Here is a 72,089-nt window from a genome sequence, read left to right as displayed (position 1 = left end):
AGTTCCCTTTGTTTTCATCTTGTCAATTGTCGGATTGATACGAAAACAATTTATTTCACTTTAGCAATTTTAGCTAGCAGCACCATACGACACTTCATGGTCTGTCACTTCTGGTCCCCACTCTACCTGGAAACATGGAGACTAAAGCTGGGAGAAAGCAGCAGAGTCCTGTCTGGGATTTATTTGAATACGACGGAGAAGAGAGAAAAAATATACGACAAAACTAAAATTAATACTAAAACTAAACTAAAACTAAGCATTTAGGAAAAAAAAAGAAACTAATAAAAACTAGCAAACCTGCTCTAAAAACTAATTAAAACTAACTGAATTAGAGAAAAAAGTCAAAACTAAATAAAACTAAACTATAATAAAAAATCTAAAACTATTATAACCTTGTTCTTTCCTCCTTGATGATCGCCTGGATCTGAATCATACGGAGCCCGGGAGGGGACATGAAGAAAAATTTTTTTATTGCGTTTTAATGCAAAAGTATTGCGTTATAACGCAAAAACTATTGCGTTATAACGCAAAAACTATTGCGTTATAACGCAAAATTATTGCGATATAACGCAAAAGTATTGCGTTATAATGCAATAGTTTTGCGTTATAATGTAATCATAAATGCTCTCTTTGCTTGAGGTCCGTACATAATATGTTGTGGTCCAGTTCGGGTCCGACCGTGCCAGGTCTGACACGCCCCCCTGTCCTGTGTAGTATGACCGTAACTCTTTCATTATTTGTCCGATCGGAAAAATTCCAACGGTTTCTGAATTAAATTCCTATTTGCCCAGCTTCACGTCTGTGTGCAGCTTCATGGATACAGGTGATGTGCGCTGAGTGTGAATGATCTGCACATGAGACAGGAGGATGTGCGCATTGGATTAAAATCCTTTATACTCCTGAGCCTAAGATGGTCCACCTGGACTTGTTTTCTTATTTTGATCATAAAAAGGTCGGAAAATATGCTTTGAGTCGTTTTGTCAATTTTTGCAAAACTTTGAATGTTCAATATAGCAGTCACTGTTTGTTTTAATACTGTAATAACAATTTAAAATGACGAAAAACACAAAAACGGAATTAGTTTTTTTTTTTTTTTTTTAGTTTTAGCAGAAAAACACTGAAATTACACATGGATACAAGATTTGAATGTTAAATATGAACTTTAAAAGTATAAAAAGTTTTAAAACAAGCTGTGTGAGTATTTGCCTTTTATTGTGCAAAAACAGGGTAAAAATCCAAACTCTACAGGTGTTTTACCCACACACACACACACACACACACACACACACACACACACAGGGCATTTGTCCGTTCTGTGTCTGCAGAGTGCCTTCATGTTCGTGGTTCTGCAGAAACAGTTGTGTCAGTTCACAGCTCTGATCCAGGCAGTGCTCCTATGGCACAGTTGCACATGGAAAAGTCTGTTGAAACCAAAAGTCCGTCCTCCTGTGGATGTGAATGTCTGTGTTTGGACTGATCACATCAGGCTCTTCCTCCGTCCTTCATCTGTGTGTGGACTGTCTTCAGTCTCTGCTCTCATCACCAGAGCCTTTGCGCATCACCGTGACTTCTCTCTCTTCATTCTTGAATGTAACTTCCGGTGGACACATGGAAAAATAACACACATAGAACAATGTATTAGACAAACAAAACGGGTCAAATTGTACTATTGAAGAAAAAAAGTCACCGAACATCAGCGTATGCGCTCTTATTTTGGAGAGCGTCATGCGCACTTTTACGCACAGAAAGTCCAACATACTCCAAACTAACACATATTCTACATGGTTGTACTTTATTCTATAAAACCACCATGCAGTATAAGCGTCAATTTACACAACAATAAAGTAAAACAAGTAAAAACTCCATAGAAAAAAGCAGACAGTGCTTCAGTCATGTAGAAAATCCACTAAATGGAACTGGGTGAACGTTACCTTTCTTCTTCACATGTTGCTCCATCAGTCGCTCCTTCGGTCACAGATCCATCCGTAAACGTCCAGGGGGGTCATGGAACTGTGGATGTCCGTTTGCCTACATTTTCCAAAACTCTAATCCATTCTCCACTCCGTTGTGCGCTCCGGTTCTCCGCTCCGTGAATCCGCTCTGCTGTGTGCGTCCCCAGTCACCGAATGGCTTATTTTGCGGCTTCTGGAACGGGTGCCCGTGAAATTTTCGCATTGACCCAAGAATGTCCATAAAGCACAGAGTCTCAGGTTTCAGAAACCGTTGGAATTTTTCCGATCGGACAAATAATGAAAGAGTTACGGTCATCTGAACTACACACGCAGAGGGTACAGGAGTGCAAGTACAGGTGTGTCTGACCTGACCGACCTGCCCGATCCAGAATGCAGATCCCAATGCAAAAACTATGTGTTATAACGCAATACTTTTGCATTGTAACCAAAAACTATTGCATTACAACGCAATACTTTTGCGTTATATCGCAATACTTTTGCGTTGTAACGCAAAAACTATTGCATTATAACGCAATACTTTTGAACTATTGCGTTATAACGCAATAAATTTTTTTCTCTTCATGTCCCTTCCCGGGCTCCGTAGAATCAGGATCCATTTGTAAGAATCATTTAAAGGATTCTTCATCAGAACATATTTTCACTTCCTTTTCAAAGTGTGACAGGTTTGACAGTCGTTCCTAACTGTTGTTTTGAACATAATAACTGGTTTTTACTGTTTGTATTCATTCCTTTTCAGCTCATCCGCTGATAGGCCAGGAGCTCTTGTGAAGGTTCTGTGTCCGTCGTTGTTGTCTGTGTCCGTCGTCTTCCTCGCCGTCCTCATTAGCAATTTCTTCAAACATTTTCTCTGATGAAACTACTGGTTGGACTCATTTCAGACTTTATATGTAGCTTCCTTGGGACAATGTCTGCAAAGTTTGTTCACTGTTTTGAAAAATTTTGATTTTTTTTTAAATTTTTGACCAATTTTTTAATTATTAAAAATGTGTCTTAACTTATTAAGGACCGCTACATTGAGCTGCAGCACCTCCGGGACCGCTTCCGTACTGCCACCCAAACTGTTCGGGAGACTCCTGGATGGAACCAGCCATGCAAATCAGCAAATACCGTCCGAAGGCGCCTGTGAAACCAGGACCTGCACGCACAAAGACCGTTCCGCGCGATGGTCCTGACTGAGGAGCGTTGTCAGAATCGCGCTATATGGGCTCGCCAGCTCTCTCAGTGGACATTATGACAGTGGAACAACATCCTTTTCACTGACGAGTCAAGGTTTTGCCAGTCACGAGCTGATGGGCGCCAACGGGTATGGAGGAGACGTGGAGAACGGCATGCAGCGTGCTGTGTCCAACAGGCCAATCGCTGGCGTGGCGCCAGTGTCATGGTGTGGGCAGGCATATCTGAGAACTACAGAACGAGGCTGGTTGTCATAGACGGCAATTTAACGGCTGCCTGTTACATTGCTGAGGTCCTGCAGCCCATGGTCGTGCCTTTCTTTCAAAACCACCCTGAACTGATGGCTCTCCAGTAAGACAATGCACGTCCACATACTGCTCGTGTCACACAGGACTTCCTGGGAGATCAGAGGTTCAACGTCCTCCCCTGGCCTGCTTATTCTGGGGATTTGTCGCCAATCGAGCACCTGTGGGACCAGCTTGGGCGCCATGTTGCCAATAGGACTCCTGCTTCACAGAATACACAGGAACTGGTTACGGCTCTGGAGGAAGAGTGGGTCAATATACCCCAGGAGAACATCAGAAGTCTTGTGAGGTCCATGAGAAGGCGTATTACAGCCTGTATGAATGCAAACGGAGGTCATATTCCATACTGAATTCTAGAACTGAATTTTGTGACTTTGGTTTTGGGGGTCCTTGAGTTTCTTTCTTTATCCTTATTTTTTGTCAACAAATTTGGATGTGATTTTTTTATCTTTACTGTATAGAAATAGCTTATGATTCCAAAGAGCTTATGGAATAAAAATCCTCATCGATTTAAAAAAAAAAAAAGATCTTCAAGTGTTGCATTTTCATTGGCACTGAGTATAAGAACAGATGCCGGGCCTGGTTTGGGGGGGGGGGGGGGGGCAGCGCGGCATACAGTGAAAGTGAAACTAAAACTCTTTACTAATTCCTCTATTGCCGCATTTCTTCTACGTGGAACCAGTTCGACTCTGCTCGTCTCCTGTTGTTGTGCACCTCATTTCCTTTCCTCTACCAGAAACTTGTATTTGAGGGGTACGACGTTTGTTGCCCGCACTGAACCGGAACTGGGCCGGATGACGGCCTGGTGTTCACTCTGCCGCTAGATTCACAAGCGCCGCTAAGTAGCAAATGTAATGGCATGTTTACATATATTCTATATTACATATAAGATTGTTTGAACTCTGACCTCAGTATTATATGAGACTGGGGTTTTTGTCCTGTTAGAGCAGGGGTCTGTTGTACTTTGTGTTTAGTCCAATGATCAAGGACGCCTTGGACGCCTGGGTTTGAGAAGAGCGTTCTCACAGACATTTATCACGACAGCTTTATCTCTTCCTGTACTCGTAGACATTCCAGTCGGGCACAGACTTTTTTTTTAAAATTAGTTTTCATATAAGAGACAATGACCAACTGTAATTTCTTGTACACTCATGCAGACAGCTTGCCTCTGTACAATCTGTAGCTGGAGCTTCAATTAAATTACACTGAAAAGACACTGATTGTCTAAATGACCATTTCTTATTCTGAGGACGAATGAGCAGAGTATTTTTTCCACAACATGTATAAAATATGTGCCATTCCTGTAAATGAATCACATGCTGTGGACAAATGTTTGAACATACTAGAGGGATTCCACCCTTTTGAAGAAATGGAAGCTCTGACAGTGTTCCAGTGGACCTGGTGTCGTCTGTTTAGACTGTTTCTGCCTCAACACCATGTTGGCTACGTTCTGACTAGGGATGCACCGATACCAATAGGAGTATCGGCATCGGCTCCAATACTCAGTGTGTGTACTCGTACTCGTAAAAGACATCCGATACAAATGCACCGATACCACTTACGGCCGTGTGACATTCTCAGTTCAGTGCAGCAGGTACGAGGAGGAGGAATAATGTGTGTAGTGTGAAGAGTGTGGAGATTTTTCAAAATAAATGACTGTGATAAAAGTAATGTTGACTGTAAGAAACGTTACAGATACGGACGCAGCATTCTGTCCGTCCTCTGCGTACATTCCATCCGTTTACCAGGTACTGGTGGATGCGTAAACAGAATGAGAATACCAGCGGGTGTGCAGAGCAGTGTGGACCGCTGCCAACAGAAGTGAAAACCAAACTTATCACTCATTTCTCTTTTCTCTTTCTGCTGAAGTTAAACTTTTAAACCTTACCAGAGAAAACGCTGCAATATTAGTATCACATTAGTGTTCCCTCTTTCATTCCATGTTTGTTATTACTGACTTTCTTCTTCTTCTTCTCAAAAAACTTTCCTCTTCTTCGTGGTATTTGTCCACTTTGGTTAATTAAGAGTGGCGCCCCCTGGTGGATTAATTGAGAAACACTCATTCCAACACATTAACGCTTTCATGCACGAATTATGAAACCTTAATCAAGATTTTTTTCCTGAGTATTTTTTATCCCTCTTTAGGCATGAAAAAAACAATGTGATTGATTTTTTTTTTTTTTTAATGAACCTATTTTTCATGGAGTTACAAAAATGTCCACTCATCTGGACCCCATGCATTTAATTTTTGAAGCAAATAAACATGCATTTACTGTCATACTGTGTGAAAACTATGAAATAAATGTTTTTTAATGTTGCTAATCTGATGTTTTCTCACATTTTAACATACTATAATAGTAGTTATTACTCACTCAAATAATATGCAAAAAACAACAAAACACAACAACTTAAAAAAACAAACAAACAAACAAACTGTTAATTACAGTCTAATAACAACTAACAATTGATTTACACTCAAATATGTTTCTGCAGATCAGGTTTATCAAGAACAGGAATGTTACAGTAATGGTATGAATTGCAGTGTATTATGGGATGGTGCATAATTATCACTGTGTTGGTGATATGCAAGTAAACAACAAAACCCATGAATATTAAAGAGAACAGCTGTAGAATAACTGTCCACTGTAGTGACCACTGTGCATGAAAGGGTTAAATGTCAGTAGCAGCACTTTGTTCCAGTCAGACTAATGACAATGACAATAAAGCACATTTACAAAAGGAACTAACAACTGGAATGGGATTATTAAGTACTCGTATCGGTACTCGGTATCGGTAAGTACTCAAATGTAAGTACTCATACTCGTACTCGGTCTGGAAAAAAGGGGTATCGGTGCATTCCTAGTTCTGACCAAAGCAATGCAGCGTACGTGTGACATCGTCGCACATGCGCAACAAAGGCGGAATCGATAAACAGAATCGTTAAGCAGGCAGGCAAACGATTCCAAGGAATCGAGCTTCTGGGATCCGGTTCTCAAAAAGAACCGGTTCTCGATTCCCATCCCTAGTCTGCAGTATCTGTAACATTATGAATTGGAAAAAGATAATTCATGCTATCATCATCCTTCTGTCAGCCTGCGATGAACTTGCGAAATGTCCAGGGTGAACCCCGCCTTCGCCCGTAAGTAGCTGGGATAGGCTCCAAGCGACCCTAGTGAGGATAAAGCGGGTTCAGATAATGAATGAATGAATCATCCCTCTTTATTTAATTGCACCTGGATGCATTCATTGTACCATTTTTACCAGTTTCCAGTGACATTAGAATACAGGATTTGTCATCAGTATTTCTGGCGCCGTGGCTTTTAAGCCTTGAAAAAGCTGTGTATTCAAAACAATTCAAGCATTTGAAGAATAGGAAAACAGTTGAAGGCTCTGAATGCTCTGGCTTTGTATTGCTTGTTCTTTTCTCCACTCGGTACCGTTGGGGGTATGATGGATTGAAAAGGCAGCGGTAACCTTGGGGGAGCCAGAAATGGCAGTGACAAAAACTCAAAGAGAAAGTGAAAAAACAAGCGGCTCCTGTGAAAGAGCAGTGAGGCGGCTGGGGGAGCAGGAGGATTTAGAGCTGTTTGATGGTTCTTAAAAGTGTAGACGAGCACAGCCATCCACGTCTCAGAATGGCTCATTTTAACAGCAAACATTTTCATACGGAGAAAGAAACAAAGGCTCCTGCTCAGAAACTCCACATTTAACACATAGGGAATCAATGGGCTTTCGTTTGGGAGTTTAGATGCACATTCTTTGCACTTGTACACATGATGATACGTTTCTGTAGGGAGATGCTTGAAACTGCAATATGAGATTGTTTTTGGCATCAGTGAGTAAAAAATTTCATAACAATGTTTCATCATTGCGCAATTGTAGTGAACTGAGAGGAAATAAGAATTCTCTGGACTCTGTCAGTGATGGGTTTTTCTTCTCATGGATTCTTTCAGTGTTTCCCCTTAACCCTTCGGAGTCCCTGAAAGCACCATCATGTCCAAATCAGAAACCAATTTAAAACAACATATCAGCATACGGAGCCTCACTGAGTCTTCATTTTAACTTGTGTGAAAGTGCAAATGTCAAAGTTAAACTGTGAAATCAATGTTCAAAGGTTCAAGGTTACATTATTTACACCTATGGGTAGGTTTGTTCTGCAGACATAGTGACTGCTTTTGGCATTACAACAAGACAGACATTGAACCCGTTCGGCAGGTACTTGATGAGCATCAGGAAAGGACAAAAAGTGCTCAGTGTTCCACCATTCATCAGTATATCCTGGGACCCCTCTTGTTCAGTCTTTTCATGTTGCCCATTGACCAGTTAATTCACAGTAATAATGTGTCCTATCACAACTATGCAACGATTCAGATTTACATCTGGCTGACAGCAGGTGAACATGGGCCTGTGGACTCACTCTGGGACTGCCTCCAACAGATCACTGTGTGGATGCAAAACAGTTTTCTCCAACTAAACTCAGATAAGACTGAAGTCATTGTCTTTGGCCCACATAAACCCAGAGAAAGTGTCAGCAGTCATCTGGAAAGTGTTACTCTAAAAGCTAAAAATCAGGTTTGAAATCTAGGGGTAATAATGGACTCAGACCTAAACTTCACAGCCACATTAACCCTTTCATGCACAGTGGTCACTCCAGTGGACAGTTCTCTCCAGCTGTTCTCTTGTATATTCATGGGTTTTGTTGTTTTAGTTCCATATCAGCCAACACAGTGGACACTTATGCACCATCCCATAATAACACTGACATTTATACCATTACTGTAACTTTGCTGTTGTAGATAAACCTGATCTGCACTAACATGTTTGAGTGGAAATGAATTACTAATTGTTATTAGACAGTAATTACGGGTTTCCTTAAAGAAAAAGTTGTTTTTTTTGCATATTATCTCCATGAAGTGAGTAATAACTAGTATTAGAGTGTGATCTAATGTGAGAAAACATCAGATTAGCAGCTTTAAAAATGTTTTTATTCATATTTTCACACAGTATATCACTTTCTGATGGTGGTTTAAATACATGTGTCTTTGCTTCAAAAATTAAACGTATGGTGTCGATCTGAGTGGACATTTTTGTAACTCCATGAAAAAGGTTTATTAAAAAAAAAAAAAAATCTGAATTGCATTTTTTTCACATGCTTAAAGAGGAATAAAATCACTCAAGAAAAAATTATTGATTATTGATAATTATTATTATTATTATTATTTTTTAATTGTATCTGTATTTCTCTCTTTGATTTTTAATGTGGACCATGAGTCTGTAATAAAGCTTATCTATTGACTAAGGTTCTCATAATTCACGCATGAAAGGGTTTCACCATCTCAAAAACATTGCCAGAATCAAAAGGTTTACTGTGTAAACCAGACTTAGACAGACTTATCCATGCATTTATCTCCAGCAGGTTAGACTGCTGTAACGGCCTTCTCACTGGACTCTCTAAACCAGCTGACAGACAGCTGCAGTCCATCTAGAACGCTGCTGCTCAGGTCCTGACTAGAACCAGGAAGTGCGACCATATTAGTCCTGTGTTCAAATCTGTGCACTGGCTTCCTGTGGCTCAGAGAATAGACTTTAAAACAGCTCTGCTCGTTTATAAGTCTGTCCATGGTCTCGCACTAAAGTACATCTGTGACATGTTGGTCCCATATGAACCATCTGGGACCCTGAGAACCTTAGGGACTGGTCTTCTGCTGGTGTCAGAGTCAGAACTAAACAGGTGAAGCTGTTTCAGTTCTGTGCAGCTAAACTCTGGAACAGTCATCATGATGACGTCAGACAGGCCTCTACTGTGACAGTGTTTAAGTCCAGGCTGAAAACAGCTGTTCAACTGTGCATAGAACAACTGAAAGGGTTCTGCACTCTGACCTTTTACTTTGTTTTCATTGATTATTATTCATGTTTTATTGATTATGTTTTAATTATAATTGTGTGTTTTTTTTCTGTCTCTTTCCATTCATGTAAAGCACTGTGAATTGCCCTGTGTATGAATTGTGCTATACTAATAATCTGCCTTGCCTATAACAGCATGGATGAGTAAAAGGGCGGTACTGATTTTTAAACTGATATGTAAAGCACTTTGTGCTACAGTTTTTAATGTATGAAAAGTGCTATATAAGAAGATTATTATTATTATTATTAAAGAATAAAATAAATAAGTAAGATCAAAAATAACAAGATACAATAAAACACAATAAAAACCCGAGAAGGTAAAAACAGTCTGGGATATAAACCAGGATAAGAACATAAAATTTTAAAGTCACAATAACACAATTTGAAGTCACAATAATAATAATAGAGCAAAGAAATAGGATAAATAACTAAATAAGTAAATAAAGTGCAATGTCGCTATTTCTTCTTGAGCTCAGTGACGGCAACAGGAACAAAGCTGTTTTTATAACGCTGTGTCCTGCACCTTGGGACTAAAAACCTCCGTCCAGAGGAAAGGGGCTGAAATTCACCCCTAAAAGATGGGAGTCATTATTAAGAACTGATGAATCCATCCTCTGGACCTGTTTAATGTACAGGGAGGCGGGACAAGACTGGGACTCACCAATCAGGTGATTGGACCATCTGGCTATTTGATTCAGTTGTTCAAAGACCAAGTAAATCAGACCTATGATAATAAAAACCAAATTTTCAACAATATTGTCACCATGTTTGGTGAAGGAAGAGGTGGTAAAAACAGGTCTAAGGGAAGTGACTACATTAAAAAAAAGAACCAAAAAAAAAAACCATATCACTGTGTTTGGTGTAAAGTGAACCACATCAACCAGTCAGATGTGTGACATTGTGTAACACCTGATTGTTGTTATAAATAGTTGTATACAGTTTTCTTTAAAAAAAAATAAAAAGGCCTGAGGCACTGCCTGCATTTTTTTATATTGTATATTTTTTTATACTTTCATATTTCGACTAAATTGTTTTAAAAAATCTTTTACGTTTTCAATTTATATGTTCATTTTAAGTTACAAAATGGCTCATTCAACGTACTTTTGGTGAAAAACAGCTCTTCCACCAAACACACATTTTCTGACAAATACCGTACTTTCCGTACTATAAGCCACACCCACCCCTCCAACGTCTCACCATCGATTCATTGATGTCAAGCTTACATGCAGCAGCTCTATTTCCTTCTTCGACAGCCGGATCGATCGTTAGCCCGGAAAACATAAATTAACTACATCATTTTTGAGCCACGAGCTCACAGCATGTGGAAGAAAGTAGTGGCTTATAGAGCGGACAAGGCAGTAGGTTTGATTCTGACATTGGTGTGGACACTAAAGCGCTCCAAGGCAGCACTCCTGAAAGTTGTTTTTTTTGCATTTGCGATCATAATTTCACGTCATGTCGAGTTGATCAAACAAGTAAACAGTCATAGTCAGAGAAAAAAATTCAGTAATTGACATGTTTATAATGCGTATCTGAATATCTAAGGACAATACAATAATTTAATGCATTCTGCAAAGTTATTCTCATGACGAACATATCCATTATTATTGAACCTCACCTGGGAATTTACAGCCTCTCCTCCAGTTTCTCCTCCTCCAGCCTCTCTACTGTCTTATTATTATTTATTTATTTTTATTGCATGTAATTTATTCCCTCAAAATATGTATAAAATCACGTCTACAATCTGAGGTTTTATTGTATTTTCCTGACAAATTTTCTTTGTGTTTTTTAAACAGTTGCTCTCTTCTATAGAAAACATGAAAGTAATAAGTAAAAAATAACTGTAAAAAGTGTTTCTGTTTGGGATTAATAGTGTCTTTTATTCAGTGTCTGTGTTGAGCCTCTACAGTTCTAGACCCTTGAACTAACTTACACTTTGACTCCTAAAGAAGTGTCTATGACCAGTTTTCTTTTCTTTGACATCATTCAAATCCTAATTACCGAGCACACATGCAGGTGAATAGACACATGTCCAAATGTACATGTAAATGACTCCACTGATATTCAAATCTGTCTAGCTGATGTGACCCAGGCAGAACAAATGCCAAACATATCAACAACTTGCACTAGCGGTCCAACTGTCCAACTAACAGGTTCCTTTAACAAGTAGATGGAGTGACAGCGGGGACGGCCAATCACATGTACCAAAAACCACAGAGCCATCGAAGAGCGATATTTACGTTAGAGGACTTCTAGCAGAGACCGACTGTTAACCCTTTGTGCCAGAATCACTGACTAAACACTACGGACAGCAGTTGGATTGATAGGGACTACACAGTAGTGGATGGATATCGGTACGGACGGGTCCCTAGTGTCCCTATGCAATGCTACGCCCCAGAGACCAGAAATTACGGTAATACATTCATGAGATGTGAAAGGTAATTACCATGGTAACAGGGATGTTCTGTGACTGAATCAATACAAAAAATGATCAAAACCTCATTAGAGAAATTAGCATTTTGTGTAATAATATGTGAACAACAAACCAGATATAAACATGCTGATGTTTTTAGGTTAAGTTTAATGCTATTTTAAAATAATAAATTAAAGGTACTTTTTTCCTTGGTTGGATAGCTTTTTTTGTCCATGTGGGGAGCACATACCAATGACTGCTTGACTAATAGACATCAAATGTGTTTTGTTTTTTTAATCTAGGTGCTGATGTGTATAGTATGATGGCTACTTTCCACTACCTAGTGTCCAGCTTTACCAGTAATCAGGACTATTTTTGTAATCATTTCCCTGATATAAGTTTTCAAGGACAAGGATTTCACATTGTTAGAAAAAATATGAAAAAAAAATTTTTTTTCAGGCATCTTAAAAACAAAGCCATTTGAAATATTCATCATCTTCAAGACAAGATTCAAATCTCAGTTCTGTTCCACTGTATTCCAGCTGTTTCTCATGTTGGACTGAATGATCAAGTGCAGTGTGTTCATCTCCTCAGGAGTGAAAGTATCTACGGTTTGTCCTAAAAGTCATGAGAAGTCGCTAAATGATGTCATCACCTAATTTGCATAATTCTAATGTATGTATGATGTAAGGGAGAGAACTAACATTGTGTTAGAGACAAAAGTGAGAATAAAAAGACCCTAAATATGTTTTAAAACTACAAATGAACTATACTCTGTCATTTCTCCACTGGCTAAAGTGACCCAAAAGAGACACTTTGGAGGAGTTCCTTCACTTATTTACTTATTTTATTGTTTTTTGTTTGGTTTTCCTCTTCATGTCCTTCAGTTTGGTTTGGGTTTTAACCTTATTGTAGCCAGGTGTAAAACACACACAGTTATTAAAGTACAATAAAAGGAGAGACTGTTTATTTTCTGTATCTTTATTTATTTTGCATCGGCAAAGTGTCAATTGTCCTATTGTATTTCTCTCTCAGTTCGCATGGTCCCACGAGGGTACCTAGTTTTTCAGCAGCCAATCAGAGGCTACGCAGGCCACGCTCAGCCTGTCGGCTCAGAGGCGAAGTGCAGGCGCGTTGCTCTTCCGGTCCTTTTTCGATCCCGCCAGAGGAGAGGGGTAGCTGCCTGCTAAGAGGAAGAGAAAGCGGGAGAAAAACCTAGAGTTTACCTGTGAAAAAGAGAAAAGAGAGAATCGGAGTACTCACCCGGAAGGTCCAGAGCTGAGTGACTGAACGAAGGAGAGAGTTACGTCGGTAAGACGAGTCAATTATCCGGCGGGAAAAAAAAACTTGTTGGTGCTTACCGTCGTCGTCCATGCTAATGCTAGCTCTGTGCCTAACAGGCTAACTGCTTACCTTTCATCCAGAGAGCCGCTGCGAGGTCCGACATCGGCGGGCTCCGCCTTGATACACAGAGAGCAACGGTGAGAAATGTGTCTTTTTAGCTGTTATGGTGCGATTTTCCTCTTGGTTTTGTGGATGTTGAAAGAAAACAGTAGTGCTACTATTTTATAGAACGAACTGAAGTGAATAATGGTGAAATCCTATATGCACATTGTGTTTATTATTTTATGCTGATGTGTATGTAATTAAAGGGGAAGTGTTTAATTTTCCTAATGCCAATTTAAAGTAAAAAAGAATTTGGTATGTTATGATGAATGTAAAGAATATTTTATTTTGTATATGCAAATTATTGGAAACAGTTATGTTATTTCAACTGAGTTTAAGGTAACTAGAGGGTAATTTTTGGTGCAGTTCTCTGACATGAATAGGCCTATAGTGTAAGAGTACATTAAGCACACTTCTTTAATACCTCTGTGTCTAACTCAAAATGTGTATTGTTATGTTTTTTCACATGGTTCTGATATGGTTATAAATGATGTTTTGAATGTTAATGGTTACTTACCATAAGTATTATTGAACACACTGTTCACATGAACAGGTAAATGTGTGAGCACTTTAATGTTTAGTTCTCATAAATGATACACTTAAGACTGAATGTTGTACAACTGAAAAGAGATTTAAGATTTGAATAGAGATGAAGATTTATGTCAGAATTAGATGTTATGGTGTACATCTTTTGACATTTGATATCCCTAATGATGCATCAGAGAATGGACGGTGTTGAATGTAAATTGTGTGACCTGTCTACAGGTCAGGTTTTTTTTTCTTGAGGACGGAAGAATTTGAAGTTCAGGACAAACTTCCTACTGTGATAGATGGCGAGCCAACCACCCTGAAGAAAGATCAGCACCGAGAAGATATCCACGTACCCACTCATTCACATACATATTACACACTTACATCACTGCAAGGACTTTTGGAATCAGGTGAACTTGCAATAACTTCACAACAAGAAAACCTGCAAAAACTTCTATTTTATTTAAGGGCCCCAACAGACAATTTTTTTGTTTCAAGTGTGCACACAATATTTTTTTTCTCTTTTTTCTGTCAGTTTGGTTATTATTTTTGTATTCTGTACAAACCATACAATTTACTTTATCCACTGTAAAACAATTATAAGTGGCTACTCAACTGTTACTCCTGCTTTGCCTCATTATTGTTGCTCAGTACAGTGGCTCCTTCCGAATTTAGTTTCTTCTGATTCTGGTCCAGATCCTTTAATTAGTCCAATCAGCTATTACACTGTAATTCACTTTTATTTTCTAAAATTGGTTACATTATGGTCCACTTAAAGGACGACAAGTCACAGTAAAACATGAACATTTTTTACCAGAACATTTTTAATTTTCAGACCTACATTAACAATCTAAATCACAGGTGTCAAACATGCGCCCGGGGGCCCGCCAAAGGGTCCATCCGGCCCTTGGGATGAATTTGTGAAATGCAAAATTACACTAAGATATTAACAATCCTTTTAGTTCAGGTTCCACATTCAGACCAATTCAATCTCAAGTGGGCAGGACCATCAATACTATCATAATCATAGAAATAATGACAACTCCAAATTTTTCTCTTTGTAAATGTAAATATTTCATGTATTTTCACTAAAACAAAGTATGATTTTGCAAAAAAGTTTGAATAACCTGAAATGTCTTAAAAGAAGTAAGTACAATTCTAACAAGATTCTGCCTTTTACTAAATGTTTTGTGTATTTGTAGATCCACTGTGATCTGTACGTTATAATGTACATGTGTAAATGATAAACTGAGGCAGAATAGTGTTAAAATTACACTTATTTTTTCAGTTTGTTCATGTTATTACTTTTGAAAGGATAGTTTGTAGATGTAAACCTTTTCATATGTAAATTAACTTTTTCACTCTAAAACATGGAGAAAAGTTTGGAGTTGACATTATTTACTTATTATTATGTTATTATTTTACTGGTTCAGCCCACTGCAGATCAGATTTAGCTGAATGTGGAACTGAACTAAAATGAGTTTGACAGCCCTGATCTAAATGGACCAAAAAGAGACAATAGACAAAACTGCCAGCGGGGCCGATTTATATTCAGTGATTTGTTTTAGACAAAGAACGATCCATGTTTTCGCGTCAGTCTCCAAAGTCTCCAATAACACCAGTAAAAGGGGATAGATTTGTCAGTAGTGGCTTTTTGATACAGATCTCTAGAAGAGTCTGAAAATCCCTAAATATTCCAACAAAAGGCTGGATCTACTAAGATCCCAACTTGCATGTACTAATTTGCGTGTACAATGTAGAATTTTGCGTGTGGGGTTGAACCGCGGTTTGCAGGTGATTTACTCAGATTGCTTGCGCAAATTACAACAGGTGCAAAGTCTTGGAGACCGCCCTGTTTGAATGTGGATTTTGCGTCCGCTACTGCTGATCGTCATGGAGACAATACGCTGGAAAAACTGCTCTGGTATACACCAGCACTAATGGCAATTGCGCTGGAATGATCCGAACGCAAGGAAATGTAACACTGCAAGGAGTTTAGTCACTGAAGGTATTGCATGACTCCTCCTTGTGACTCGTCCTACATGATCCCTTAGTTCATCTAGCAGTTCTAAAATGGCATTGCTGGGCAGCAGTGCTGGATTTATTTTAGAGTTGGGAGGTCTGTGGGGGGTGTTGAATCGAATGACTGTCAGGCACACATAATTTTGTCACACTGTAGCCGAATGTTGGTGGTGTTTTAATCACAATCAAAATGTTCACAGAAGGGTGAAAAATGCGTTCTCTGCGTCTTGTTTCATCGGTTTGATGTCTCCTTCTTACAACCATAACCACTTCCATGTGTGCGCAGTTATGCATACAACCGTCTGCTCCTCCTTTTGAGACGTGTTAAATATAGACGCAGTTTCTATGAGCAAAATTGCTTTCAGGTTTGATAAATCACTTTAGTGTGCTAAATTAATATTACATTTTCTCCTCCACCACACATACAATTGCGTGTAAACAGCCCATATTTCATATTCATTGTGGCAAATGTACTAACTGGATACAGATGCACTATTTTACACCTTTAAAAGACACATCCCTTAAGGCGGCCTTACACTGTGCGAGTTTAGAGACGATTTCTCACTCGTGCGACTATTTCTGGGATCGGGCCAGATGTGCCTCTAATCGTGTGTCGTGCTTCGTGCAGTGTACATGGGTAAAGAGAAGCGATTAGCACCTCACGACCACCTCACGACCAGCAATCGTGTGTTCGCAAGGAAAACGGAGCTGTTTGAAATCCTGCTCGCTCCTCGTGAGTGTATCGTACTGTCAAAGCAGTGCCACGAACCGATGTGCCTCAAATTCTCACACTGTGCATGCGCGAACACAGACGCGTACAGTAGCGTACAAGCTAACAGTAGCTGGCTGTTGTCCTAGTGCAGTTTAGCTGTTGCAGTTTACCTCTAGTTCCTGCTGTAGGATGACAGCCCATACTGTCCACGTCTGGACAACCAATTCCTGCACCAAACACATCGTTGTCTTTTCTTCTTTTTTGATTCCTCACAGATAATGGCACATATTACCAAAGCAGCTCGTTGTTTTTTGTTTAGCACTACCATTTCGTGACTCACGCCAATACACAATCGTCTATGCACTTTTACGGATTCCTTGGTATTTAAACGTTGTATTTCCGGATACAACACTCAAATGTGTCGTGCGTCCTGTGGTGTATGGTCCTACAGTGTGAGCAGTCGGTCGCATACGAGCGTCGGTCCATGCAGTGTGAGAACAGGAATCGTGAGCCTGACTGTACGACTGATTCGCACAGTTTGAGATGGAGTTGCGTGCAACGATCGAAATAATCGCACAGTGTATGGCCGCCTTTAGCATGCACTGTTAGGAAATCAGTTTGTACATGTTTTTTGTGTGCAGTGAGTTTGCAAACGTTTTATACATGCAAACCTTTAGTAGCTCCGCCCCAAAGTGTCTACGTTGGAAACACGACTTTTACAGCCACAGACAGACCGTGGGTTTATGACTGTTTGACAGAGGAACTTACACCTTCACTATAAAGTTACAGCCTTAACAGTGTAACTGCATTTCTCAGGTGTGCAATGGTAATGCTGTTCTTCTCTTAATCAGTTAGCTTTTCAGGTAATCTGTTTATTATTCTAAAATATATAATCTATAAACTAGGGATGCACCGATACGGTATCGGCTCCGATACTCAGTGTGTGCACTGATACCACTTACGGCCATGTGACTTCCCAGTTCAGTGCAGCAGGTACGCAGCGGTGGAATAATGTGTGTGGAATGTGAAGAGTGTGGAGATTTTTCAAAATTGACGGTGATAAAAGTAACGTTGACTGCAAGTAACGTTACAGACACAGACAGATACAGATGCAGTGTTCTGTCTGTCCTCTGCGTACATTCCATCTGTTTACCAGGTGCTTGCGGATGCGTAAACAGAATGAGAATACCAGCAGATGTACAGAGCGGTGCGGACCACCACCAGCGGAAGTGAAAACCAAACTTATCCCTCATTTCTCTTTTCTCTTCCTACTGAAGCCAAACTTTTAAACCTTACCAGCAAAATGCTGCAACATTAGTATCACATTAGTTTTCCCTCTGTCGTCTCCATGTTTATTACTGACTTTCTTCTTCTTCTTCTCATTAAAGTTTCCTCTTCGTGGTATTTGTTCAGTATGGTTAATTCAGAGCGGCGCCCCTGGTGGATTAATTGACAAACGCTCATTCCAACACATTAAATGTCAGTAGCAGCACTTTGTTCCAGTCAGACTAATGACAACGACAATAAAGCACATTTACAAAAGGAACAAACAACTGGAATGGGATTATTAAGGACTTGTATCGGTACTCAGTATCGGCAAGTACTCAAATGTAAGTACTCATACTCGTACTCAGTCTGGAAATAAGTGGTATTGGTGCATTCCTACTATAAACCCTGTTCTGTTCCAAGCATTCCTGAACATCGTGGAGTGAAGTGGTGTAAGTGTTACATGAGCGTATATGAGTAACCAATAGTGGAAACACCTGCACCTCCATATGGCAGTGGAATCATGGACTAATTTCTATAGAGACTCTGCAGACAAACAAGCTGGGTTTACCAGAAAAAGCTGCTCTCAACTTCCAAGACATTAAACGCACACACTGTGGTGGTTCTCTTTAAGCTAACAACCATCACAGTGAAGCTAAGCAGGAGCAGCTTGTCAATAGCTGATTACTAGCGCCATGTTGTCACTGTTTGTTGGTAGTGAATGAATATAATTAAATGAGTGGAGTGCAGAATGAAAACTACACAACATTTTCCAGGTATCTTTCCCAAGAATTCAGTTAAAAGAACAAAGTGGCGTAATAAGAAAGGCGGGCTGGTGTTAGCTTATTGCTATGCTAACTAAGCTACGTCTGCAAAATGTCCATGCGGACATCTTTGACATCACGTCAAACTGTTCTTTCTTCACACTGATCATAATTCTATTGCGGTTTTGAAGGATTTAAAGTAAAAACATCTAATATACCCTGTAAAGAGCCATGTGTATAATCAAACCCTGCTCTCTCTTTTTTTTTCTCTACACACCTTCCTGTAGCTGCACAAACACCAATTTCATTCATTAAATTATGCATTTCCTCTAATTATGCCACTGTTGTTGTTTCCAGATTACAGTCAAATCGCACCTGTTTGGATGCAGAAATATGTACAGCTTCAAGGATATTTGTATGACATTTTCATTCAGTAATTTGAATAATTATTCTTGAACATCCACTCAAGGTGGTTCTGAGGATCCCTTTTCATTTGCTGTTGTGTTAGTCACAGCCATTGACATATTTTTAAGAGCTTGAGTGTTGGGCCTTGTGCCTCTGAAATATTACTGATATTTTGTTTGTGGGGGAATCAAAGACACCGAGCTGTGTGTCCTGTTTCTGTGAAGGAATGGAAAAATGCCTCAAGTTAAAAAGAAACATGTCTATTTGGACTGTTAGCATCCAGGCATTTCAAGCTTACATTCTGCTTCTTTCTATGTCCTCTATAATATCAAGATTTGTTTGTTTACCTACCACTGTTCAAACCATTTGAAAAGAGTCACACGACTGAAGGTTGCACAGTATGAAGTCAATAATCCAATTAAGGTAAAGCCTGACAATAGTGCATATCAATCAAAAAATTTTAAAACAGGCTGAAAGTTGGCCTGATAAAAAGGAAAGACACTGTTCTGTTCTTTCCCTCTCTATTAGTCAGCCTCCCATATGGGCAACGTCCCACCAGGAGGAAAATCATTACCCTCACACTTTGAGGCTCCCCACTGTCTTTCACACACATGGTTTGTGTAGTTCCAGTCCGTCTCAGGCTTAGATTAGACCCTGTGTTTGCACATGTACTGCAATGAAACAGTAAACAACCTCTTGTTCCTGAGGCTACAGTTTACACGTAGCCAGGTATTTTAGAAAACATCTAGTTCCCCCTCTCATTTAAAAAAAAAAAAAAAAAAAACAAAACTCATGCAGAAGTGACCGTTTTCAGAAACAATCTGCATTTACACAACCCCCCTATAGATGACTTCGCGTACCATTAACCACGAGATCAGTAAAGAATCACAACTAGGGATGGGAAGCGATAGAATTTAATGATTCCGATTCCATTATCGATTTTGCCTATGTACAAATGGCGGTTTGCATTAACTGTCTTTTATATTTCCATCTGCACAGAAAACATAACTATACAGTATGGACAAATAATAAGAATAGATGACGGCTGGACCTGGTTGGTGAGGTGGGGCCTTTACGAATTCCTCTATTACTGTATTCCCACTATGTGGAACCAGTTCGACTCGGCCCGTCTCCCGGTTGTTGTGCACCTCATTCCTTTCCTCTACCTTCAGAAACTTGTATTTGAGGGGGTACGACGTTTGTTGCCCCACACCAGAACCGGAACTGGGCTCCGGATGACGTCCCTGGTGTTCACTCTGCCGCTAGATTCACAAGCACCGCTAAGTAGCGAATCAAATGAATCCCCTGCTGTGGACAAATGTTTTGAGCAGATTGGAGGGATTCCACCCTTCAGAAGAAATGGAAGCTCTGACAGTGTTACAACTGGACCTGGTGTAGTCTGTTTAGACCGTTTCTGCCTCAACACCATGTTGGCTACGTTCTGACCCAAAACAATGCAGCGTACATGTGACGTCATCGCGCATGCGCAATGAAGGCGGAATTGATCAGCAGAATCATTAAGCAGGCAGGCAAACGATTCCAAGGAATCAAGCTACTGGGATCCAGTTCTCAAAAAGCACCGGGTCTTGATTCCTATCCCTATCTTTATCATGTGTGATACTGTGACTTCTGCTTCTTTTCAATCCAAATATTCTTAACACTCCTATATCCTATTCATCAAACTTTGATGGAATCATGTCACTGCCTCTCCTGATGACAGTGTATGGAAAAGAGAAAACAATAAAGCACAATTGTGTTCAAAGTGATGGTTGAAAAGTGATGGAATGTGAAAACACAAAGGAGGACAGAGATGGGGGATAAAGAATATGATTGACTGCATGAGTGTTTCAGAGAATTATGTGCAATGCCCCCATCTGTGGTTTGATTGTTCTGCTGGAAATGTGCCTCCTGCCAGTTCACAGGCGGATCTGCCTTTTGTTGCACCAATGACGGAGTGAAGGTGATGAGAGAACGACAGACACCGACACATAGAAGCTGAAATGACATATATGACAGAAACACAATACTCCTATATGTACATGGGATGTGGTGGAGGTTTCTCCTTCTTTGTTTTTTCCAAAGACAGTTGACTACTAATATGCCAGTGATGTAGAACACCACCCTCACTATCACTGTGGACACCACCTGCAACATGCATTCCACATCCTATAAAAGTGATGTGTGAGTACCTTTTCACTGTTGTTCCATTTGTCCGTGTGCGTCCCACAGGCGAGTATCTGCACACACATACTGTAAATGGGTTCTGTCCGTGCAAACCGCTCCTGCATTTGCATAATTATGATACCTAGCCCCATATTACTGCCCTTTTTATGGCTCACCAAAGAGATCTGATTGTGTGTTGTGTAGAGGAATACACCCATAAATGAAGGTAACAAACATACAGGAATATGCTTATGTGTTTTTATGGTCCCATGAATACCACATAATCACATACTTAGCATTATCTTAAAGCAAACAAAGCGTGAATGTCATGTAAATGTCAGGACACTGATCAATCAATAATTAACCACATTTATTCAACATTACTGTGCATCATGATTTACAGCCACATATGAAACTTTCACTTGTGGCTTTTTGACATTTTGGATGTTTCAATAATCAGAGAGTTTGGTGGTAATTAGGAATGCACAGATCCGATACCAGTAATCAGGCATTGGCTCCAGTACTCAGTTTGTGTACTCATATTCATACTTGTAAAAGTAATCTGATACAACTGCACCGATACCACTTACAGCTGTGTGACATTCCCAGTTCAGTGCAGCAGGTACGAGGAGGAGGAATAATGTGTGTGGAGTGTGAAGTAGTGTGGAGATTTAACTATATAAATAACAGTGATAAAAGTAACGCTGACTGACAGTACCGTTCCAGACACAGACAGATACAGACGCAGCGGTTCTGTCCGTCCTCTGCGTACATTCCATCTGTTTTCCAGCTGATGGGAGGATGAGTACCCAGACGGAGAAATACCAGCGGAACCGTGGAGGTAGAGGATCTGTTCAAAGAGTCACTGTGGGAGTTAGAGAAAAACTACTGACACACTTTAGGACAACTACCCAGGGCTGGGCGCTTTAACATCCTACTGATAATACTATGGAGGTACGGAGCGGTGCGGACCGCCACCAGTGGAAGAGAAAACCAAACTTGATCACTCATTGTCTTTTCTCTTCCTGCAGAAGCTAAACTTTTAAACCTTACCAGTGAAAACACTGCAACATTAGTATCACATTAGTGTTACCTCTGTCGTCTCCATGTTTGTTTTTACTGACTTTATTCTTCTTCTTCTCATTAAACTTTCCTCTTCTTTGTGGTATTTGTCCCAGTATGGTTAATTCAGAGCGGCGCCCCCTGGTGGATTAATTGACAACGCTCTTCCAACACATTTAAATGTCAGTAGCAGCACTTTGTTCCAGTCAGACTAATGACAACGACAATAAAGCACATTTACAAAAGGAACTAACAACTGGAATGGGATTATTAAGTACTCGTATCGGTAATCGGTATCGGCAAGTACTCAAATGTAAGAACTTGTACTCGGTCTGGAAAACAGTGGTATCGGTGCATCCCTGGTGGTAATCCACACAGGCAGGTAGCAGCTGCACAGGTCCCAGTAGCTGTGGTGATGGTGGTGGTGTGTGTTTCCTAGTGCTCTCCTCCCTTTCCCTTTGTGCCTCCACCCTGCAGGTGTGTGTGTGTGTGTGTGTGTGTGTTGTGTGTGTGTGTGTGTGTGTGTTGTGGGTCAGTCGGAGCTTCATGCCTGCCTCCAGTCGTCCTCATCTCCATTTCAGTGTTTAACCCTGTAAAGCCTGAACCATTAAATCATTGAGAGAAATTCCAGTTCTTTCAAACTGGAGCCTTTATTGGTCCTTCTGAAACAAAAATGTATTTTTTTTTTTCTTAATATCAATTTCCATGTATGAGTTTCAGTTTTGTATCATATTTGATCCATCGGGTCTCAATGCTCAAATATTATTTTTGAACCAATAAAAATATAATATAACACAAACATGTCTAACCTCCTCAGACCCAGCTATGGGTTTTCTGTCCACATTTGTGGACAAGAGTTCCACAACTTTATACAAACAAAAAAACAAAAAAAAAGAAAAGAAAACTGTCCACCACAAAGGACATTCCCTAAAATTTTTAAAAACTGCATCTGAAAAAGCTGTTGCATCATGATGTTTCCAATATAGGTACTTATTTAATAAAAAACAAAAAAAGCTGGTACTTTGCTGACATTTCCTGGGTCTGAGGAGGTTAAATCATTGACAGAAAATTCCAGTTCTTTGAAACTAGAGCCTTTATTGGTCCCTTCTGAAACAAAAATTTATATTATTATTATTATTATGATTATTTATATATTATATTTTTATTTTTTATTTTTTTTTTTTTCAAATATCAATTTCCATGTATGAGTTTCAGTTTTGTATCATATTTGATCCAGTGGGTCTCAATGCTCAAATATAATTAGTTTGAACAAATAAAAACATAATATAACACAAACATGTCTAACAAATTGGTAATTCTTTTTCAATGTATTTTTATTCATTTTCAGTTTTTCAACATACAAAAAGTAAGACAACACTGAGATAAATAACAGAGGAATAAGACACCAAAAATAAATAAATAAATAAATGACACAGAAAAATATAATAAACGTTTCCACTATGTAATTACCCAATCACTTTGTACACAGAACACATAACGGGAGTGGAGGTGCATTGTCAGCTGTTCTAGATGAGACATTTTTTCCTTTTCTAAATGGTCCCAGTTCTTCCTCCTTCCTCATTAATGCAGTCTTGTAGTGTCACTGGAAAGGCCTCTGGTGACTGAACTCTCCCCTGGTGGATTATCTATGTATTGCATGTATCTAATTGTATACATCAGGTTTTCCAAGAAAAAAAAATCACACTGATCATGTAGAGGGCTTTAAAACTCATTTGAAATTATAATATGATCCGTTTGAAATATACTGTTTTCTTCTGTCAGTAAGAATAGTTTTTTTTTTTTTATTCGTTGTCTGAACAAAGATAAATAGTATATTTACATAAACAGAAGACAAAATGACGTCTTAGCCTTATGATACGTTTGGTGTTCTAGGGTTCAACCCGGTCATCCACCACCAACAGTACAGACCACTTTGCTGCTCCTTCGTCTCTGTGTCCCTCCACTGTGTTTTTGGTTACTTTTGTGTGGACAATAAATCCAACCCCGTTTCCAACCTCTGCTTTTTGGATCTTAAAAGCACCTACCCCTGGACTTCACCCCAGAACAATAACGCAGACAGACCAACAGTAATTACTGTAAATCAACAGGGTTGTTATTGTGGTCAGTGGTGAACAGAAGGTGGAGGGGTGGGTGGTGCCTCACACCTGCCAAGTCCAATGAGTGAATGAAAGGGTGTTCACAGGTTTAGCACCGAAATTAGATCCACGTTATTTGGATGGTTTTCAAGAACTAGGGCCCAATGTACACCCCTCCCCCCCCCCCAAACAAACAAAACAAACAACAAATACAAACAAACAAAAACAAAGAATCCAAAAGACTCTTGGACACAAACTCTACACCCAAGAGACAAGACCACCAATTTGGTGGAGGTCGGAGGTTTGCCCCCCCCCCCCCCCCCCACACACACACACACATTTTCTGCCATTGTTTTTTCTTTTAAACAGTACAGAAGTGATGTCTGTTCTCAAGTGAAAATGGAACAGACCTCCTCTCGTCCTCCTCCTTCTCTTCTCCTCCTCCTTCTCCTCCTTCTCCTTCCCCCTCCTCCGCCTCTCTTCTCCTCCTTCTCCCTCCTCCTCTCTCCTTCTCCTCTCCTTCTCCTTTCACCTTCTCCTTCCCCTCTTCCTCCTCTCTTCTCCTCCTCCTTCTCCTCTCTCCTCCTCTCTCCTTCTCCTCCTCTCTCCTTCTCCTCTCCTCTCTTCTCCTCCTTCCCCCTTCCTCCTCTCTTCTCCTCCTCCTTCCCCTCTTCCTCCTCTTCTCTCCTCCTTCTCCTCTCTCCTCCTCTCTCCTCCTCCTCCTCTCCTGCAGAGGGTGCTGTAGTTCTTCTCATTGCTTCTGTCCATCCTCACTCACATATTCCTCTGTACACTGTTGTCAACTAAATGAGTCACACAAAGTCTTTTCATGTTGAAAAATTGATCCTCATGTAATTTTCTAAATCCACACAGTATGCTTTAGCAGGTTTTAAGGGTTGCAATGTACCTAAGCATTAAAACGATTACATAAATGTCCACAAAATTGGACAGAATGAGGAAAAAATACAGATCAGCCACCACTTACAAAATGATTTGATCCAGATACGTCCAGTGCTTTCGTACCATTAGACTTGTTCCTCTGTGCACACAGCATGGAGTCTGTGACAATGGTGTACAGACCTGAAACAAAAGCATGACACATCCTGTTTGTTTTTTTTCCTACCATGAATATATGATATTAGTTGTTAAATACCACACAGCCCTTCAAATGCATGGGCCAAACTCACCTGTATTCAGCTGTGATGGTAGTCTGTGTTTCAGCTCTGTTTGCTATAGCTTTGAAATAATGACAGTATCATTTAATATTCCAGGTATTCACTAACATCCTTGATTTGGATTATTATAAAAAATAATAAATTAACAGTAATCTATCTATCTATCTATCTATCTATCTATCTATCTATCTATCTATCTATCTATCTATCTATCTATCTATCTATCGTTCTATCGTTCTATCGTTCTATCGTTCTATCTATCGTTCTATCGCTCTATCGTTCTATCTATCGTTCTATCTATCTATCTATCGTTCTATCTATCTATCTATCTATCTATCTATCTATCTATCTATCTATCTATCGTTCTATCGTTCTATCTATCGTTCTATCGTTCTATCATTCTATCTATCTATCTATCTGTCTATCTATCTGTCTATCTATCTGTCTATCTATCTATCTATCTATCTATCTATCTATCTATCTATCTATCTATCTATCGTTCTATCTATCGTTCTATCTATCGTTCTATCGCTCTATCGTTCTATCTATCTATCTATCTATCTATCTATCTATCTATCGTTCTATCGTTCTATCTATCGTTCTATCTATCGTTCTATCGTTCTATCGCTCTATCTATCGTTCTATCTATCGTTCTATCTATCATTCTATCTATCTATCTATCTATCGTTCTATCGTTCTATCGTTCTATCTATCGTTCTATCTATCGTTCTATTATTCTATCTATCTATCTATCTATCTATCTATCTATCTATCTATCTATCTATCTATCTATCTATCTATCTATCTATCTATCTATCGTTCTATCGTTCTATCTATCGTTCTATCGTTCTATCGTTCTATCGTCCTATCTATCTATCTATCTATCTGTCGTTCTATCGTTCTATCGTTCTATCTATCGTTCTATCTATCTATCTATCTATCTATCTATCTATCTATCTATCTATCTATCTATCTATCTATCTATCTATCTATCTATCTATCTATCTTTGTAGTTGAGTCATAAGGTAAATGAATGATAACATGGTCATAAGCTTTGTATTATTTTGCTGTACTTCTATTTTAGGAAATCGATACCTGCTGCAGCTTCCACAGAAGAAATCAGCTGTGGATGATGACAGATGCAGAGGTAGGAACATTCATTACTTCTTCCATTACACTTTTGCTTTTCACAAAGAGAAGAATCCAGCATTATGAATATAGATATTCCTGTCTCTTTATGGCTCATAAAAGACATTTCACTGTGTACTCAGTTAATACTGATATAATGAAAACAACAGAATCTGTGATTGTGGCTGTTTTATGGTCCTGTGAATATAACATAATACATCACAATCTCAACAAATCATAAATCAAAGCGAGTGTAAAAATCATCACAGTGTCAAAGAATATTTGATTAAATAATTAACAAGCAGAAAGCTGAAAGAGTCTGAGGGGTAGAGGGTGAAAAAGACTGGATTAAATGTGTGACAGAGGGATGGTTTTGAATCAGAACAGGACGGTGCCAGTGTCTGATCACCTCTGTCATAATGAGGCCAAATGACACACATACAAGCCTGTGAATAGGGGATGGGAATCGATAACTGGTTCTTTTTGAGAACCGGTTCTTTTTGAGAACCGGATCCCAGTAGCTCGATTCCTTGGGATCGTTTGCCTGCTGCTTAACGATTCTGCTTATCGACTCCGCCTTTGTTACACATGCGTGATGACGTCACACGTACACTGCATTGTTTTGGTCAGAATGTAGCCAAAATGGCATTGAGGCAGAAACGGTCTAAACAGACGGCACCCGGTCCACTGGAACACTGTCAAAGCTTCCAGTTCTAAAAAAGGGTGGAATCCCTCCAATATGTTCAAACATTTGTCCACAGCATGTGACTCATTTACAGGAATGTCATATATTTGATTCACTACTTAGCGACGCTTGTGAATGTAGCAGCAGAGTGAACGTCGGGCCCAGTTCCAGTTCCGGAGCAGGCAACAAACGTCGTACCCCCTCAAATACAAGTTTCCAAAGGTAGGGGAAAGGAAAAGAGGTGCACAACAACAGGAGACAAGCCGAGTCGAACCGGTTCAATGTAGTGGAAATGTGACAATAGAGGAATTAGTAAAGAGTCTTTAGTTTCACTTTCACTTTAGCCCCCCCACCCCCCCCCCAAACCGGGCCAGTAATCATCTGTTATTATTATTTGTACATACTGTATATGTTATATTTTCTGTGCAGATGGAAATATAAAAGACAGTTAATGCAAACACACCTGTCTTTTATTCCCTCACCCAATGAGAATCGATAAGGAATTGCATTGATAAGCAAAATCGATAATGGAATCGGAATCGTTAAATTCTTATCGGTTCCCATCCCTACCTGTGAATATAACATAATACAAGCCTGCTTATTCTTAAAAACACACAACGACATGAAATAGTACTCTTAGCAGGATTTCTTAAAGTCTGACAGGTTGCATTTTATGGCTGTTTCTACAGTCGAAAGTGTAATGAGCAAGGTTTGTAATAGTTTCGGATTTTTCATTATAGTTTAATTTTATTTACTTTTGATTTTTGTTTCTCTAATTCAGTTAGTTTTAATTAGTTTTTAGAGCAGGTTTGCTAGTTTTTAGCTTTCCGCCCAACAGACTGTAAGCTATTGTCGTCATGTGGCGTCCGTCGTCATCTGTTACAAAAACTTCAATCATCTTCTTCTTTGAAACTACAATTCCGATTGACTTCAAACTTGGTATACAGCTTCTTTATGAAGATGTCAACAAAAATTAGTGAAATTATTTGGATCCGGATCTGATTCTGGATTTGGTGCAACTTTGAAAAATGTCCCCATTATAAGAGATAGGAAGTGGATGGATGCAATAACTCAGTAAATATAAATGATATCCAGTGTAAATTTCTCCAGTCCAGCCCTGATGGGGAGATGACCCAAACATAATGGCCACATGCTGATCAGGATCTTCTTCTGGATCTGGAACTGATGGAAAATTTAACATGGGCTCTTATGGGGAAAAAAATTTTAGTCGTCTTTTTCTCCCAAACTCCAGTTCTGATCGACTTCAAACTTGGTATACAGCTTCTGTATGATGATGTCAGCACAAGGGATTGAAATTATTTCCATCTGGATCTGATTCTGGATTTGGTGCCACTTTGAAAAATTTCCCCATTATAAGAGATAGGAAGTGGATTGATCCAATAAATCAGTATCAATGATATCAAGTTGGAATTTGAATTTTTTTACAGATCTGATTGGAATATGACCAAAACATGGACTATTTCTGCAATAGAATAAATACACAGAACTGGGTGATAATAAATGGCATCTGGATACATTTCCCAAAGCTTTTAATTTGGCTAATTTAGCTCTACAATCCACAATATTTTTTTGACCCTCAGTATAAACATCTTTAAGACTTGGGATCCAAAACCGTTGAAGATTAGGGGTGTGTATTGGCAATCACAATAACAGGATCACGACAGCATATATCACGATATATCATAATACTGTTAAAAAGGCAATTTTTTTTTTGTTTCTTTTTTAAAATGATTATTTCCTTGAAGAATTGAATTACACCAGAAATCTGCACAAATACTAAACACATTTTTATTTGATCACAACAGGATCCAATGCTAAATCACAAAATGCTCCTGTGTTAAAACTTAAATTATGTTTTACAGACATTACAGTTTAAGCTCCTGTTCAAATGTTTCTTATTCTATTAGTTCAGAACTAACATCAGAACATTATTTTTGTATTTTTGTGCGATCCCAACAAAGGAACTAACATCTGCCTCTCAGACAGTAAAAAGTGATTTTAGATCCTTCAAATAACCATTATTTAATAAAACAGTGTTAAATCATAATAAATAAAATATAAACAATAAAGAAAACCAAAAATCAAAAATGAACCTCCACCATATCTGCATTTGAATAGATACATAAAAATATCGATACAGTACTTTTTTTTAATATCGATATATTTATATTTATATATATATATATATATATATATATATATATATATATATTTATATATATATATATATATATATATATATATATATATATATATTATAGTATTGTGAAATGAAATATTGTGATATATTGAAGAATGGATATTTTCTCACACCCCTATGGAAAATAAAACAAAACAAATTTACATGACAGTAAAACCTGGCTGCCTACACCTGAACACCTGAACACTGCAAATGAAGGCACTTTAAGTCCTTTTGTGTGTGTGTGTGTGTGTGTGTGTGTGTGTGTGTGTGTGGGGGGGGGGGGGGGTAGTGTAGTAATAGTGCACATTGTCCTTTGTGTAGCCCTGCAATAGAAACACACAGTAGGCCATGGAGCACTTTGTTTGTTTTTGGTCCCCCAAGGGCAAGAAAAGGACACATTGGAAAAAAGGCTCACAAATAGAATGAAAGAGTAATTCAGTTGGGACCCTTAAAGGGAAATATGGATGTCCTGCAGGGTACAGTCCCTCAGCGCTACAGAGCACTTTACTTTCTGGTTGCACTGCTCACCTTGCATTTACACAGACAAATGGATATGCATTAGTGAAAAGGTGTGCACGTTGTGGTGTGTGTGTGTGTGTGTGTGTGTGTGGGGGGGGGGGGGGGGGGTCTGGGTTACTTATGCTGCTCGGTCTGACATTTCCCCTTTTATAAATCGCACCACGCTGAAAAACATCACAGAGAACCTGTACCAGTCAAGTCAACCTGTATTTATGACGTCACAGTTATTGGACATTTTCATTGGTTTATGTCAGTGTTTAACCTTTGATTTCAGTTACATGTATAGAGAACTAGTTTTCATGTCATTTATTGTAGTTTTTCCAGGAATCATTAAGAGGGAGGGAGGTTGACAGAATGCATGACATTAAATATAATGTACAAAACCTGTGTTGATTTAAATAGCTTCCACACCTAATGGTTTATGGGGTTGTAACATTCAGCTGATTCGAGTCGTTTTCACACAACGCTTTGTCAAAACAAATTGAACCTTTTGAATGGCGTTCTGACCATATGCTCCCCTACAGTCTACAGGAGATGTTTGAGCCCAGGCAAAGTAATTATAATTTAACCCTTTCATGCATGAATTATCAGAACCTTCATCAAGATTTTTATTCCTCTTTAGGCATGGAAGAAAAAAAAGAAAAACACACAAAAAAAAACAAAAAAAAAAAAAAACTGTGTGATTGACATTTTTTTCACAGTTGCAAAAATGTCCACTCAGCTGGACACCATGTATTTAATTTTTGAAGCAAAGACACATGTATTTACTGATATAAATTGTGAAAACTATGAAATAAAAATATTTAGAATGCTGCTAATCTGATGTTTTCTCATATTTTAACATACTCTAATACTAGTTATTACTCACTTCATGGAGATGATATGCAAAAAGAAAAAAACAAACAAACAAAAAAAACAACAGTAAATTACAGTCTAATAACAATTAGCAATTGATTTACACTCAAACATGTTAGTGCAGATCAGGTTTATCAAGAACAGCAAAGTTACAGGAATGATAAGAATGGCAGTGAATGGGATGATGCACAAGCGTCCACTGTGTCGGCTGAGAACAGCTGGAGAAGAACTGTCCACTGGAGTGACCAGTACATATGAAAGGGTTAAGGGAACTGAAATCTACAAGAAAATGAAGTGTAGAACAAACATATAAAGCCAGTGTATCTGTGTCAGAGGGGTACAAACTGCGGAATAATCTGGAGCAAAACTTAAAAATGTCTTCTTCAGTTTGTGAATTTAAAAGGATGTGTAAATGCACTATAATACAAAATATAGAACATATCTGAATAAGTAAAAATCTAGTTATAACATAGAAGTACGCATAAAATAAGATATTGTTGTAGTTAATTGGTTATCATGATAAGAATATATTATCACATTTATTGATCATTGTATTTGGAGTAAATATTAAAGTGCATATAAATATTATAGTCTATATTAAAAACAGTTGATTACGCAAATCTGATTGTGTGTGAGGTGACGAAAAAAGTGCATGTGAATGGTTTGAATGGATATTTTGTGTTATTGTAAAAAATAGACAGAGGAAAATGTGTGTTAACAAAGCAAAGGAAGCAGATCTAGTTTGATTATTAGTTTGTAAAAAAGGGGCGGAGTCAATAAGTTATACTTCTTCCCACTCCGTTTCGAGCGCAGAAAATTTTTATTTTATTTGATTTTTTTTTTTACCATATTGTATGATTCTTTGTTATCTGATGAGTCTATGTGCTTGAAATAAAACTAGTACTACTACGTTATTTCCCTGCCTGCCTGTGGTGGCGCTGCATCAAGAATGAAGACCAAGCTAACCAAAGAGCTCTGGTGTGAAAGTGCCCTAAATGTCTCATGTTGTACTAAATGATTTTATTCCTACATTTATTTCAGCAATATTACATAATATATATTATAGCTGGACTTAAATCAGGGGCAGTATAGATAGTCAACAGTAGAGGTGTTAGAAAATATTGGTTCTGCAATTCATCGCGATATTTCATTTCATTTCACAATACTGTATCGATATTTAAAAGTACTGTATTGATGTTTTTAGGTATTTATTCAAATGCAGATATGGCAGAGGTTCAGTTTTGGTTTTTTGGTTTTCTATATTGTTTTTATCTTATTTATTATTATTTAACACTGTTTTATTAAATAATGCTTATATGAAGCATCCTAAAAGCATTTTTTACTGTCTGAGAGGCAGATGTTAGTTCTTTTGTTGGGATTGCACAAAAATAATGTTCTGATGTTAGTTCTGAACTAATAGAATATGAACATTTGAACAGGATCTTAAACTGTAATGTCTGTAAAACATCATTTAAGTTTTAACACAGGAAGATTTTGTGATATAGTATTAGATCCTGTTCAGATCAAATAAAAATGTGTTTAGTATTTGTGCAGATTTCTGGTGTAATTCAGTTCTTCCAGTAAAAAATCTTAAAAATATTAAAAAAAAAAACTTTAATATATATGTGAATAAATTAATGTAAAATGAATAAATGATAATAAAATAATAATAAAAAAAGTAAAAATCTTTTAAAAAATCTAAAAAAAAAAAAAAAACACAATAAAAAATGGCCTTTTTAACAGTATTGTGAAATATCATGACATATCGTATCGTGATTCTAGTATTATGATTTGTATTGTATTGCCAGATTCTTGCCGATACACAGCCCTAGTCAACAGTGCTCCCTGGAAATCATCGAAGGTCAAGTCACCACAAGTTGTTTCACGTAGACATTTAAACTGAACCAACGACCTCCTCAAGCATCACTCACAACCATCTAAAGACCTTTGTGATGAAAAACAATCAAAAATCTAAACTCAAAAGGGCTTTGTTTCATTGAATGTAAAGTAAATTTGAGTGTTTTGCCAGAAAATGGCCTTAATCATAGTTTAATTTCCTTAATTTTGCTGCTGCTAAACATTGGTTCCACTGTTGTGTTTCACACAGATGCACACGACGCCAGGATCCACACACAGTTCCATGTTCAGTTGGAACGTCCATGTGAAACACAACAGTGGAACCAATGTTTAGCACCAGCAAAATAAAAGAAACAAAGCTGTGATTCAGGAAAATTGCAATCAAATATTTTTTTAATCAATTTGATTTGCTTAATCAATTTACCTCCACTGGATGTGTAATTTTTTAAAAATGTTTTTTATGTTAACCCTATCCCTAACTGGTAAGTCAGTGTTTTTCAACCTTGGGGTCGGGACCCCATGTGGGGACGCCTGGAATTCAAATGCGGGGGCCTGAAATTTCTAGTAATTGATAGAAATAAAAATAAAAACTTACTAATGAAAAATATATGGTGAGTTGACAGAGACAATCCCAATCCATAACAGACATGACAAACTGAAGCTGAAACTGCAGCACTGTGGTTCTGTTTATCTGTCAAATGTTCATTGTGGTCAGTTTCAGATGCTGCAGCTCTTTCATAATTCATAGTTTCAGTTCTTGTTTGTTCAGTATTAATTGTCCTCTTTGTAAATCACAGCTGGACTGACTGGACAGATCCTGACCAAGGAAAATCCAATTCTCCCTTTGTGCAGTAATCTACACCTGGATTTACTGCCTCTGTCCACAATAATATACATTATATAGACTAAATGTCCTCTAAAATTAACGTTTATTTGCAACATAGTATAGCAAACTATTACAGGATCAAAAACAAATTAATTTTAATGGAAAAAAAAAAAAAAGGTCTCCTTGAATGTCTGGGTTTGCCAGAAATTTGTGATGTTAAAATGAGGTCAGGAGACAAAAAAGGTTGGAAACCACTGGAGTAGGTACAATATTTCTTACTGACAAATATTTCCTTGTCAGTTGTTAATTTAACCCAGTGGTTTCCCACCATTTTGGCTCATGACCCCATTTTAACATCACAAATTTCTAGCGACCCCAGACATTCAAAACAACTTTTTTTTTGCTAGAATTGATTTCTTTTTGATCATGTAATAGTTTGCTATACTATGCTGCAGATAAACGTACATTTTAGAGAACATTAGGCTATATAATGTATATTATTATGGACGGAGGCAGAAAAGCACAAAGTGAGAATTGGATTTTCCTTGGTCAGGATCTGTCCAGTCAGTCCAGCTGTGATTTACAAGGAGGACAATTAATACTGAACAAACAAGAACTGAAACTATGGATTATGAAAGAGCTGCAGCATCTGAAACTGACCACAGTGAACATTTGTCAGATAAACAGAACCACAGTGCTGCAGTTTCACACTCACAGTTTGTCATGTCTGTTATGGATTGGGATTGTCTCTTGTCAACTCAGCAGATATTTTTTTATTAGTAAGTTGTTTTTTTTTTTTTTTTTTTAATCAATTACTAGAAATTTCAGGCGACCCCCATTTGAATTCCAGGCGACCCCACATGGGGTCCTGACCCCAAGGTTGAAAAACACTGCCCTAAGCAGTAAGTACAATAGTTCTTACTGACAAATATTTCTTAGCCAGTTGTTAATTTAAGCCATTTTCCATCTTAGAATTATTAAAATAAAGAACTATTAATAATTTTGTTGAAGGGAAATTATGTAACAGTTTATATTTACAGTTCTGCTGCTTAAGAAACCGAACAGGCAGGTTTCCACTGCAGGACAAACCTGTGGTATCAGCCCATAAAGTCAACTCACAGCAAAGTGTTTGTGTTGTTGTTTTGCATTTGGGTTCCTCCCACGTACAGGATAATGGATGAAGTGACCCCTGCCTAAGTCCTGAGTCACTCTGTTCCTGTTGTTTCAGCGGTCAGGCTTTCACACCGGGCATGTCATGGCAACCGCTGAGCTTTCTAGGACCATGTTGGGAGGATGGTGCATATAACAAATGTAACTGTCACTTCACACCATTACTATAAACACTGTGGTGACCTGCCATAGTGGGATTTGGCCAGAGTTCGCTGAATAACTGGAGACACTGTGGAAGTTAAACGTCCTCTTGACAGAGACAGCGATGTTTAGGGTTTGTTTTGAACAGAGATTAGAGCCATTAACCCAGTAATCACTACGATGAGGTGGCGACACGTCCAGGGTGTACTCCGCCTTTGCCCACAGATAGTTGGGATAGGCTCCAACAGCGCCGCGACCCTCTCGAGGACCAAGCAGTTCAGAAAAAGAAGATTAATCTATCAGTTATTTTCTTCAATTCGATTAAATGATTATTTGAATAGGTGAAAAAACAAAAGTTAAAATGTGAAACAGACATGTCTGAAAATGACAAACAACTTGAACTTCAGTCCAGAACCAGTGGAAACAAACACCACAAAAAGTATAAAAGCAAAAGGATATAGAAATAATATCTATATAGAAATAACAACAACAATTGTATAAAAGTGATACACACACACACACACACAAAGTATATATATGTATATAAACAACAAACAAGTTCAATGACACCTATACACAATATGCAGTCTTCAGTACATTTGGATCCAACTTATAACAACTGAACATGGAACTTTTTTTTTTTTTTTCAACTTTATTGAAAATATTTGGGTATACAAGAAATAAATTTTGAACAAACATCAAGATCCATCCATTATCTTCCACTTTATCCGAGGCCGGGTCACGGGGGTAACAGTCTAAGATCAAGATGTCAAAAAGAAAAAGCATTTGAACAAATAAATTTAAGAACACAGATTTAAAGACACAAAGCAGAATAAATAAATAATAGTATAAAAAAAACAACATATCTAACAAAAACAAATAAATAAATACGTCAGAGAGTTCAGTCTATTTTAAAGAATTCTTTATAAATTGCCAAGGTGCTAATGCTTTTTTTTTTGTTAAGATGAATTCTAAAGATTTAATATATTTTTCAAATTCCATCGGGAAGATTTTTAAATTTGGGTGTGTTTTGGAATATTTATTTTTATGTATATGAAATTTTCCAAATAAAATGATCAAATTTACAACAAATTCTTAATTATGAATGCTATGTTCAAAATATGTAATTACATTTTGAAATGTTATAGTTATTTTTTCATTACTTTTAGATACGATATATTTTTCAATTTTAGACCAGAAGTTAGAAGAGTGTTCACACAGACAGAATAAGTGTAGAGTAGTTTCAGGACGAGAATGACAAAAGTTACACATTTCTTCCACGTCAGAAAATCAAGGCAAAATAGTGTTGGAGGGATATACGTTATGTAAAATTTTGAGATGTATAATTCTAATTTAGTTTGTAATACAGTATTTATATGGTAATGTCCATGCTTTTGACCACTCAGTTTTAGAGAAAACTGAACATGGAACTGACATCCAACTGTGTGTTGATCCTGACGTCATGTGCGTCACAATAAGCGTCCGTGTGAAACACAACAGTGGAACCAATGTTAAGCAGCAGTGAAATTAGGGCAATGATGCTTTGATTCAGGAAAATTGGAATAGAATATTTTTTAAAATCAATTTTAGTCGATTAATTTGTTAATCATTTCAAATGTACTACACAGTGGCAACTCTAGGGGCTTAAGTACATAAATTATGTATAAAAATGAAACAACATTTTCATTTTAACCCTTTCACGCATGAATTATGAGAACCTTAGTTAAGTTTTTTCCCTGAGTGTTTTTATTCCTATTTAGGCACAAAAAAAACAATGTGATTGACTTTTTTTTAAATGAACCTATTTTTCACATAGTTACAAAAATGTCCACTCATCTGGACACCATGTGTTTAATTTCTGAAGCAAAGAAACATGAATTTAAAACATCAGAAAGTGATAAACTGTGTGAAAACTATGAAATAAAAACATTTTTGATTCAGCCAATCTGTTTTCTCACATTTTCTCATACTCTAATACTAGTTATTACTCACTTCATGGAGATATTGTATAAAAAAAACCTTTTTGGTTGAGAAAACTGTTAATTACAGTCTAATAACAATTAGCTATTGATTTACACACAAACATGTTAGTGCAGATCAGGTTTATCATGAACAGTAAAGTTACAGTAATGCTATGAATTGCAGTGGATGGGATGGTGCATAAGCGTCCACTGTGTTGGGTAATATACAAGTAAAACAACAAAACTCATGATGGCTAAAATTTACTTCGGGGGTAAAATGAGTGGCCATTTTTGTCAAAAAAAAAAAAAAAGTTGTCAGAAATGCATAGAACTGTGTGTAAATAATGCTAATCCATTTGTGCACAGACTACTGATATTATTTGACAGTGGAAGCTCTATTTTCAGAAATACTGGATTTGGAATAGCACGTGTATGTGAAAACTTTTGCTGGTGGACGGACGTGACATTACCCATGATGCTCTGGTCAGTACCAGTACTTTATTCGGAATAAACTTATAGACTTACTATTGCTAATTCTCCTCTTATTCATAAATGTTGGTTTTGTGGATCTAAAACAATAACAGCTGACACAAAACCACTAAATGTGTCAGTGGACGGATGTGACATGGTTGTTGTGGATCCCATCATACTGATGCTCTGCAGCCATGTCAGCGTTTACACTAATGATCCCTGTGCAAAAACTAGGAGCACTATTATTTATTGTGTAGTTTATCATCAGACTAAAGAGGAAAGAACAATACAGAATTGTTATTTCATTATAAAAATGCTTATTATTAGAAACTGTTGATTTAAAAAGTGATGTGTGCCATTCTTCATGTATGTATTGGTGGAACAGAAGCAGGATGGATCAGCACCATACTCCAGATTGAACCTGTACAAATAAAACATGTGATATGTAGGAGAGAATCTGATAAGAAAAACTGGGGAATCTAAAAGAACAGAATATTTGTTTTTCAGGTAAATTCAGTTCAAATATAACTTGGCCATTTGTGACATGAAAATATAGCATTAATTGTGATGAAATTGAACATTTTTGAGCTGAAAACATAGTTCATATGAGCATCAACATGTTGAACAGAACTGAAATCCTGTCCATTTGCAGAACTGACCTTTACGAACACAAAGTTCCTTTGGATTCACTGAGATTGATTTCTTATGCACAAAGACAGAAATAAGACCTCTAAGCAAATTTTAGCCGATGAATATACAACAGAACAGCTGTAGAATAACTGACCACTGCACTGACCACTGTGCATGAAAGGGTTAAGCCTCAAATTTTGAAACAGATGTGGAGTGAAGCGTTCATATGAGACTTACTGGGTGATCTTTTTGCTGCTACAGTCTGCTTTCACTCATCTTTTCTCTACACTCTTGTTCTTTCCTTGGGAATATGAAGGTCAGGTGAAGGTAATGCTCGGGATTATGGGAGCTCAGTGACTGGTCCCTGTGCCCGCCATGAAAGGGTGAAGTTAATGGTTCGGAGAGGAGTGGGAGGTCTCCAATATCTCTGCAGCAGGCTGTGAAAGCGGATGCCTTTTATTGCAGATTGACCCTCTCAAACTGCAGCGAGAGGCCTCTCACCTGATGTTCTGGACGGGGACCTGGAGCTGAGGGGGGGTGGGCAGTAGAGAGGAAGGGGGTCTTCTGGATTTACAGTTAATGTACCGGTGTTAATGAAGCTGCTATGCTCCGCTGGCTGCCTTTGCCACATCATGTCGGAGCGTCCAACCCCTTGTTGATCACCGTGGGTCTGCTGTGGGTCATAAGTGCCAATAAAACGGTGGCCTCCCCACCCCCAGATGACTTTGGGTCTGATGGGTAATGGTGGGTGGAAGGGTGAAGGGGAGGGGCGGCTTTTACAATTGTCAGCAACTATGTAGTGCTGCGCAGAGAGCAAGGTCTTTGTCATGTCCAGAACAGCTTTTAGTCAAAGTTTAGGCCAAGTTTGAGTTTGAGCCTGTGAAACGAATCTAAATGGAAGATGAATGTGTGAATCTTGCTCCAAGATGTCAGATGACCATCATACATCATACATCATGAACCAAAATGGAAAAGAAGACGTGAAACAATATAAATTGTTTTGCAAGCCTAAATTGTTATATTCTGATTAATATTTTGGATCTGTATTTTGTATTTTTAAAGGTCAGGTTTGTGTGTTGTGTTGAAACTAACACCTGTGTGTGCTGAACTTGGAGAAAAGGTCAGATTCTACGTAAAAGTGTCTGTTTTAGGGATGCACCAATACCACTTTTTTCAGGACCGAGTACGAGTACTTACATTTGAGTACTTGCCGATACAGAGTACTGATACGAGTACTTAATAATCCCATTCCAGTTGTTAGTTCCTTTTGTAAATGTGCTTTATTGTCGTTGTCATTAGTCTGACTGGAACAAAGTGCTGCTACTGACATTTAATGTGTTGGAATGAGCGTTTGTCAATTAATCCAGCGGGGGCGCCGATCTGAATTAACCATACTGGACAAATACCACGAAGAAGAGGAAAGTTTAATGAAGAAGAAGAAAGTCAGTAATAACAAACATGGAGACGACAGAGGGAACACTAATGTGATACTAATGTTGCAGCGTTTTCACTGGTAAGGTTTAAAAGTTTAGCTTCAGCAGGAAGAGAAAAGAGAAATGAGAGATAAGTTTGGTTTTCTCTTCTGCTGGCTGTTGTCTGTACTCCCGCTGGTATTCTCCATCTGGGTACTCATCCTCCATCACCTGGAAAACAGATGGAATGTACGCAGAGGACGGACAGAACGCTGCGTCTGTATCTGTCTGTGTCTGGAACGTTACTGTCAGTTAGCGTTACTTTTATCACCGTCATTTATCTGGTTCAATCTCCACACTCTTCACACTCCACACACATTATTCCTCCTCCTCGTACCTGCTGCACTGAACTGGGAATGTCACACGGCCGTAAATGGTATCGGTGCATTTGTATCGGATATCTTTTACGAGTACGAGTACACACACTAAGTATCGGTGCATCCCAAGTCTGTTTTGCAGATTTGGTAATATTGTGGTTAGGGCGAAGTGTGTTAATCTAGGTTATGAATTTAAAAGGGACTTTCTGTGGTCAAGAAATGCCAGCCTAATTGCGCAAGAGCGTACTTACTGAAACTCTTTGTGGTTAAGCTATGCAGTGTAAACTGAATTATTGGAGCAAATGTCAAACCAAGGTTTGATTGACAGGCGTCCGAGTCGCTTGTTAAACTCAGGTGAACTTTCAAATGTGTTTTTCTTAGAATTAGCTTATGTGGAGTGACTGATGTATGTCTGACGTGTTTTTGAATGAATGAATGAATGAATGAATGAATGAATGTTTATTTCAGTTAAATACAAAACACATACATATTAAAAAAACAACAAAACAAAACTCCTACATATTAAAAAAACAAACATAAAATTAACACATTTTGTAACTGAAAAAGGAAGAAGCTGAAGCCAGAGGCTTATTTCTGCTTCTCCTATTTACATCCTTAGTCCAAGTCCACACCTTAAGTTGCAGCAGATAAATACTTAAACTTAAATTATACTACATTCAGTGTAATAAGTTATTTTGTAATCATATTACTTTCATAGCCCTTCATAATTTGACAAATTAAATTCTTTTTGAAACTCAACAGTGAGCTACACAATTTCACTTCATCCTTCAGTTCGTTCCATAGCTTGGCACCAATAACTGAAACACTGTGATATTTAACGTTTGTTCTTACTTTACATTTTTCAAACACAAACATCCCTCTTAAATTGTAATGTCCTTCTCTTAACTTAAACATTTTCTGAATACAAAAAGGAAGGTGTTTACTTTTAACGTGAAACATAAATTCCATTGTTTTTAAATTCACAATGTCAAGAAATTTTAGTAAACCAGATTCTACAAAAAGTGGATTACTTGATTGTTTTACCCAGTAACAACTGTTCAACCAGTCATTGAGATCATGTACCAAATAAGGAAGTCTTCCAAGAGTGACTGAAGACTATAAAATGTAATGAAGAAGATTTCAGAAAAGGAAAAAAAAGAGACGAATAGTGTGTTTGATGCAAGACTAGTTGATAACTGACTTCTTTCTTGTCTGTAACTTTTTCTATTTTTGCCTGAAGCAATAAATCAAGCTTTGTTTTAACTTTTTAAACCTCAACCCTTCTTTTTGGTGAATTCTTCATTTCTTCTGGGTTGGTCCTTCCATCCGAAACATAACTGGTGAGTTAAAAATTAAAGAAGCGACCCCCCTCTGGGATAGTCTGGATTTGAGCTGGACTTCATTTTTTGGAGTAGTGGAGTAAGGTGGAGAAACACCGGTGGTCAGGCACTTTGCCAACACGTAGATGTTGTCCAGGGTGCAGCAAAGTCAGTTACCCGATGTATAAAGATAAAGGATATCTGGGGCAATAATCCATTTAATTAATATTATTGTGGTTTTTGGAGATTATTGTGCTATGTGTCACAAGCCTGTGAAAGCTGAAATAAACAACAGGTTTGTAAAAGCAGCTTTTAAACTGAAGGGTCACTGTCCAAAAGTAGGCAGCAGACTTGTCCCAAATGGACTGAGAAGTGTGTGGTCGAGGAGAAAAGCTTTTAAATGGGTTTTTATTGCTTTCAGTGCCATCTGTCAGAGTTTTATTTTGACAGACGTGCCAAAGGTGGCAGTAGCTGGCAGTTCCCATAGTAACGTAAATATATGACTGAGATAAATGTTTAGAGATGTAACACAAATATTATGACCCTGAAAGCATTAAATATGGATTTACAAACATAAAAAACAGAGACTGAAAATCATGTGTGTGACATAAAAGTGTAATTTCGAATACAACTGTTAAACACTGTAAGCCTGGATTTTGTATTTACTAAAATGCTTTAATTACAATGTACTTAAATAATTTTAGTTTTATTACATCACTATAAAACGTAAAGTATATTCTACTAATTTGTAGACATAGTTGAAAGTATGAAACAGTTTAAGTTGAATGGATTTAAATCACTCAGTTTTAGTCATGACCACACCTTTTTTTAATCTCTGCATTGCATTGTGGGTATTGGGCATGTTGTTGAAAATGTGTTCTTTTCCTGTGCAGGGGTTCAGCGGGGTTGTGATGTTTGTGACTTAATGTGTGTATGGCAATATTTATTATCATTAACGAAAACTAATGAAATGATGAAAACTAGAACTGAAAAAACATTTTCGTTAACTGAAATAAATAAAAACTATAACTAAAAAAAACAACCACACCTAACTGAAACTGTGTTGTGTGTTTACCAAACTAACTAAAAGAGATAAAAAAAATTATGGATAAAATTCCCTTCGTTTTCGTCTTTGTCAACATTGGATTGATACGAAAATGATTTATTTCACTCTAGCAATTTTAGCTAGCGGCACCATTCGGTCCGTCACTTCTCGTCACTTGTGGTTTCCAGTCGTCTTCTGGTCCCCACTCTACCTGGAAACATGGAGACTAAAGTTATGAGAAAGCAGCAGAGTCTTGTCTGGGATTTATTTGAATATAACAGCGAGGAAGATAACACGACAAAACTAAAATTAAAACTAAACTAAAACTAAGCATTTAGGAAAAAAAAATTAAACTAATAAAAACTAGTAAACCTGCTCTAAAAATGAATTAAAACTAACTGAATTAGAGAAAAAAAAGTCAAAACTAAATAAAAATAAACTATAATGAAAAATCCAAAACTACTATAACCTTGGTGTATGTCAGTGTTTATTGGCCTTTTTGTGTTTGTTTTTGTATTTTTGTACAGCTGCACCATGAGTCAGAGCCAGAGGAAGAACTATGGATTTACTGTTCATCTAAGTTTGTTCTTTTTCAGTATAAATCTTAATGCTTTGCCAAATTAAAAGCACTTCCTGTACTGGCAAATTACATTGAGCTAACTTCCTGCCAGACTTTCATCGATGCTACATAATATTAAGTTGAAAAATTATACAAAGTAATTTATATTGCAAAAGATTTTAATTTAAATCAACTTGGAATTGAGTCCAATGAACTGATGATATTAAGTCTAATGATTATACAAAGCAACTGACATTACAACGAATTTTAAGTTAAATTAACTTGGCATTTAGTGTGTTGTACTTAAAACAGCAATTCCATTCAAATCAACCAGTTAAGTTTAATACACTCAAGTTTTCATTACTCATTACTTACATTTTTTAAAGCAACAGGTTACCTCAGATTTTTTAGGTAAACTTAACTTATCCGGTCTTACAGTGAATTTGCTTTAATTTTTATTAAATAAAACTATTTTCATTTAACAGTGTTAGTCTTAGATATTTTGTGTGAAATGTTGTGACGTTCTCTCAAGTCTATTGTTGTGCGGCCATGACTCAGAAGGTTGTCCAACAACCGAAGAGTTGGAGGTTCGAATCCCGCTCCTTCCCAGTCGTGTGCCATTGTGTCCTTGGGCAAGACACCTCACCCTCCTTGCCTCCAGTGTCACTCACACTGGTGTATGAATGTGTGTGAATGTTCGGTGGTGGTCGGAGGGGCTGTTTGGCATGAATGGGCAGCCACACTTCCGTCAGTCACTGTAAGCCCGGAATTTGTGTTTACTAAAATGCTTTAATTACAATGCACTTAAATGATTTAAGTTTTATGATGTTACTATAAAATGTTCAATATATTCTACTAATTTGTAGACGTAGTTGAAAGTACAAAAAAGTTTAAGTTGAATGGAATTAAATCACTAAGTTTTAGTCCTGACCACACCTTTTTTGTCTTCACATTGCATTGTGGGTATTGGGCATGTTGTTGGAAATGTGTTCTTTTTCTGTGCAGGGGTTCAGCGGGGTTGTGGTGTTAGTGTTAATTTGGATTTAATGTGTGTATGTCAGTGTTTATTGTCCTTTTTGTGTTTGTTTTTGTATTTTTGTAGAGCTGCACCATGAGTCAGAGCCAGAGGAAGAAGTATGGATTTACTGTTCATCTAAGACTGTTATTGCACAATGGAAATTTTAATGTCACATCGAATTAACAGCTCTTCCTGTACTGGCAAATACCATTGAGCCAACTTCTATTCATGCTACAACATATAAAATTGGATAATTTCATACCTATTTTGGTCAGAAATAGGATTTTGACTTTGATAATCTTGAAAGAAGTTGTTTAATCAATGATAAATTAATCTGGCTGCAATTGAGAACATTAGTCGGCGTAACCTAAAATGCTGAGTTGAATGGTTGGATAGTGGGGTTGATTTTACAACAGATTTAAAGTACAAATAACTTGTCTTTTAGTGTTTTCTACTTAATAGTTTAAGTTCAATACTTTTGGCATTTAAGTTGAACCTACTTAAACCAATTGATTAGTCGAGCATTACTCAAATCATTTAAGTGCAATCACTTGCCTCATATTTTTGGAGAAAACTCTACTTATCCGGGCTTACAGCAGCTGTGGATACAAATGTAGTTTACCACCACCAGAGCAAGGTTCTAATAGTTTTGGATTTTTCATTATAATTTAGTTTTATTTAGTTTTGACTTTTTTTTTCACTAATTCAGTTAGTTTTAATTTGTTTTTAAAGCAGGTTTGCTGTTTTTATTAGTTTTTGTTATTTTCTACAGGGTGGGGAAGCAAAATTTACAATACTTTGAGGCAGGGATTGAAAGACAGTGTATGACCAATTAGTTTATTGAAAGTCATGAGAATTTATTTGCCACAAGAAAACTGACATAATAGAAAATGTTTTTATTCTATGTGTCCTCCTTCTTTCTCAATAACTGCCTTCACACGCTTCCTGAAACTTGCACAAGTGTTCCTCAAATATTGGGGTGACAACTTCTCCCATTCTTCTTTAATAGTATCTTCCAGACTTTCTGGTAATAGTTTTGCTCATAGTCATTCTCTTCTTTCCATTATAAACAGTCTTTATGGACACTCCAACTATTTTTGAAATCTCCTTTGGTGTGACGAGTGCATTCAGCAAATCACACACTCTTTGACGTTTGCTTTCCTGATATGGGCAAAAGTTTCTGCAAAGGTATGGATAATAGTGTTAGGTATGATTATGACATCAATATATGTTTGGTTTCAAAACAATTGACGTAGTGCCTGCTGAGAAAAAACAACTAAATGTTCATTGTAAATTTTGCTTCCCCACCCTGTACATGCTTAGTTTTAATTTATTTTTTTTTTATATCTTTTCTCTTCTTCTCTGTCGTATTCAAATAAATCCCAGACAGGACTCTGCTGCTTTCTCCCAACTTTAGTCTCCATGTTTCCAGGTAGAGTGGGGACCAGAGGACGACTGGAAACCACATATACTGGTATCGGATCGGTGCATCCCTAGTTACAAAAATAACCTATAGCTGCAGCTCTAGTTCAGTTGAAATTCACCTCATACTAATTAGTAAAATCATACATCACACTGATGTTATTCGCATATAGAACAATGTACCCAGAACACAAGACAAGACGGTTCTCATCTCCATCTGAGTTCACTGAGGTGTTTAGCAATGAGGAGATTCCTAGACCGATAAGCATTAATTGTAGCTATTTAGAAAATGAAACGTTTCCAGTCTATTAAGATGAACATGAGCTGTCAATCATCTGTCATTCAGCGGGTAAATCCAGATGGAACTGATGGCACACCGAACGCCTTTTCCCGAGTCCAGTCATCGGTAAAGCTGATAATCAGCACATGGAGATTAGAAAAATGCAAATGGTGTTTAATTCTTACTTTTTACAGCGACGGAACGTCAAGAACAGTCGTCTGTGTGGATGTGAGGTATATGTACAGTATTGAACGCATCACACGGGAACACAAAAGCAGTGTGTGTCATTATCACAGCGGCACACCGGCCTCTCTCAGGTCTGTCAACCTCAATCACATCTTTCTAAATCAGACTATTCAGCGTCGTCCATTCATCCAGAATCAGGTCATCGAGCGCCCACAATGACTCGCTCTCTCTCTCTCTCACTCTTCTTCTCTCTTCTTCTTTCGCTCCTCTCGGTGACAGGACTGTGGACAGGTGGGCGTGCAGGTGTGTCCATTGATTCAAAATGACAGCTGGCCTCTGAGCTGGTTGCCTAGAGACAGTGGCTTGGCAGGTTTTACAGTGAAGCCCAGCTGCACCTGAGACGGAGACAGGGACCAGAGGACGGGGCCAAAAAGGCGGGACTCAGTAGAGGTCAGCGTCCGCCATGTGATCACGACATTAAATGTTTATGCAAAAGGATCGTTTTCATCACCTTCACTTTTATTTGTCAATGGGGTGTAAGAAAATATCGGTTCTGCAGTATATTGTATGTATGTATGTTTCCTTTCACAATGCTGTATCGATATTAAAAATACACTGTAAAAAAATCTGTAATTTAACAGAATTTTTACCGTTTATTTTACAGATTATTCCTGTATTTTTAAGAAACAGGAATATATCACTGAAATTACAAAAACAGACTGTGAAGCTATCGTCGTCATGCGGCGTCCAGCGTCATCATCTGCTGTTGTCCGTTACAAAACTTTCAATCGTCTTCTTCTCTGAAACTACAATTCCGATTGACCTCAAACTTGGTAGACAGCTTCTTTATGATGATGTCAACAAAAGTTAGAGAAATTATTTGGATCCGGATCTGATTCTGGATTTGGTGCCACTTTGAAAAATGTCCTCATTATAAGAGATAGGAAGTGGATGGATGCAATAACTCAGTAAATATAAATGATATCCAGTGTAAATTTCTACAGTCCAGCCCTGATGGGGAGATGACCCAAACATAATGTCCACATGCTGATCAGGATCTTCTTCTGGATCCGGGAACTGACGGAAAATTTAACATGGGCTCTTATGGAGAAAAAAATTCAATCGTCTTTTTCTCTGAAACTCCAGTTCTGATTGACTTCAGACTTGGTATACAGCTTCTGTATGATGATGTCAACACAAGGGATTGAAGTTATTTTGATCCAGATCTGATTCTGGATTTGGTGCCACTTTGAAAAATTTTCCTATTATAACAGATAGGAAGTGGATTGATCCAATAAATCAGTATCAATGATATCAAGTTGGAATTTCAATTTTTTTACAGATCTGATTGGAGTATGACCAAAACATGGACTATTTCTGTAATAGAATAAATACACAGAACTGGGTGAGAATAAATGTCATCTGGATACATTTCCCAAAGCTTTTCATTTGGCCGGTAAGATACAGGGCCATTGGTCCTATTTTTTAAAAGATTTTTTTTTTTTTTTTTTTTTAACAGAAAAATAAAGTTAAAATACATTTGCAAATGTATCGTAATTTCACAAATATTTCTTTTCTATTTATGAGATTAAACTGTTAATTTAAAGTTTAATACTGTAAAATAAATAAATAAATAAAATGAGATAAAATTACTGACAATTAACCGTAAAAGAAGTATTTGTTCTGTAAGTTCAACCAGACTTGTTTGTTAATTGACAAATATCTTGTGTAATTACAGGAGGTTTCACAACAAAAATGTTGAATAAATGTATTTTTGTGAATGTATAACATGTATGTATGAATGCGTTAACGCGGTAATAACGCATTAACTTGCCCAGCCCTAATTGATATACAAGTTTTTAACATAAAATTAAGTAAAAAACACCACCTAATAACAGAACTTTTCTGCAATTTTAACCTCCTAGGACCCACTGTCCACATTTGTGGACAAGAGTTTCACAACTTTGTACAAAAAAAAAAAAAAAGAAAAGTAAAGAAAACTGTCCACCACAAAGGACATTCTATAACAATTTTAAAAACTGCGTCTGAAGAAACTGTTGCATCATGATGTTTCCAATATAGGCACTTATTTAATAAAAAACAAAAAAGCTGGTACTTTGCTGACATTTCCTGGGTCTTAGGAGGTTAAGCCCTATTATTTGTTTCATAACGATGTTCATCCATATTTTTAGGTGATATATAAATATTCTTTATTAAACATTAAAAAGTAAAAAAAAAAGAAGTTAAATTTCATGTAAATTTAGGGCAAAAAACTGTATTTTAAATATGGAAAATCACAGTATTTTTATGAGCTGGTTATTCTCCGTTATTTAATAGTATTTTTTTTTGCCACCCCAGCTGCCGGAATGTTACCATTTTTTTAAATGTTTTTTTTGGGTTTTTTTTGTTTTTTTTTTACAGTGCAGGTAACCGCTGGTAGATGGGGCTGCAGGTACCAAAAACACAACAGATCCATTAAAGATACAAACCCTAAAAGCAAAGCGTAAGCATTCCCACCAGTTTATGAAGTTGTAAATCCAGCGCCATCCTGACGTATGGTTTCTCCTCCTAAACGGGTGTGTGTACGCTCATGCTTCTACAAACTCAGACACACTGCTGGACACACTTTCTCCCATCTGGTCTCGGTGGCTGAAGTCCAGATTGGTCCAGGAGTGCCAGCTGTGAGTGCCTTTACATGGCGCAAGGAGCACCATCTGTACCTGCTAATAGGGATGGGATGGGAGGTAATGTAGTGCTAAATAATGGTGCTGGGCTACTTGGCACGACCCCTCCCTGTAACGTCCCCCACACATCAAAGTGCAATCACTTTCTCAAAGCAGCAATAACGAGGCGTCCTCCTTTCACACTGGTGTCCCTGTGTTTACCACGCTGCGACGGGCGCAATGGCGCTTTATTCACATTTTTATTCATATTTTTATCAACATTAGCGCACATCTGTAATAAAAACTTCCTACATGCAGTGATGTTATGGGAAGTAACTAATGTTGCCTTCACGTACAGTCAGGAAGATGAGCCTTTCCACTTGTGAATTTGAAATTACGAGTGTGTTGTGTTCAAGTGCTTTTGTTGTGGGTTAAGCAGTTTTTTGATTTTTTTTTTTTTTTTTTTTTTTACAGTTTTTTCTGCACACACGTGTAAAGGCATCATATGAACTTCTCCAACCTTTAGACTCTTGGAATCATATTTACTCTTATCTGAGAACCGTTCAAAATGTAAAAATTCATTTCTCTTCCATAACCATGTGAACAGGCTGATTCCAAACTGAACTCCCAAGTTACAGGCAAATTAGTAATATTTAATTACACTCGCTAGTTAGTTTATTCCTTCCTTTATGATGGAGGAGAATTAATAAGACCTTGTACAGATTCTGGATGGAGTCAAACCAAATTTCTGCCTCTGAAGCAGTGATGCATATGAAGGATTATTATATGGTGCATATAAACATGCAGCAACAGCCTGAGGAAGCGCTTCAACAAAGATCAAAACAGGACAAGAAAAAGGCCTCAGTGAACACTGTAAGCCCAGACTTTGTATTTACTAAAATGCTTTAATTACATTGTACTTAAATGATTTCAGTTTTATTCCATTACTATAAAATGTTCAGTATATTCTACTAATTAGTAGACATAGTCGAAAGTATGAAAAAGTTGAAGTTGACTGGATTTAAATCACTCAGTTTTAGTGGTGACCACACCTTTTTATCTCCACATTGCATTGTGGGTATTGGGCATGTTGTTGAAAATGTGTTCTTTTTCTGTGCAGGGGTTCAGCAGGGTTGTGGTGTAACTGTTCATTTGGACTGAATGCAGTGGTTTCCAACCTTTTTTGGCTCATGACCCCATTTTAACATCACAAATTTCTGGCGACCTCAGGCATTCAAAATGGAGACATTTTTTGGGTAAAATTCATTTGTGTTTGATCACGTAATAGTTTGTTATAATATGTTTCAAATAAACATTTATTTTAGACGACATTTACGCTATATAATGTAAATTTTTATTAGTAAGTTTCAATCAATAATTTTTTAATCAATTATTAGAAATTTCAGGTGACCCCATTTGAATTCCAGGCGACCCCCATGTGGGGTCCCAACCCCAAGGTTGAAAAACACTGACTTAATTTGTGTATGGTAATGTTTATTGGCCTTTTTGTGTTTGTTTTTGTATTTTTGTAGAGCTGCACCAGGAGTCATGGGAAGAACAATGGATTTACTGTCCAGCAATAATTGTTCTTGAGCAATATAAATCTTTATACCTTGCCAACTTAAAAGTACTTCCTGTGCTGACAAATTGCATTGAACTAACTTCCTGCCGAACTTCCATCCACACTACAATGTATTAAGTTGAATAATTATACAAAGCAATTTATATTGCAAAAGATTTTCATTTAAATCAACTTGGAATTGAGTCCAATGAACTGATGATATTAAGTCTAATGATTATACAAAGCAAATGACATTGCAACAAATTTGAAGTTAAATTAACTTGGAATTTAGTGTGTTGTACTTAAAATAGTAATTCCATTCAAATCAAGCATTTAAGTTTAATACACTCAAGTTTTCATTACTCATTACTTGAATTTTTTATGGCAACTCAGATTTTTAAAGTAAACTTAACTTATCCGGTCTTACAGTGAACAGCGGCAGGCTCCATTTTGTTCCTGAAGGAAGAAATATTATATTTGGGCATCTTCCACTCAACCTGTTTGACCTGTTTTGTAATATTATATGATTTTTCATGTTTTTATGGGTTACTGCAGTCTTTCAATTTATTGGGTATTTTGGAGAAAAATTATTGTATAAATATAGACTTGAAACACTGAGTTGAGTTTTGAATGCTCATCTATGTACCATATGGTGCTAGTAGGAAAGCATTCTGTCCAACAGTCCCATACCGGTGCATGAATTCAGGTATTTAAATACAGTCAGACGTGTTTGTTTAAACCAAAAACCAAACTAATACAGAAATCTCCTTATGCCACTGGGTGCACATTGTAACCTGCTCAGCGTGTTGTCCATCTGTCTGTGACCGACCACGCTCAGTTTCTTTCACAGCCCCCCCACCCCCCCCCACCCACACACACATGCATTCATCTCCATTAAAGCCGGTGAGAGGTCTGCCAAGCCCTTCACACCTCTGTCAGTGCCCATACTTTGGATGACATTGAGCCCAGCAGTAGTCAAAGAGCTGCAGGGGAGGTGAAGGAAACGCCAGCTCCGTATCAGACTGGTGTTTCCATTACTGTTGGTACGATTTTTTTACATTACCATTAATACAGCTATCGATTATTTTTTTAATCGATTAATCTTTTGATTATTTGTGATTCGATGCAATGAAAGAATTACCCTATTTTCCGGACTATAGAGCGCACCTGAATATAAGCCACTGTTGTGTAAAATTTACGACCGTAAGTGGGAGACATCTCTGGTCTCTTTGACGCTCTTCCCCAGTTGTATTTGTGTCTGTACTCCCATCTATGAAGTGGAACTTTGTCGAGTAACAGTCACACAGAGCCAAAGACAAACTCAGAGATTGAGCAGAATTCGAGCCGCATAAAGTGTTTATTCATTCACGAAATAAACACTGCAGATATCTGCAGAAACAACTGACTTTTCGCTCTGGGAGACCGCTTTTATATCGTCAAAAGTAGGTTGGGCTTAGTTACAAACCATACCCATTTTTTATCATATTTTGAACATTAATCTTGTCACGTCAGAAACCCCCCTTTTCAGCTTGTCTCCAATAGGGTAAGGTCTTTTTGGTGTCTGTCAGGATTGGTCCCAGTATTTGATTACCATATATAAATATGTAACTTTTTCTCAGAAAATGTTAGGTACTTCCCAGAATGCTCAAAAACTTTCACTTACGTGTACGTCTTTTGCACACCACATTTTCCGGAACTTTCCATGAGCTCACATGTTCATTCTGCCCGCCCTGTTTTGTAACTTTGCATAAATTCACGTGTTCCTTTGATGGCTACACGAGTCTGTTCTTTTATGGGTCTCCCAGGAAAAAAAGTCAACTACTCTGTTACAACCATCACATTATATTGAAATTTAACTTTTGGTATGCAAATGAATACTTTTGATTGTAAAATGAATACTTTGATTAAAATACTGTTTTTTTGACACCACACCACACCCACCAAATTTTAAAAGAAAAAAATATTTGTACATATATAAGCCGCACCTGACTATAAGCAGCAGGTGTCCATGTTCTAACATGAGGTTGTTAAACGTATCGTATGAAATGGGAGTTGAATATGACTTTAAATTTTACAATGTCAGGTGAATACCATAAATCATACATCATGAACTAAAATGTAGGAGAGGAAAAGTAACATCATTAGTTGTCTGCTTAATCTTTACATTACAAAGTTGTTTTGCTAGAAGAGTCTTTTTATTTTTTGCAAGTCTTAAGTTACATTCTGAGTTATATTTTCCAACTGTATCTTGTATTTTTATTTTAAGAGGTACTGAACAGTCAGGTTTGATTCGTGTGTGTGTGGTTTTGATTGAACTCACACCTGCCTGCGATGAACTCAGAGCAGAGGTCAGATTCTACCTAAAAGATCTATTTTTACAGCTTTAGAAAGTAGTTGCGGTAAAAAGAGCGTAGAGCAGAAAAAAACTGAATACGAACTAGGGGATTTTTGTGGTCCAGACATGCTAGCCTAACAATGCAGGTGCTAAGCAAAGGCTTGCACGTGCAAAAGCATGTGCTTTTCTTAGAATTAGCTTATGGAGTGACTGACATGTTCTGTCCATTAACTATGATTAACCAATAATAAGCCTACGACGAGTGACGTCATTGAATAATGGGAGTCTCCAACAGTCACTAAAGACTATAAAAAGTAATGAAGGAGACTCCCTCGGGGTGATCCTTTTTCCTTTTGACAAGTGTGTGTTTTATAGAGAAACTAGTGGTAAACTGCCTTCTCTGATAATTCACAAGTTTTGATTTCTATAAACTTTTGCTGTCTTTAATAAACCAGATTCCGGACTAACCTTTTTTAAAACTCAACCCTTCTCTTGGTGAATTTTTCTTCATTGTCCTGTTGTGTTCCTCCGACACCGACTTCAAGAGGTAAGTCCTTTTTAAAATGATGTAAGTGAACCCCCATCTCCCAGCAGTTTGGGTTTTTACCTTAGCCCTTTAGACTTTATTCGGCTCCTGAGCAGATAAAGAGACACCGACTTTGCCCTTTGCATCACGTAGACCTTTCCTAATTTCGCGAAGGTACACTTCCGGTGGAACAAATATGGAAAATTTTGGAACAACAGTCTCCTCCTGAGATCCTTGAGTCTACGTGCGTTACAAGATATTTCCACAGACAGATGGTAAACAGACAGATTATTTAAATATTCATTTCCATACCTGAACTTCTTTTTTCCAAACAGTGCCTGGAACACGGCAGGAACAGGCTGGTTCAAAAACCCAGAAAAGTCATTGATCTGTATCTTCATCTTCCTTCTGCTCATTGAAACCACTGCAGTTGTCTTCTTCAGTGTCGGAGTTGAACATCCTCAGAAAGGCTCTGTCACACTCCTTCTACGTCTCTCTTGCGTTGTCTCTCATTGTCTCTTCCGTGCTGCAGTTCTATTTCCTTCTTTACAGACACATCGATTGATTTTAACTTAAAAGCTGCATCATATGCATTTCTTCGTGTGTTTTCCATGAGGGGTTGTGCAAAATGATAGTTCAAACTTCAGCTTCAAACTTCTCCTCTTCATCACCTCTTCCTCCTGTCTGTCTCGCTTTTGTGCTTCCTGCTAGAGCGCCCCCTGGAGGCCGTTAGCCTGTAGAAATCTATACATGAGCTGAATCGTTGTATAAGCCGCAGGGTTCAAAGCGTGAGAAAAAAGGAGCAGCTAATAGTCCGGAAAATACGATATATCCTCCTGCAGTGCTGTGGAAAATATTTAAAAAAAAACACCGAATGCAATGATTTGCAAATCTCATAAACCCCTATTTTATTCACGACAGACCATACAAAACATATCAGATGTTTACATATGTTGCTAAAAGACTGGAAACGGACTGAACTGATCTCCTTGAATGCTTTTAAATCCAAACTCAAAGTGCTACAGACTAACTCAGTGACTTGCACTTGTTTTTCATAGTTTGACTTGTCCTGTAAATTATTCTGTGTTGTAACTGTGTGTTTTATTTCATGCTGCCTCTTGGCCAGGACTCCTTTGGAAAAGAGGTTCTTCACCTCAATGGGATCTTTTTTCCTGGTTAAATAAAGGTTAATAATAATAATAATAATAATCCGTGCAGACCCAAACATCCACCACAACCAACAGCATCTATATGTAAAATGTTTATCAATACATGTAAATGACTGTTTTTGGTGGCCGTTAGCCTGTAAAAATCTATACATGAGCCACATCGTTGTATAAGCCGCAGGGTTCAAAGCGTGAGAAAAAAGTAGCGTTATTAGCGTTAGTAGGCTTATAGTCCAGAAAATATGGTATTTGAATATAACAATACAACAACAATAATAACAGATAAAAGTTTACATAACAATAAGACCAACAATACCAAGCTGAATTAGCGAGGGTGTCAGGTTCTGCTGCTATGGCAGAGTCTTGATGCAGGAGATCAGTCTTCCAATAGGGTAGGGATGGGAATCGTTAAGAATTTAACAATTCCGATTCCATTATCGATATTGCTTATTGATCCGATTCCTTATTGATTCTCTTATCGATTCTCATTGGGTGAGGGAATAAAAGAGTACAAATGGGTGTGTTTGCATTAACTGTCTTTTATATTTCCATCTCTGCACAGAAAATAGAACATATACAGTATGGACAAATAATAAGAACAGTTGAAGCCGGGCCGGTTCGGGGGGGGGGGGGGGGGGTACAGTGAAAGTGAAACTAAAGACGCTTTACTAATTCCTCTATTGCTGCATTTCTACTACGTGGAACCGGTTCGACTTGGCTCACCTTGTCTCCTGTTGTTGTGCACCTCATTTCCTTCCCCTTCTTACCTTCGGAAACTTGGATTTGAGGAGTTACGATGTTTGTTGCAAGCACCGGAACCGGAACTGGCCCGTCGTTCACTCTGCCGCTACATTCACAAGCACCGCTACGTAGAGAATCAAATACGTGACATTCCTGTAAATGAATCACATGCTGTGGACAAATGTTTGAACATATTGGTGGGATTCCACCCTTTAGAAGAAATGGAAGCTTTGACAGTGTTCCAGTGGACCTGGTGTCGTCTGTTTAGACCGTTTCTGCCTCAACACCATGTTAGCTACGTTCTGACCAAAACAATGCAGCGTACGCGTGACGTCATCGCACATGCGCAACGAAGGTGGAATCAATAAGCAAAATCGTTAAGCAGGCAGGCAAACGATTCCAAGGAATTGAGCTACTGGGAACCGGTTCTCAAAAAGAACCGGTTCTCGATTCCCATCCCTACAATAGGGTTTCACTGGAGAATAACTCAACTAATTCAATCAAAGTCCATATATGACTTCCCATCAGTGCTCAATAGTAACTATAACGATATCTCTAACCATTTATAAACCATCAAAATATGGACCATGATAAGAAAAGGCAAAAGTTTAATATTTTTTAAAAGTTAATCAAAAATTTTAATTTGTCAAAAGTGTTGCGCAAACTTTATAGACATTGTCCCAGGGAAGCTACAACTAAAATTTAACATGAATTCAACCAATAGTTTAGGGGAAGATTGTTGAGATCTAGACATTGGTGACTTTGAGATTGACCCTTTAAGGTCCTGGGACCATGTGCGTCACAATGAGCGTCCGTGCGAAACGCAACCGTGGAACCAATGTTTAGCTGCAGTGAAATGAAGGAAATGAAGCTTCGATTTGAGGAAATTGTAATCGAATAATTGTTTTGAGTCGATTCATTGATTTATGGTTTCAGCTATAATCTGAAATTCTGTTGGCTTGTTTGCTTAGGTCAGGGGTGTCAAACATGCGGCCCGGGGGCCAAATGTGTCCCGCCAAAGGTTCCAGTCCGGCCCCTGGGATGAATTTACAAGGTGCAAAAATTCCACAGTCAAGGCTGTGGAACTCATTTTATTTCAGGTTCCACATACAGACCAATATGATCTACAGTCACATAATAACAGCAGAATAACCTACAAATAATAACGACTCCATATTTTCTTCTCGGTTTGATGTGGAAAAAAAATAAAAAATAAATTGTGCCTATAAATAATACAAACTTCAAACTTTTCCTCTTTGTTTTAGTGCAAAAAATAACATTAAATTATGAAAATATTTACATTTACAAACTATCCTGTAACAATAAAATGTGAATAACCTGAACAAATATGAACAACCTGAAATGTCTAAAGAAAATTAAGCACAAGTTTAACAATGTTCTGCCTGTTACTCAGTGTTTAGTGTCTTTGTAGATCTGACCCATAATGCACATGTAGAAATTAGAGCTGCAACCTATTAATCAACTCAAAGTGATAAAAAAAAAAACATTCAACTACAATTCTCCTGAATCAAAGCTTTGTTTCCTTCATTTCTCTGCTGTTAAACATTGGTTCCACTGTTGTGTTTCACACGGACGCTTATTGCGACGCACACAGAAGCTTCAATTCAGGAAAACTGTAATAGAATATCTCCCTTCAATCAATTCGAGTCGATTAATCGAATCGGGAATTTTTGCATTGGCTTCAAGCACCTTGTCGATTAATCGGTTGCAGCTCTGGTATAAATGATAAGTTGAGGCAGAATATCGTTAAAATTCCACTTAATTTTCTTAAGAAATTTCAGTTTTTTCAGGTTATTCACATCTGTTTTGTTTGGATGGTTTATAAAACTAAGTATTTTCATAATTTAATGGGGTTTTTTGCACTAAAACAAAGACAAAAATTTGGAGTTGTCATTATTTATCGTTTATTATGTTATTATTTTACTGGTTCGGCTCACTTTAGATCAAATCAGGCTGAATGTGGAACCTGAAAGAAAATGAGTGTGAGACCTCTGGCTTAGGTGAACCTTGCGTCAGGGTCTGCAGTTTATTGCCATTCGCTGATGAAGAACGCTATGTATGAATCGGTGGACAGGCTGGGTGGTGGTGGTACCGAAATATTACCGCACAGTGGGATGACACGCCTTCTGTTCCAATCTAACATCATCCTAATGAGCAGCACTTTGTGTGGGGCTTTGATTTTTCATTTTCATGTTATTAGTTTATTAGTTTATTCGTTAGTTTGATCCCCATTAGCTGCTGCACACCACAGCAGCTCCTCTTCCTGGGGTCATTAACAACAATAAAAACAAAGCACCACAATTTCCCACAACTCACTCAACAAACAGGATGTACATACACTCAACACAACAACACAAAAACCAAAAATCAACAACAGCACACAATACAAAACAATTACAATAACAATAATAATACCTACAACAACAAGAGGAAAAAAGAATGAACAAATAAACCCAAAAGATAGAAACAAAAAACAGCTCCACAACAAACAAAAGAAAAACAAACCGTCTAGATCAGGGCTCTCAAACTCATTTTCTTTCAGGTTCCACATTCAGCCCAATTTGATCTCCAGTGGATGGACCAGTAAAATAGTAACACAATAACCTTTTTATAATGACAACTGCAAATTTTTGTCTCTGTTTTAGTGTAAAAAAAAAACAAAAAAAACCCCAAAACATTAAATTATGAAAATACTTACTTTTATAAACTATCAAAAAAAAAAAAAAAAAAAAACTGAATAAACTGAAATTTAAATAAAAAAACTTAAGAAAATTTAGTGCAATTTTAACAATATTCTGCCTCACCTTATCATTTCTACATGTGCGTTATGGATCAGATCTACAAAGACTCTAAACACTGAGAAACAGGCAGAAAATTGTTAAAATCATGCTTAATTTTTTTTTTTTTTTACACATTTCAGGTTGTTCATATTTGTTCAGGTTATTCACATTTAATTGTTTCAGGATAGTTTGTAAATGTAAATATTTTGAATGAATGAATGAATTTATTTCTGGTTTTACATCAATCATTGTACTCAGTACATTAATCATAATACACATAAATAAATATTTCCATAATTTGACATTATTTTTTGCTCTAAAACAGAAAAAAAAATTGAAGTTGTTAATTCTAGATTTGTTTTTGTTTAATTGAAGTTTTTTTTTTTTTTTTGGCTCAATTCAAGATTTATTTTCACTTAATTGAATTTTTTTTGGCTTAATTCAAGATTTTTTTTTTTTGCTTAATTCAAGATTATTTTTTACTTAATTGGAGATTTTTTTTTTTTTGGCTTAATTCAAGATTTTTTTGCTAAATTTGAGATTTTTTGGCTTAATTCAAGATTTTTTGCTAAATTTGAGATTTTTTTTTGCTTAATTCAAGATTTTTTTTTTTACTTAATCGAAGATTTTTTTGGGCTTAATTTTTGATTTTTTTTTTACTCGATTGAAGTTTTTTTTTTTTGGGGGGGGGGGGCTTAATTCAAGATTTTTTTTTTTTTGCTTAATTCAAGATTATTTTTTACTTAATTGGAGGTTTTTTTTTTTGTCTTAATTCAAGATTTTTTGCTAAATTTGAGATTTTTTGTCTTAATTCAAGATTTTTTGCTAAATTTGAGATTTTTTTGGCTTAATTCAAGATTTTTTGCTAAATTTGAGATTTTTTTTTGCTTAATTCAAGATTTTTTTTTTTACTTAATCGAAGATTTTTTTGGGCTTAATTTTTGATTTATTTTTTTTTACTCGATTGAAGTTTTTTTTGGGGGGGGGGGGCTTAATTCAAGATTTTTTCCTTAATTAAAGCAACATTTTTTTTTTTTTTTTTTTGCTTAATTCAATTCAAGACTGTGGAATTTTTGCACTTGGCAAAAACATCCCATGGGCCGGAATGGAACCTTTGGCGGGTCGGATTTGGCCCCTGGGCCGCATGTTTGACACCTGTGGTCTTGATGATGTCATTGTAGGATGTGCAATAGCTCAGTTATTCTTGCGTAAATATGAAAATTCTTAGCCTTTCAGAAAAACTGACTGCTTGAATTCCTAAAATTAAAAAATTGTGGCAGTTTATTCCATGCCACCACTGTCCTTTATTTATTTGACAAGAACATTTTACATTTATTCACATTACTGTAAATGCTAACTCTAATTCATTGATGCTCTAATAACATAACATAACATGACAGTGATCTGCTACTTATGCTAGTTTTACGGCTCTGGCTGCTTTCGCTCATATGACTGATCGCATCCTAACTGCAGTGGATACTGTTGCAATGAAATACAAAAAATGGACCAGATTAATTTATTTTTACACACTGTAATGGTAACTACCAAGGTTATTATCGTTAACGAGAACTAACGAAATGACGAAAACTAGAATTGTAAAAACATTTTCGTTAACTGAAATAAGTAAAAACTATAATTAAAAGAAAAAACGATAACTAACTGAAACTGTATTGTGTGTTTACGAAACTAACTAAAACGTATCAAAATTATGGATAAAATTCCCTTCGTTTTCATCTTTGTCAATGTCAGATTGATATGAAATCGATTTATTTCCTTCAAGCAATTTTAGCTGCTGGCACCATATGATATTTAATGGTCCGTCACTTGTGGTTTCCAGTCGTCTTCTGGTCCCCACTCTACCTGGAAACATGGAGACTAAAGCTGGGAGAAAGCAGCAGAGTCCTGTCTGGGATTTATTTGAATTCGACGGAGAAGAAGAGAAAAGATATATATATTAAAAAAAACGAAAAATAAACTAAAACTAAGCATTTAGAAAATAACAAAAATGAATAAAAACTAGCAAACCTGCTCTAAAAACTAATTAAAACTAACTGAATTAGAGAAAAAAGAGTCAAAACTAAATAAAACTAAACTATAATGAAAAATCCAAAACTATTATAACCTTGGTAACTATTTGTTGAATTTTAAATATTTTAGATTAGAACTATATATTACAAATTGTGCCTTTAAGGGCCGCACATTTACATGAACATTTGTCAGTGATTTGAACTACATCATTAACGTCCTTATCGGTCATCAACAACATAATTATGAATGTTCAGTCTCCACTAATCAAATAAAGTGTCCGATGGTGCATGCGGTGTGTGACTGTGGCCAAGTTCACAGTCTGCACAACTCCACCTGTGGTACTGGGTTGGAGCACGAAGAAAATAATATGAATTATTCTCTGTAAAGAAGCAGAAAGGCCTTTTTTTGTCTTTTCATAAGATGGTACAGTGTGTGACAGTCTGTAACTACCTGAAAATACTTATAGACCCATTTGTGTCTACATACAGTCCTCTGTAACTGCAGAACAGGTCTCATTTGTGTATTATTTGCTGCAGAGCAAAGTCCTTTAAATGATAAAAGAAATGTTTCAGTTCAAGTGCAGTGGTGTACAAGTCAGTGCTAAATGTTATGTGACAAAATAGTCTTATTCTGCTAACTCATTCTCTGTTTGTCTGTTTCCTTTTTTGTCTTATACAAATATGGCACCCTGGGTGTTTTACAGACACTTTTATGGACTGATGATATTTCCAGTTACAGTGGGACTTATGAGTGCACCAACTTCCGAGTTTTCTGAGTTATGAGTCGTCCCTTGATCAATTTTTCTTTTGGAGTTGCGAGTCAAAATCCGGTAGTTCAGATACGGCACTAATTGTCGTAGCCAATAAAAGGAAAAATGTTGTAGGACTAGTAGGTATTCTGGTGGTGGATCATCCTACGGACGGGTTCCTCTGGTCAAGCCCATTTTTACGCTACAATTGAGATTTTTCTCTGCGTTTGTACCTGTTGTTTACATGACAACAACGGCCACACCGACCGAAAATAATGGTTTCTAAAAACTCCAGCCAAAGTGGAGATTTCAGCAAATCTCAGTTTTCATGTTTGTGTGTAAACAGAGGGAAACAGAGATCTCGGACAGACATCACATTTTTCAATGGAAATACAACTGTGACTATTGGTTCATTTTATTTTAGCTATGGTTATGGATGCATTTACAGCAGTGGTAGTGTTTATGTTAATGCAGACACTTTTGTGTTAAACATTTCACAAAAGCTCAACTTCTTTTTCTGTCCAGACAAACGATCCTAGCGCCATGACTGTTGCGTGCAAAAGGGTAATGGAAGTAATGGAAATAACGTTTCTGTTGTCCCCGAGGTTTCTCCCTTTTCCCACTGGGTTTTGAGTTTTTCCTTGCCGAGAAGGAGGGTCTAAGGACGGGGGATGCCCTGGACACTACTCATTTTCTTGCCGTTCATTTGACTGTTGTTTACTCTAACTGACTCTGTAAAGCCCTTTGAGATAACCTTGTTGTGATATTGGGCTATACAAATAAAGTTGAATTGAATTGAATTGTTGTGATTCTTTTCAGGATTCTGATTGGTTAATGCAGTGGTTCCCAACTTTTTTTTTTGTTCGTGACCCCATTTTAACATCACAAATTTCTGGCAACCCCAGACATTCAAAACAGAGACTTTTTTTTTTTTTTCAGGTCAGACCACTGATTGGTCAGACAGTCGTCTCTGTGACCCGTCGTTTTACAAAAAACAGATGTGGAAGTTTACAGTAAATATAACAGTAGGTTAATCCACATGATGACAGCCCGCAAAACTAAACCACAGTCAGTCGAGGAGATTCAGTCTTTGGTGGCCAACGTAAAAATTCAGCATGAGCTGGACGGGACAACACGCAATGAGCGAGTTTATCAGCAACTCTGAGCAGACGAAAAGGAGGTAACGCTATGTATAATTGCTATGACGACCAGGTACTGTAAAGTCTGTAGTATCCTTTAATGGAAACAGTCTCCAGGAATAGGACCTGGTACCCAAGTCGAGTTGAGCCGTGTCGAGTCGGGCCGGTTCCACATAGTGGAAATGCGGCATTAGACTGGTGTCTGCTGCACGGAGTCAGTGACCAGTCCATCTCAGCCCAGGTAATCGGACAATACAACGTTACTGTGTCACTACCGGCGCTGGAACAGAAGGAGGAAACATGTCACTGACCGTGCCTGACTGACGGAGCAGTGACTTATGCCGCATTTCCACTGTGTGGTATCGGCTCGACTCAACTCGACTCGGCCTTTTTGCGTTTCCATTACGAAAAAGGACCTGGAATCTGGTACCCAGTACTAGTTTTTTGGTCTCACCTCCGCCGAGGTTCCAGGACTGGGGACCAGATACTAAAACGTGACGTGTACACACTGCAGACCACTGATTGGTCAGAGAGTCGTCTCAGTGACCCACCATTTTACAAAAAACAGATGCAGAAGTTGACAGTAAACATAGTGGTAGGTGAATCCACATGATGACAGACCGAAAACTACACCATGGTTTGTCGAGGAGGTGCAGACGTGAAAATTCAGCACGAGTTTGACGAGACAACAAGCAACGAGTGAGTTTATCAGCAACTCTGAGCAGACAACATCGAAGTAACACGCTGCATTGCTATGACGTCCAGCTACTGTAAACTCAGTAGGATCCCATAATGGAAACGGTCTCCAGAAACAGGACCTGGTACCTGAGTCGAGTCAAGCTGAGCCTGTTCCACAGAGTGTAAATGTGGCAATAGTACTCACATATACTTGTTATAATGTAAGTTTCTGGACCACAAGGAACCACTAGGATTACACATGATCCTTTGAAATGGCTAGCAATGAAAATTCACTACAGGTACTTTTTAACGGTCGCATTGTCAGTTTTCTATGATACTGAGATTTCCTTTTCCATCAGTTAATGTTAACCCAGTACCTGTCAGTTATTTTACAACTTTAGGATTCTTCAGCATCAGCTTCATTTTGGAGCTGAGGTTCTGGGCTTTATTGTGATGATTCTTTTTTAACTGCCGTAAACCCATTACAGTCGACACAAGACAGACAATGTGTTCAGTCAATACTTCTACAAGACAACAACAACAAGCCTGTTCATGTGACCTAAAAATCCAAGAACTTTTCAGATAATTAATCAGACTGATCAGATCTAATGCTATTATACAGCTGTTTTTATGTCTTCTTAATCTATTCTTGCATTTTAGTCTATCATTTTGCTTTTTATTTCCTCTGTACGACACTGTTTTTAATTGTACAACTGCTTTATGTCTGTAATCTATTCTTGTATTCTATTCTTTTATTTTGGTTTTCCCCTGTAAGTCACTTTGGAAAAAGCATCTGCCAAATGCATAAATGTAAATGTCAATCTACTGTTTTCATTCACTTAAGAAATGTGATAATCATAAACTCTGGTTTGGAAGCTCCAGCCCAATATTGGATTTCTTTTGGAGTACGAACAAACGTAGTGATGGTTGAATCAAACTTACTGTTATTGTCTTCCGCTCACGTTTGACTACGTAATTTCCATTTTTGAAGATTTTCAATTTTTCAAATTTTTTTTTTCACAGGTGTAAAAGAACTAAATAAATCAGATTAACATGTATGCATGCAGGAAGAAGAAAATCTGATTTCCTATAATCAGATTACTGCTGTTATCTGATAAAACATCTCAGATTATACTGTTTATATGATCACTTGAATAATCTGATAACTCCAGAAACAATAATAATGATCAGAGTATTAGGGTGCATGTATATGGGGCTCAGTGTTCAGATATTGTATTTCTGTCCTGTTTGTAATGTTGGTAATAACACAAACATCCATGTTGAATCTGGATTGACACTGTCTTCCCTTAATGCAGGGGTGTCAAACTCATTATAGTTCAGTTCCACATTCACCCCAATATGATCTGCAGTGGGCCGGACCAGTAAAATAAAAACAGTGAAAAAAGTAAAATTATATTATGATCAGGTTTACATCTACAAAGTTTCCTTAAAAATCTGAATAACATGAACAACTTGAATTGTCCTAAGAAAAACAAGTGCAATTTTAACAATATTCTGCCTCAGTTTATCAGTTTATCACTTCCATATGTGCGTTACAGTCACACAAAACATTTAGTAACAGGCAAAATATTGGTAAAATTGCATTTACTTTTCTTAAGACATTTCCATTTGTTCATATTTGTTCAGATTATTCATGTGTTTTGTAAAAGTGTAGTTTGGTAATGTAAACATTCTCATGTAATTTTAGTTTTTTACAGCATAGGGTTGCCATAATTTATAGTTTTTTATTATGATTTTGCTGGTTCTGACACACTTGAAATCTAATTGGACTGTATGTGTATGTACATGGAACCTGAATTAAAATGATTTTGACTCCATTGACTGTTAATATATTCAGTGTAATTTTTGCATTTCTCAAATTCATCTTGCGGGCCGGATTTGGCCCCCGGGCCGCATGTTTGACACCTGTGCCCTAATGAATAACACCAAGTGCAAATACGAACAGTAACTGAAATGAAAACCAGTGCATGGTTGATTATATTATACAGGAATACACTATACGGTTGGACTGTAATTATAGGTATACTATGGTTGTCCATAGGGAATTTCTTTGTGTTTTGACTTGTTTTAACACATTAAGTGGTTTGCTATTTTTCTATCTCAGAGCTGTGTTCTGATCTGTAAATGCATGCGTACTTTTCTCTTGGGTAGCATTTGATGTTGTTCCGCGTGGTCTGCCAAATGCTCAATATTCATTTCAATTACACAACACTTCTCTTCTGAAAGTTGTTTTTCACTGTTTGCAAAAATCCCAGTTGGGCTAAAGATACCAACAGCAGAGAAAGAGAGGCGAAGAAGAAGAAAGGGTGCATGTTTACTGGTCACATGTCAGTGCCTTGCTCCTTTGTCTAAATTCATTTACAGTTAAATTGTCTTGAAATGTTAATAAGGTGCAGGATTTCAGCCCATCTCCATGTGTTTTCTACTCCCTGTCACGGCATAAATGTGTACAAAATCAACCCACATTGAAAATACTTAATTACCTCAGTTAGTCAGAGTTGAAACTGCCCTTATTCCAAATTCAGTCCAATGTGAGGGGGCAGCAGAATATATATTGATTTTACGGATCACAAAGAGATGTGTGTGGCTGTTTTGCAAATTGGAAATGCAATTTCCCCCTGACCCTGAGTACCCACACTCCCATCATAATTTAGGTCTGATTACGCCTTCATACTTGTGTAATTTAAATATTTACTGGGCGCCCCATCAACATCCACAATCCTTCTCCCTTCATTTGCATTCTGACACACAGGCCAAAAGGGCAGAGAGGTTTGGAATAAATACAGTCTGTCATCAGCATTTGTTCATTCGGAGCTGGAATTAGCATGGACCTTTAGGCCATTCTCTACACCACATAAGTACTTCTTCTAAATTGGTCCGGAGGGGTTACGATAGCCCGGTGACGACAAAATCAGCTCTAGGTTAGAATATACAGTTTCATCAAATCTTGCCACAGTTGAGTCAAGTGGAACAGTGAGACCATTTATGTTCAACGTTAAATACTCACATGTAAACAGACGGAGCATTCTGTCCGTCCTCTGTGTTCATTACGTCTGTACTTCTGTCCGTCTGCTGGGAGTTTACAGATGCAAACCCAGAGGAAACGGAGCAGTACTTTGAAGAACCATAGGGGACAGTTAGGGATGGGAATCAAGAACTGGTTCTTTTTTAGAACCGGATCCCAGTATCTGGATTCCCTGGAATCGTTTGCCTGCCTGCTTAATGATTCTGCTTATCAATTCCACCTTCGTTGCACATGCGCGATGACATCACACGTACGCTGTATTGTTCTGGTCAGAACGTAGCCAACATGGCGTTGAGGCAGAAACGGTCTAAACAGACGACACCAGGTCCACTGGAACACTGTCAAAGCTTCCACTTCTTCTAAAGGGTGGAATCCCTCCAATATGTTCAAACATTTGTCCACAGCATGTGAATCATCTGATTCACTACTTTGCAGCGCTTGTGAATCTAGCGGCAGAGTGAACACCAGGCCGCCATCCGGGTCCAGTTCTGGTTCCGGTGCGGCCAACAAACGTTGTACCCCCTCAAATACAAGTTTCTGAAGGTAGAGGAAAGGAAATGAGGTGCACAACAACAGGAGACAAGCAGAGTCGAACTGGTTCCATGTAGTAGAAATGCAGCAATAGAGGAATTAGTAAAGTGTCTGTAGTTTCACTTTCACTGTACCCCCCCCCCCCCCCCCCCCCCCCCCCCCCCCCCCCCCCCCCCCCCCCCCCCCCCCCCCCCCCCCCCCCCCCCCCCCCCCCCCCCCCCCCCCCCCCCCCCCCCCCGAACCGGCCCGGCATCATCTGTTCTTATTATTTGTACATACTGTATATGTTCTATTTTCTGTGTAGATGGAAATATAAAAGACAGTTAATGCAAACACACCCGTTTGTACTCTTTTATTCCCTCACCCAATGAGAATCGATAAGAGAATCGATAAGAAATCGGATCAATAAGCAATATTGATAATGGAATCGGAATTGTTAAATTCTTAACGATTCCCATCCCTACCCTATTGGAAGACTGATCTCCTGCATCAAGACTCTACCATAGCAGCAGAACCTGACACCCTCGCTAATTCAGCTTGGTATTGTTGGTCTTATTGTTATGTAAACTTTTATCTGTTATTATTGTTGTTGTATTGTTATATTCAAATACCATATTTTCTGGACTATAAGCCGCTACTTTTTTCTCACACTTTGAACCCTGCGGCTTATACAACGATGTGGCTCATGTATAGATTTTTACAGGCTAACGGCCACCAAAAACAGTCATTTACATGTATTGATAAACATTTTACATATAGATGCTGTTGGTTGTGGTGGATGTTTGGGTCTGCACGGATTATTATTATTATTATTATTAACCTTTATTTAACCAGGAAAAAAGATCCCATTGAGGTGAAGAACCTCTTTTCCAAAGGAGTCCTGGCCAAGAGGCAGCATGAAATAAAACACACAGTTACAACACAGAATAATTTACAGGACAAGTCAAACTATGAAAAACAAGTGCAAGTCACTGAGTTAGTCTGTAGCACTTTGAGTTTGGATTTAAAAGCATTCAAGGAGATCAGTTCAGTCCGTTAGTTTCACTTTCACTGTACGCCCCCCCCCCCCCCCCACCCCCACCACCACAAACTGGCCCGGCATCATCTGTTATTATTATTTGTACATACTGTATCTGTTATATTTTCTGTTCAGATGGAAATATAAGACAGTTAATGCAAACACACCTGTTTGTACTCTTTTATTCCCTCACCCAATGAGAATCGATCAGAGAATCGGATCGACAAACAAAATCAATAATGGAATCGAAATTGTCAAATTCTTATCAATTCCCATCCCTAGGACAGTGTTGAGATTTAAAGAGAATAATTTCCAGAAATGGCAAAACTTTCCGAAAAGTGACTGTATGAGCATATTTGAGATACGACATATTTGCATCAACTAACATTCTCAATATCAACATGAGTAAAACCTTCTCTGTCACTGCCTTGTTCGTTATCGTTAACTTTTTCCTTCTTAATGTCTCAAAAAACAAAAAAAACCTCTACTTTTCTTCTTGGTATTTCACCAGTATGTTCATTCAGAGCAGCGCCCTCTGGTGGATTCATTACTCATTGCAATGCAATGGATGCATGAAATATAAAGGCAATGACGTTTACACTGAGTCTGGTTTCAACCAACTCAATATGTAAAGTGTCATGAGATAACTTTTGTCATGATTTGACGCTATATAAATAAAATTTGATTGATTTATTGTTTGAACAAATGTATTTATTTATGCACGTAAATGGAGCATAAATGGGCCTTAAAACAGATTCAGGGTGAATGTCCAGTTGTGTAATAAAATCATATAGTCCTCCTACAAAAACCAGCCATATGTATTATCAATAAGGCTGGTTACTATGAACATAGTAATGAATTGTTTATGAAATCCAATATTATGAAATTTAATGATTTTGTTTACAATAAAATAATGCAAATAATGTATAAAATAAAATTAAATTAAAGTTACCCCCTGTCTGTGTACAAATGTTCTTCTCAACACATGAGTCTAAATATGATTTGCGAGATGTTTGTAAATTTGTTGAACAAAAAGTTAGAAAAGAGACTAAAAGCAGATGTATATGTGTTGTTGGAGTTAAACTATGGAATGAGTCCAGCATGGATTTAAGAATGTGGAGCTCATTTTTGATATTGAAGAAAAATGGTACATAGGGCAATTTTTGAAGGATACAATTATTAAGATCTTATAAGTAATAAGTAAATAATTTATTTTTGACTCTAATAAATGAAATTATCATTAATTTAGTTGGTTAAGTTTTCTATTTTTCTGGTTTAGTGTTACTGTTTTATGCTTTTGCTTGTTTGTTTGTTTGTATGCATTGTTGTTTTTTTTTTCTTTTTCCTATATTGAATGCTGGGTAGTTTAATTTGTTCTGTAGGACAAGCATTAACAGAAGCGTTCTGCTTCTGCCTGGGCCTTTTCACTCACTTACCTGTTGGTAATGTTTGGAATGTTGACACTGGGTGGATTATGTGATGACTGAATGAAGAATTTCATCATATGATTTTACAAATACACTGGAGATGAGGTAAGTTCAGCTACTTGATAATTGTTTTTTTAACAGTAATATAAAATCAGTTCAATGTATCAACACACTAATTAGCACTAGCTGATATAAATAGAAGATTCATTTTTCTATTTCAAACTGGTGACTCGACCAGGGTGAACCCCACCTTCGCCCATAGGTAACTGGGATGGGCTCCAGTGACCCCCGTGACCCTAGTGAGGATGACACAGGTTCAGAAGATGAATGAGTGACTGACTTTTGTTTTTCACTCTTGAATCTATCTATCTATCTATCTATCTATCTATCTATCTATCTATCTATCTATCTATCTATCTATCTATCTATTGCACAGGTGTCAAACATGTGGCGCAGGGGCCAAAACCGGCCCACCAAAGGTTCCAATCTGGCCCTCAGGATGAATTTGCAAAGTGCAGAAGATATGAACAGTCAAGGGCATCAAACTGGAAAATAATAGCATAATAACCTAGAAATAATGACTCCAAATTTTCTTTTTGGTTTCATGTGAAAAAAATCATATGACATCATGCCTATACATAATGGCAACACCAATTTTTTTTCTTTGATTTATTGCAAAGAACATTAAATTCTGATATCCTTTAATAATAAAACGTCACTAACCTGAACAAATATGAACAACCTGAAATGTCTAAAGAAAACTAAGTAAAATTTGAACAGTCTTCTGCCTGTTTTGTGTCTTGGTAGATCTGATCTGTAATGCACATGAATTAATCATAAATTGAGGCAGAATATTAATCAGATTTTTTCTTATTTCTTCTTATTTTTCTTCAGAAATTTCAGTTTTTTCAGGTTATTCACATCTTTTTTGTTTGGATAGTTTGGAAAATGTAAACCTTTTCATAATTTAATGTTGTTTTTTCCATATAAAAAATTGGAGTTGTCATTATTTATAGGTTACTATGCTATTATTTAACTGGTCTGGCCCACTGGAGATCAAACTGAGCTGAATGTGGAACCTGAAAGAAAATGAGTTTGAGACCCCTGATCTGATTAGTGGATCAACAGATTCCATATTAAACAGATCAGTAGATGGTTTTGGTCACCTGTGGATGTGTGGCTCTGTTTATTTATTTATTTTATTTGCACAAAATAAAAACAGCAATAGAAAAAAACAAACATTCAAACAAGTAACAAAATTGTGCAGGAGAGGTTAGAAGCCGAAAAGAAGGCTTATATGAATACCTCCCCCGAAAAGAACAATACACAAAAAAATTAAAAAATTGTAATGCTGATAGTACGGACCCAGAACCCAAATGCAGAACTAGCAGGCGGATGTAAAAGTTTACAGAGTTTATTATGTTCAGATAGTACAAAAATGAAGGTTGTGATAATGAACAGGATCTTGAGGACAGCAACCAAGGAAGTCCTCGAGGGATTCGTCCTCCGGCCGAGGGACACGAACCCACGGTTAGGCTCCGGGTTTTGAGTCGGCACGCCGACTAGGGAGAAGCAGAGGGAGGTCAGAGACGGAAACAGGTCAAACACGGGAGAGCAAACTGACAGGCAACAGGACATAGGGGTTAAGCTAGCTCACGTACCAAAAAACCAGGCAAAGAAGTCAAAATCCAGGAAGGCAGATGGAGGCAGACAAAACCGACAGGGAGCAGGCAAAAAACAGGCAAAACAGGATGACAAAACGGGTCGAAACACAGGTTGGCAAACAAACAGACAGGATCAAAACGCTGGTAAGTAATCTGCGAGAGAATACGAACTGGCGTCTGAACAGGGGAAAGGACAGGGTATAAATACACAAAAGGGAGGGAAGACAATGAGACACAGGTGGAACACATCAGGGCGGAGTCAGGTAATCAGGGAAAAGGTGAACACGAACCAGGAAGGGAAGTAAAGACAACAGACAAGACACATGAGGAAAACTTAACAAAATAAAACAGGAAGTAGCAGATAAACATAAAAGACAGACAAAACCAGACTAACGTCCGGTAGCAGGCTTCACAAAAATACAATATAACTGAAATAATAAACTAAAGTAAAAACAATACAAATGTAATCCACATTACAAATCATCAAATACAAATCAAGTAATACACAGCCTTACATTTTTTCATGAATTAAAGTCCTTTTCAGATGCTTTTTAAACAATGATAAAGTACAGGGTGTCCCATAAGTCTCCATACATAGGAAAAATAAACGTTTCTTGACATAAACCATTTTATTTCTATAATATGCTCTATATGACTGCCATTTTGTCGGGAACACATTTCAGTGCGTGTCCTCCACTGCTGAAGAACTATAAAGAAGAAATATAAAGAAATACATGTTAGAACCATATATGTATGGAATGTATTATGTCTCCTATGTATGGAGACTTATGGGACACCCTGTAGATGTTGTATTCTGTATGGATTTGAATGCTGAATTATTGAAATATATAATGACATATATTGTATTTGGACACATCCAGGGTATACGCTGTCTTCACTCATAGGTCAGTGGAATAAGGAACTAGCATTTTTAAAAATAGGTGCTGCTGCTGCACTTCCTGAATATTCTCAAACTTCTGAATAAAAACTCTCACCATCTCACATGAAAATAGCTTCTTAGGACGCTGACAGACCATCATAGTATCACCAATGTCTGTTGAAGAAGATTACAGATATAATCGGACAGGTTGAATCTACGTGAGTCGGGTTGGATGGGTGAGATATTGAAAGGAAGACGAGGACACAATGAAAAAGCAAAAGGGTCGAGTTCTTCCCGCCGATTAACTGTGTGGCCTGGAGGATTTGTGGTGCAGCGAGGCAGCTAGCAAGCTAACTAAGCTGCATGGATTACTTTAAGGCACTGACATAAACATTCTGCTGCCATTCCCAGGGCGCCCCGAGTCCCTTTTTGAGCTTGATGCAAAGAGACAGTGACACTCAGAGGATGCCAGTGGGAACTCTGACAGAGCTTTGAATAAGCGAGCAGTCTCGCTCGGAGCTACACATGGAGCGCCAATTTTCAGGCGTACCCAACATGTGGATGTTTTACACTGAGGTGAGTCTATGGAAGTAATGATGTTCAGGATGCTGGGAAGAAGCTGCCTCTTCATTTTAATTTGAAGTTTCCTGATGAGGTGAATCTAAGTTAAAGGTCTTTACTCCCTCATTCAGCGCTTCAATGCAAGAAGTGACACGTTATTAAGCCCTTAAAAGTGATTGGTTTCACACATTCGCCCAATTTGTCACATACTGAACCTGTCGATGCTTCGGGTTCCCTTAGAGCACGGGTGTCGAACAAATGGCCCACGGACCAAAACCGGCCGGCCAAAGGGTCCAGTCCAGTCAGTGGGATGCATTTGTATTCATATTCAAAGGTATATTGAAGATATAGAAGGTATGCACATATGTCACTTCCCCCCAGGCCACGCCCCTCTAAGTCAGACTGAGTGTCTTAAACCAACCTGCTCAACATGACGGAGTATAGCAGTAAACACAGCCAGAGAAAAGGGAAAATGTGAAATCTGAAATTAAATGAAGGACAGTTGGACTGGACATGGATCTGTACGAGCTACCAAAGAACAAGTGGTCCATGAACACTGACATGTGGACACAAACGGAGGATCCAGACCTGATCCAGGGGGGAGGGGATCAGCGCTATTTGGACCTGAAACAAATATACATGGTTTCATCAGGACTGACAACCAGGGTCCAAAACTAGGACCAGAACCAGCTGATCCAAAGGCTCCAAAACTAGGGCCCAGAACCAGCTGATCCAAAGGCTCCAAAACTAGGGCCTAGAACCAGCTGATCCAAAGGCTCCAAAACTAGGGCCCAGAACCAGCTGATCCAAAGGCTCCAAAACTAGGGCCCAGAACCAGCTGATCCAAAGGCTCCGAAACTAGGGCCCAGAACCAGCTGATCCAAAGGCTCCAAAACTAGGGCCCAGAACCAGCTGATCCAAAGGCTCCAAAACTAGGGCCCAGAACCAGCTGATCCAAAGGTCATTTCCAGTAGACCGTGGACTGACCCCAGTGAATATATGCATGATCTACTGGGACTGAGCAGATTTACTGAGTCTAGTTCAGATCCAGTCCTTTATCCAACACAGATACTACTGCTGTGGACCAGCAGGGCACCACTGC

The sequence above is a fragment of the Sphaeramia orbicularis genome, chromosome 21 (assembly GCF_902148855.1).
Source record: "Sphaeramia orbicularis chromosome 21, fSphaOr1.1, whole genome shotgun sequence".
Lineage (NCBI taxonomy): Eukaryota > Metazoa > Chordata > Actinopteri > Kurtiformes > Apogonidae > Sphaeramia > Sphaeramia orbicularis.
The sequence above is the reverse complement of the archived record's forward strand: the minus strand, read 5'-3'. Positions refer to the sequence as shown.